General features: G+C 40.6%; 1 protein-coding gene across 1 annotated transcript; it reads left to right on the forward strand.

The window, feature by feature from the left end:
- The first annotated feature begins 11,895 nt into the window (after positions 1-11,895).
- Positions 11,896-60,171, forward strand: camkvb (CaM kinase-like vesicle-associated b). The gene is made up of 11 exons (XM_026935792.3): positions 11,896-12,207; positions 44,884-44,985; positions 46,119-46,250; positions 49,985-50,059; positions 51,468-51,606; positions 51,784-51,904; positions 52,494-52,569; positions 53,294-53,430; positions 53,533-53,611; positions 53,755-53,842; positions 55,009-60,171. The coding sequence occupies exons 2-11, from the start codon at positions 44,891-44,893 to the stop codon at positions 55,285-55,287; spliced, it is 1,221 nt and encodes a 406-aa protein (XP_026791593.1). The 5' UTR covers positions 11,896-12,207; positions 44,884-44,890; the 3' UTR covers positions 55,288-60,171.
- The last annotated feature ends 777 nt before the right edge of the window (positions 60,172-60,948 follow it).

A 60,948-nucleotide genomic window follows, 5' to 3' on the forward strand; every position in this document is an offset into this window, starting at 1 on the left:
CTTACAAATTCTAAAAATACTGCACAACGAAAAATCTTGTCTCCGAGACACAGGGTAATGATACGGACCATAAAAACTGTCTTCCTGCCAGTGTGCTTTGCTGCCTTGTTAGTGCGGAGTGTGTTGTCGTTGCCAGAGCGCCTGCCGTGAGTTTCCATTTGCACTTGTTTTGGAGGCTGAAGGTCTCATTAGGGACTCAGATGAGCTCCTGGACCAATTTTACTTACTCAAAATCCCAGGATTATATGTTAAATAAAAGGGGCAGGCTGTCCTCGGATCAGCGGGGAAAAGGGTCCTGTGAGGGACTCACACTCTGAGAAATGTGTGAAAAAGGTGACAGAAATTTCAGCTGAAAAATGTGTTCTACAGCCTGTGCTAAGCTGAAGTGCACTGGGAGACATTAGCACCACCAGCCTAATAGCAGAGTTTTGTGTGTCAGAACATCAGCAATTTCAGCCCATAAACTCTGTAGTCTGTTGTTAATAGTGACATTTCTGTCCCTTAAAATGATTCAAGGGTATTATTTTATTCGTTTCATAAAAATGGTGCTTTGTAATGAAGAATCAGAAGTTAATAAATGACTATTGTTAGGTGAAGATTTCTGCAAAGAGATGTTATGTAACATTTATGGAAGGAGTCTCCAGTGTCAGTGCTTTGTAACAGTCAGAGATCAAACTGTAACTTAAAGTTTTCCAACAGCTTCAGGACAGAGGAGCTGTGTGTTTTTTTTTTAACTTTGAACAAGAAAAAAAGAGAGAGGCTGGTGAGGAAACGACTGTTTATAGCTGCTATAACGTAAGTGAGAACTGTTTTGTGGATGTTCCACAACATTAAATGTAACTATAAAAGGATAAAAAGTATGATGTGTCATTCTTTAATAAATAAATAAATTGTAATTTTTGGTAAATTGCTTTAGTATAAGAGGAATAAAACATGTCCGTACATGCTGTTATAGGAAAATAATCAACTTCAGAGGGGTAACAGTAACTCTGCTTTATCACACCACCTTGTTGTTGTTTGATTATTTATTTAATGTTAAGGCTAACATTTGTTAATGTTAATTAATGCAGTAAATATTATTAGTTAAAGGAAACTTAATGTAAAGCATCACCATAAATTAATTATCTCATAATCCACACAATATAATCTGTATAAATGTCAGCTTTGTACTAATTGCATTTCTGTGATCAAGTGTTTTTATTCTGTATATCTTCATAAATAAATGATCAGAACAATAATGTATTGTTGGGGGTTTGGGTTCATTTCAAACTTCACCACTCATTTTCTTTTAACCAGGGATCTTTACTGAAATGTCCAAACTGTTCTCTGTTCTCTGAAAGCTGTTGTAGGGGCTCAGTGGGTAATCTGCTGGAACAGAGCCATGTCTGGTAAATTAATCATCGCCTTCAGGCTTCCTGTCAAAGAAGATCTGACCGCAGCTCCACCTTTACCTTCTTTAGACAGCTGAACGGTGTGTATTAGGCCACAGACGGAGTGACTGAAGGAAATAGGAATTTCCCAAGATAGCATAAAGGTCAAGGGTGGGAAAAAAAATCCCTCCAGGGACAATGTGTATGCTTAAGGTTCAGGTACAGTGTGTGCTGATAAACTGCGACACTGTTGAACAATATCGTAACACTCGGCCGAATGTCAAATAGATTTTCTGTTTGTATCCTTCATTACATAATTCCAATGCCAGTGAAGGAGATTTGTTATGATATTTTTGTTGCCGTGCAAAAAGTGTTGTCTAGTAGCTTGCATAAATATTCACCACCTTTGAACTTTTCCACATTTTGTAGTGTTACAGCCCGAAACTAAAATGGACTTCACTGGGATTATATGTCATGAATCTACACAAAATAGCAAAATTATTTACAAATAAAACATATAAAAGAGCACTATCCACACCATGAAGCGTGGTGGTGGTCGCATAATATTGTAAGGATGTATTTTCTCAGCAGGGCCTGAGAAAGTGGGATGTCAGGAGATGGATGGAGCCAAATGCAGGAGCAATCCAAGAAAAAAACCTGTGCCAATCTGCAAGACAATACCTTCCAACAGGACAACAGCCCCAAGCACACTGCCAAAGTTATGCCAAGTGCTAGAACGACCCAGTAAAACTCCCAGAACTTGGTCTGGTTTGAAGTGTATAGGTAAACAAGACAAGGCTTGAAAATTGTTCAGCAATAAAAATCTCCACTAAATCTGACAGAGCTTGAGCTTGAGAATGGTCAAAAATGTCAGGATCCAGATGTGCAAGACTGATAGAGACATATACCAGCTGTAATTAGACCCAAAGGTGGTTCAACACTAATTCAAGAAACAAACGTCAGCTTTTTTTTTGCTTAAGTAAATTTGTGTCACAATAACCTTCATATGTTCAACATATCTTCTAAAAATCAAAGGGGGAAAATCCAAGTTCAGTCCATTTCAATTCCAGATTGTAACGCTACAAAGGGTTGTAAAAAAAGTCTGGGGATTTGTGAATACTTTTGCAAGGCACTGTATATGGCAAATTTGGGCACATCATACACACGTCATACTTTCTTATTCAGAGACACTCGGCACAATAGTACGCACTTCGCAGTAAATCACGCCATCTTCATTGCTCCAAATAGATTAGGGAAACAAATGTGCGACATTAAATGAAAGCCTGTGCGTCATTAGCGCTTCTGTAAATGCTAATGGCTGTCCTGTGAAGGCCCGTGGCATTGATCATGAGTAAATGTGAGTCTCTCCACTCTGAATGCTTTGTTTACAAGAGCAGGAATTATATTAGCTCCTAGATAGCAGCGAGCGAGCAAGTGAGGGCCTAAATTATTGTCGCTTTGCACCGGTAGCAGCTGATTTAGAGTGGATTTTATTTTTAACCATCCATCTTGTGTAGCGAGCGGTAACAGAATGTTGGCTGAACGTCCTCTTAATTTACATCTGATTAATCTGCGGATGCGTCAGACCCTGCCAGAGAAAGAAAAAAAGCCACATTCATAAACACTCCAGAGCTGTTACAAAGGACGAGTTTGTGTGTGAGAGCTCGGTCAGTTAAAGAGCAGAGGGAAAATAGGAGTGAGAGTTGAATTCGTTCTCCAGCTGAAAGCTCACTGAAGTGATCTGGTGTAAAACAATCACTGCAAGATAATGAATCCTGCGGGAACTGCTAATTATGGAATTCTTCATTTAAACTAAATGTTTTTTGCTGAATTATTCAACACATCAGCTAATCACTAACAATAAATTCCACTAACAATAAATACCACTAACAATAAATACCACTAACCCCATCAGCACTAACCCCATCAGCACTAACAATAAATACCACTAACCCCATCAGCACTAACCCCATCAGCACTAACCCCATCAGCACTAACTCCATCAGCACTAACCCCATCAGCACTAACCCCATCAGCACTAACCCCATCAGCACTAACTGGAAACTGGACGTGTGGTTTCTGTTAGGTATCAGATCCCATCAGGATCTGATAGATTGAATGGTGTCCAAGTCATTTTTACAAATATTGTAAACTGAATTGTACTGAAGTGTAAAGTGGCATTGCCAGTTCTATGTAGATATTTTAAACAGTGAGGCTTGAACTCTGATATACACCATGGTTGTGCTTGTAATCAATCTTTAATTTAATTAATAATTCTTTGTCATTTTTGCAAATTGTTCATTTCTTTTTCTAGGCTGATGTTTTTTCTGTCTTGCTTTCTGTCACACTGAGAGCGTGTTGCAGGATCGTTCAAGCACAGGTACAGTTTAAGCAGTGTGAAGCAGCTGAAAGAGCGTTTGAGAAATTTAAATCTTTGTGTCATTATTTATTATTGCGCTGCTTCCAAACATGTCACTCAACTCCAAAGAAACAGGTCATTCCATTTAGTGGTGGAGACGGGAGGGGGCATTATACACTCCTAAAAAGACACGTGTTGAGCGAAATATTTGGATCAACACATCACTTTCTACTACAAGTTTCTATTTTATAACCAAAATGATTCACTCTAATAAACGGCTCAGCAGTGGAGCAGAAAGAAGTAAGGAAGACTACTGCTTCTGCTGCTAAAATAATAATAATAATAATAATAATAATAATAATAATAATAATAATAACAGTTCATTTATATAGCACCTTTCATACACGTAAAATGGAGCACAAAGTGTAAAAAAACAGAAAGAAGGAAAAACATGAGGAAAAAAGAGATAAAAAATAGTCAAACATATAACAGAAAAAAAGGAAAGAAAAATAGGCCAATAATAAAATGCAACAAATAACACCAATGATAGAAAAAAAGGAAATAATAACTATTAAATATTACAATGTTAATTTTTTGTATATGCAATATGTATTTATTTATTTATTTATTTATACTTATTACATTATTTTAAAGTATTTTTATAACAAAAAATACACTTAAAAAAATAAAAGTACAGTAATTAAATTCATATAAAAGTAATGCACCAGTAAAATTAAGACAAGGAATAAAAGCTGGTTAAATACTAGTATAGAAATATACAGTGGATATAAAAAGTCTACACACCCTTGTTACAGATGCAGGTTTTTGTGATGTAAAAAATGAAACCGTATTCTGAATATACATCATGTTTTCCACCTTTAATGTGAGATAGCAACCAAGTGAAACACAAATCGAAATGTTTTAGGGGGAAAAAAGAAAAGTTTTTATAAATAAAAGTTGCGGAAGTGTGCACATACCTAATACAACTAATACTTTGTTAAAGGACCTTTGGCTTGTAATACAGCATTCAGTGTTTTTGGCTAAGAGTCTACCAGCTTAGCACATCTTGATTTGGCAATTTTATTCCACTCTTCTTTGCAAAAATGCTCCAGATCTGTTGAACTGTGAGGGGATCTTGAAAATTTTCTTCATCTTCAGCTGTCTAACAGGAAATCATGGATATTTGGAGCTATGCATGATTCCCTCTACCTCGACTAGAGCCTCAATCCCAGCTGAAGAGGAGCCGCCCCATAGCACAATGCTGCCACCACCATGCTTCACTGTGAGTATGGTGTTCTTTGGGTGATGCACCAAACATTTCTTTTAGAATTTTGCCTGAAGAGTTCTAGCTTGGTCTCATCATACCACAACACACTTTGCCACATGGGTTGGGGTGATTTAGACAGACTTGGATGTTTTTTGTTTTTTTTCGAGAGAGAAAGGGCTTCCGTCTAGTCACCCTACTCCATAGACCAGACATGTGAAGAATATGAGAGATTGCTCTCACATGCAGGGAGAGACCAGTACTTGCCAGATACTCCTGCAGCTCCTTGTTGCTGTAGGTCTCTATACAGCTTCCCTGATAAAGTTTCTTCTTTTTCGTTCCATCAGTTTGGAGGATCGATACCTTCAACAATGAGAGAACCTGTACATGTTTTGTAAGCACTTTGCGGACCATGGCTTCAGCAGTCAGATGAAACCAATATGATGTAAAGAAAATCATACAGAAGCAGCAGATCTTTATTGGGGTTAATCAGAATCACTTCTTTGATGACAGGAGCATGTATGATAATTACTTCTGAACATGAGTTTGAATGTGATTGGTTAACTCTGAGCACCCTATTATAAAAGAGTGTGCACACTTGTGCATCCAGGATATTGTTTTTTCTTTTTCTTTTTTCTCCTAAAACATTTCTGTTTGTTTTTTTTTTCACTTGAATTTTGTTGGTTGCTATATCACATTAAAGGTAGAACAAGATCTGACATGATTTAGCACTGTTTCTTTTTTAAAATGACAAAACCTGATAATTTAAAATTGAAAAGAAATTCAATTTTTTTTAAAGTGATTTAGGGAACTGTCATCTTTACAGCACAAACTGAAGCTCTGTTATGGGTTCAAAGTGAAAAACCACATCATTACAGGAGATAAAATAACAAATACATCAATAAATATTTCCTTTCATTTGGAGAACAGCATGGCTCTGCAAATATCTCTAGAAGTCCGAAATGCACTGAAAATCATAATTAATTCACTGCGCGTAATTCACCAGCTTTTCTGTACTGCAGCTTATCGCATTCGAGGCCTTATCTTCATGAAAAGCACAAGAATGTTGGCGGTTTGAACAAGCTGCTGACCACAAGGAGCCATATGAACCCCACCATCGGGGAGGAAAGGTGAAGACGAGAGGAGAGAAGTAAAGATAACGATGGTTCAATCGTATTATTTTTACAGCAGACAGAAAAATGAGGCCACTGAGTGGAGAGGCTTTTGCAGAGAGGGACCACAGTGGGGAACTCTATCACATCAGGCCGGATTAGAGAGACACGCCGAGGGAGTGTGTTTTTACTGAAATAGGATTTCCAAACGTAAAGGATTACAGCAGTGAGAGATGACGGCGGTCTAACCGGAGTCTTGTAAAAACACAATGCAGTCGAGTTTTGCTCACTATTTTCATTTTGAATGGGTGTCTTTAAGTGCAGTTTCTAGCAAAAGCAGTCCTTGGACAGTTGTTGGAAAGACAAACCACAGACAGGCGAATTCCTGGCCTTCTAAACAGTTATTTCATCCTTACTTTTAGTAATATTTACAGCAAAGCACATCACTATACATCTGATCACTCAGAGAATAAACTCTACCTGGAAAAAATTACTTGAAGGAGAAAAGGGCACAGGAATGTGAAAAAGTTATTTACTTCCTAATACGATGATATATGGATAAAAAGAAGCATTGAAATAAATCTAAAAGCAGTCTAGTATTGTCCTACAATAGTCCTAGTTATAATTATTATGTTTATCACTGCAAATTTTGCTTTAACAATATTGCTTCCACATTTATTTTTCGGCAGCTTGTAGAATAGCACTTGATCCAGCACGTCTTATTTTTTTTTTTGCATTTTATTTGTTCTCATATCGCATCCTCCCTGACATCAGATATACTGTTAACACATGCTTATATGTTGCTTACAGGAAGGTCAGATGGTATCCTACGCCTGTCAGCTTGATGGTAAATAAGCTAGCTAGCATTCAGGGAAGTATGTTAGCTAAACATAAAAAGGCAGCTAAATAATAGCTCCATAAATAAGCTTTTAAATTTAGCTGTCTGGTCAGTTTTACACAGAGCGCTTGTCATTGGAGTAGCCAGAGGATTCTGGTCATTACAGTGGTGCTTGAAAGTTTGTGAACCCTTTAGAATTTATATATATGTATAAATATGACCTAAAACCTCATCAGATTTTCACATAAGTCCTAAAAGTAGACAAAAAGAACCCAGTTAAACAAGTGAGACAAAAATATTATGCTTGCTCATTTATTTATTGAAGAAAATGATCCAATAATGATCCCTTGTGCAGCAATAACTGCAACTAAATGTTTGGGGTAAGTGTTGATCAGTCCTGCACATCAGCTTGGAGGAATATTCTTCCCACTAGTCTTCTGGTGTGTCCACATGATCTTTAACAAACTTCAGACAGGCAGCAATGTTCTTTTTGGAGAGCAGTGGCTTTCTCTTTGCAACCCAGCCATGCACACCATTGTTGTTCAGTGTTCTCCTGATGGTGGGCTCATGAACGTTAACATTAGTCAATGTGAGAGAGGCCTTTAGTTGCTTAAAAGTTACCCTGGGTTCCTTTCTGACCTCACGGACTATTACATGTCTTGCTCTTGGAGTGATCTTTGTTGGTTGATCACTCCTGGGGAGGGGAACAATGGTCTTCCATTTGTACACAATCTGTCTGACTACGGATTGGTGGAGTTCAAACTCTTAAGAAATGGTTTTTTGAACACTGGACTGTTTTCATCACTATCTGCATAATACCAAAACTTTTAGATAGTTTACATAAGTTGTTACCTGACCCAGTAGTATGTCCTTTAACATTCTCACTTATTACTCTGTTATTTAATGTTAAACATTATTCAGTAACTACTTTACATTATTACTTTATAGACTCAAGCTGAGTCCACAAAAACATGGGTAAAAATGTAGGAAAAAATGGTAGAAAACAGCATTCTGGGCACGTCTGACTCTTGACCTTTAGTAATTCAGGCCACTTTCATTTGAGTTGATAACATGAACATAAAACATACTTTCTTGCATGGTCCAGTGTCACTTCTATCCTATAGCAAGCAGACAAGCATGAAATTAAAATACGTAATACAGAAAACAGCACTGCATTCAGTTCAGCTGTTTTCCTTTTTTTTTTTTACATGAACAGCTTTTTCACTTTTATCCTCTTTGGAGATTGGATTCAAAAATATGTTTTTTTCGGTGGTTGAAAATGTCGTTTTACCCAGAAATGCAGTATTTTTAAATTTACCTGTGTTAGTGAATCCCTTCAGCACATGCTTGCCTTTATTTCGAGATTTTGTGTTGGTTTCTGGTCCTGTCTCCGCCCCATCCTGTCATTGGTCTCTTCCCTAATGTGTGCACCTGTTTATGGTTCAGCACTTGATTAGTTTGTCTTTTTGTGAAGTATCATTTATTTTCTACGCCTGTCTTTCCTGTTTATCCTCTTCCATTTTCATTCCCCTTGCTTTTACCCCTGCTTGGAATTATGATGATGATTTTTGGAAATCCCCTCTAAACAACATGCTGAGGGTACAGATCCTAAATTGCACACTGCACAGCTGAAACTCCTTCTTAATGCAATGTTTCACCCTCACAATCAAATGAATGAAATAAATATAATTTATTTTCATACTGCTAAAGTTTTATTATACTCTGATTACACACATTTTGCAAGTACAGTGTGTAAAGATACAGAATTTATGTGTGTGTTTGTATTTCTCCACTTGTGTGTGCAGTAGAGTTGGGTATATAACACTATTTTCCTTTTATAAACTGTAAAATATGCAGCATCCTGGGTTTCTACACTAAAGCCTTTGTGTAGTGTGATTATTCTTTAACCTCATGCCAATAATGACCAAACATACACTGTAGTTAATAGCTGAGACAATTACGCCATCTTTAGCTGGTGTTCAATCCTGAATATTTTGATGCTCCTCTTATGCTCCTTCTGTTTCACTGACGGAGATCCAAGCTGTGCATATTTTTCAGTAATAATTTGTAACCATAGTAACGATGACTTGTGTAGTGCGTGATGTTCTGGTGCATCGGGAATCGCTGTGATGTCACCATACATCTCTGTTAAAGCTTCGGGAGCGTGGCGTGAGACTGCTTTGACGCAAATGTGCTCCTGGCTGTCAGGAGATACCCAGAATATAGAGTAAATCACCCCTGTTGCTGTATTCCATATTCATTTTGCCACGCTACTGACACTGGATATGTACATGTGCATTGGGAAAAAGCTACATAAATTCCTGACCTTTCTCCTTCATGTCACATGGCCACTTCTCACATATGTATCCGATCTAGGCCCATATACCAAAGTGGCTCAGGTCTTGATTTGGAAAGATCAGATTTTTGTGTACACATAGTCCTGAAAAAAATCAGATCTGTGTCACATTAAAGCAGATTTCTCTCACTACAACTTGGTAACGTCAGAGTTGCCCGAGACACCTATGGTTGAAGATACCAGAGGAGTAAAATCATAATGTCATAACAGTGAGATTTAATGCAGATACTGCATGAACATATGATTCACAAGAAGCTCCAGATCTCTCCCAACAGTCATATCATCCTTCTCACTGATCTCCCTTAGGTTCTCCTTGGCACTTATGCAATGTGTATCAGCCAGCAGCCTTGTGATGGGTCTGGTGATGGACTCACCAAGCTGCACCACCTAGTCACAATAAGTGAACCAAAAAAGCCATGACCAACCATCTATCATCTTCAACATGGTCAATTTAAGAACTGGATGTGTCTGCAGGAAGGCCATAGTGGATGTTCCCATGGAGGACCTGAGAAGAAGAGGGCTGAGGTGGTGTGGAGGAAATGGGTTTCTCCAAGCACTTCAATCCTGGAAATAGGAACAGGTATTTTTTTTTTTTACATTTTAATAAAACAAAATTCATTTGTTCATGTTTTCACTGCTGTGGCCAACATTGTGGTGTGTGTAAGCTCCACTGGGTTTCTCCAAGTACCTCCAGATCGACTCCAACATGGCATAGGTCACAATGGCTTATTCTACATTGTCCCTCAGGATTGATGCCCTGATCATCTGCTATAGCTGAAGAAGGGAATTCAAGCAGCCTGGTGTAGAAGGGGCGGTGTGGAGGCATTTTGTTCTCCAGTAGTGGCGATTCCCCAAAGACTCGGGTCACGGTGAAGACATCAGCTCATCGCTAGATTTCCTCCTGGATTACAGAATCCATTATCACCTGCTTAAGCATCTGAGTGGCTGAAAAAACAAGGGAGTGTGAGCATGGAGCCTCTATAGAGCTTGGGAGATGTTAGAGATGGAGGTCAGAGACCAAAGCAGATAGGTCTTTGTAAGGAATTCTTCCAGTTTAATAAAAATAACAATAAAACTAATAAATTCCTCATGCTCACTGAGAAGCAGCTGTTTGGGCCAGCATGGTGGAGGTGGTGCTCCTTCATGTTTCTCCAAGATGCCTCCTGATGGTGATCATGGTGAGGACACTGGATCATCACCAGCTCTTTGGCAGGATTGATTACTGAGTCAAGTGCAAGGTGCATCCACAGGACACAGGGAAAAAAACAGGACACTTACTGTAGACACATACACATGAATACTCACACACATTGCCTAACCTGGTTCTCCTCAACATTAAGGTCCTTGGGGAAAACAAATTCTACAAACAAGTATGAGTAATATATTTCTCAGATCAGAACGTCAACACCATCAGGAAAAGTGAGGCTGAAATGATATAAATACCTCTTATTTATGCTACAGCTTTTGCGTGCTGTCAGAAAAAACCAGGATCAAACTGTATCGCGCTTGTCACCGAGATGGCAAACCCAGAGGTACCTGTGTTTTGTAGCTATATTTAAAGGAACTACAGCAGGAGTGTCAGACTCACGTCACAGATCTAGAGAGATCTGGAATGCCTTGGTGATTAGCTGACGAGTTGAATTGGTTGTGCGCAATTTAGCCTTTAGCACGGCAGTAAAGAGTTCGGCCACTCCAGGATTCGTTCCTGTGCTCGGGTTTCTGTCTGTGCGGTGTTTTCATGTTCTCATCGTATCTGCATTGAGCTGCTCAAGCTGCTCCGGGTTTCTCAACCTCCCAAAAACATGCCTGGAGGTGGACTGGCTACTCTAAGTTGCCTGAAGATGTGAAAGAGTGTGTATGATGTATGGGCATCCTATCCAGGGTGTATTCCCACCTCGTGTCCTGGTTTCTCCAGTCACCACGGCCCTGACCAGGATGAAAAGCTTACTGAAAATGAACGAAGGTCATGACCTCTGGCCAGAAAGCCTGCTCTCGTTTAACATCTGAGGTTTTGAGACTAAACTTGATTGTGAATTTTTCAGTTTTGTACATCTCACCCTGACCTGCGCCACCCTGGTCACCATCAGGAGGTGTCTGGAGGAGCAAAGCACACCCACACACACAACCACAGCTGTTTGTCTACTTGTAAGACAGCAAATGGAGTTTTATTTTTATTACAGTGCAAGAATTCATTACAAAGTCCCGTATCCTTCGCTCTGTAACTTCCATCTCTGGTGTCTCCATGCTCACACTCCTTCATCTTTTCTGGTGTGGTTCCATCAGCATCTTCTGTGTCCTACAGAGGCTCTACACTCTCAGAGTGTTGCTGGAGTGGTAGCCTTATCTGCTGTACCTTTACTGTGTATCTTTCACCTTAAAAATGGAGTCAAGGTACAGAACTGGACGTAATTAGAAATTTTTGGAGTAAAGCTTTAAAGGGAACAAAAGGTTCACTTGAGGGTCCAGGAATGATGAGGAATGATACAGTTTAGTGGCTCTTTTTTCTGAGCGCGTAGGCTGCTCGCATTCTCTAGGCCACTGTCTGACCTCCCGCAACTTTTGTGGTTGGGTCATGCGGGAATGCAGTCGTGATCTTTAATGCGCAAGAATTACAGTGGCTAATTTCCGAATTTTCTGAAATTAACCGAGTGAGGCGTCTCTCTCTCTCTCTCTCTCTCTCTCTCTCTCTCCCTCTCTCTCTCTCTGAGTTCCCTCCTCTTTTTTCCCTGCACCGCGCGGCGCACAGCGGATGGGTGAAGAGCGACCGAGAGCGCAACTCGTGCGCGCATCTGTATCGAGATTTAACCATCAAAAGCATCAGCCCCATCACCGGAACGTGCCGGCCTTTCGGACGGAGAGCTCAGGGGGGGTCACCGGAAAGCTTTGAAAGCGCGCACCACCGCAAAAAGTAAGTTTATGATGCGGATAAATGGCTTTGCGTGCAGTTATTTGACTTCTTAAGGCGCGAACCGTGCTGTGATAGGTAGATAGGTAGATAGATAGATAGCTTGTAAGATAAAATAGCGCACTAACGCATGTTACCATAGTTACCACAGATTTTGTAGTAGTGTGACACAATATTGCGCAATTTTGGAGGATCAGGTTTGCGGGCTTTGGAGCGCTTTCACGCGCAGGATCTGTACAAGGCATTTTATGCGACTTTCTGTAAAAAAAAAAAAAAGTTTAAACCAAATTTCTGGAAAAGTCTCGTGGCTGAAAATGCGGCTTAAAGTTGGCGAGATGCAGTTGAACTCATTTAAATATGACGTCATAAGCAGAGAATACATGTTTTAGAGACTTGAAATGAAAATCAGTGAGATGAAAATGCGACGCACGAGCAGGTTGGACCAACTGTAGCACAGTCCGGAGGTAAAGTCATGATGCAGCAGCTGCAGTCGTGTCTACTGTATCATAATCATCACTGGCTCGTGCTTTATTTATTATTTGCTTTATTTTATAATATGTGATACGTGCTCGCCGCGCGCGCTCAGTGTGATCAGTTTAATGATGCGCGTGCGGTTATTGATCTGATGGAGTACTCGATCGATGAACCTGTTGGAAACAAACCTTTACGCACACACACACACACACACACACACACACACACACCATCATCATCCTCCTGAACAACCCGGCAGCGCGCGCGCTCATAATCCCGTTCGCACGCAACTGAATCATTTCATAACCAGGAGTTTTCTTTTCTTTATGCGTAAGGACGGACACGTGCATGAAGCGTGTAAAACGTTATAAAGCGCTCTGTTTCCACTCTTATCATGCACATGGGAGCTGTAGGAGACGAGATGCAGGCAGCTCCTGGGCCAAAGTGCTGTAAAACCATCTGCACCCTGACTCAGTGTCACTGAAACGGAACTGAACCGAGTCTGAAACTGATTCACACACACACACACACACACACACACACAGGATGCGACTGCGGTGTAGGGGAGAGCTGGTACAGTTGTAGCATTTTGGGGGTGGTGGGGGGGCGGTTTGGTTTGAGCTGAATGTGAGCTCAGGTTAAATAAATGCATGGCCACGACGTAGTAATAAATGGGAACAAGATCATTAAGTGGAATGATTGAGATAATTAAGTCGTGGCCACAACTTAGTAACGCAAAGGCACAAGATAATGAAGTGTGGCCATATTAAAAAGCCGTGATCTTTGTGTTGTGCCCCCAACTGCTCAGTGTGTAAATACGGGGTTTTATAGAAAGCACCACACACTCAGAGGAAAAAACCTGCAGCTCATCTGTTATTAAATATGAAGTAAGACTGAAATCTTACTGAAGCTGTTTATCAGCCTCAGAATTGAAGACATATCTATGTTGAAGACTTTTTTTCTTGCATAATATTCAGTGAAGTGACTTCATATTAAAAAACAAGAGCAGAAATTTTTACCATCACTACATTGTCTGTTTGTCTAGTTATAGTAGATAGATAGATAGATAGATAGAGTACTTTACTGATCCCTGAGGGAAATGGTTTTGTCACAGCAGCAGACAATTACAGACATTACACATGACCTTACAGATACCAGATACTAACAAGACACACTTATCTATAAGTCAGTACGTAAGCTAGATGCATACAGTGTCATGGGAAATACAGTGAGTTAATAAATATAATAAAAACAGAACAGTAAAGATAAGTGAGATCATGTGCAAAAGATAAAGGTGTGTTGGTGGTGTTGTGCTTGAATAAAGTGTATCTGAGATGTTCGTTATTTTGGATATTGTACATAGAATAGATCATTTTGATTGAACAAAGTTATACAAAATGAACGTTATATTCTAGGGAAAAGATTTTGAGTACAGTCATTGTTCATGTAAACTTCTGTAGTGTCTGTATGATGAGGAATGGCAGCTTCCACTAATCCCCCGAGGTGCTGTACTTCCCACGTTACATCATGCACATCGCTTATTCTATATGAAGTGCACAGTTATCCATCTCTTCAGCGAGTGCTGTACATTTTCACTGAAAACAAACTTAATTCTTGCAGTTATTAATGTCTATTCATGCATAACTCCGAGGCTGTTAATGTACACGCTTCATTATTTCCTGATGGGCTAAGGATTAGTGCATGTATTAATTCATCATTAGGAAAGCATTAGTTAAGTAGTAATATATTACTTAGTAGTGAACCTTCACTTCAGTAAGAAATGGCGCATTTACATACACATGATACACATACAGCTGAGGTCATAAGCTTACATACGCCTTGCAGAATCTGCAAAATGTTAATAATTTTTAAAAAATAAAAGGGATCATAAAAATTGTATTTTGTTTTTATTTAGTTCTGCCCTGAATAAGCTTTTTCACATAGCAGATGTTTACATATCATCCACAAGACACAATAATAACTGAATTTACACAAATGAACCAGTTCAAAAGTTTACACAAGCTTGATTCTTAGTGCTGTGTGTGTTACCTGGATGATCAGTAACTTTTTGTATGTTTTGAGATAGTTGTTCATGAGTCTATTGTTTGTCCTGAGCAGTTAAACCGCCCACTGTTCTTCAGAAAAATCCTCCAGGTCCTGCACATTCTTTACTTTTCCAGCATCTTCTGCATATTTGACCCCTTTCCACCAGCAGCTATATGATTTAGAGATCCATCTTTTCACACTGAGGACAGCTGAGGGACTTGAACACAACTATTACAAAAGGTGCAAACATTCACTGATGCTCAAGAAGGCAACACGATACATTAAGAGCCAGGGGGTGTAAACTTTTGAACAGGATGATTGGTGTAAATTGTTATTATTTTGTCTTCTGGGAAACATGTAACTGTATTATGTAGCTTCTGAAGGGCAGTACTAAATGAAAAAAATAAGATCTTTATCAAAATAATAACAATTTAAAGGTAAGTAACATTTTGTAATGTATTTCTTTCAGTAGTAGCATAACACAGGATTTTAGGGTTTAAAAAAAAAATCTACATCTAAAATGATTTCAACATAAAATCCTCACCATATTCAGTAGTAGGCCTAAGTAATATTCTATATTTCCCAATCTTCAGTACCTTATTCCCCTGATTATTTATGATGTTTCATAAAACACAATTTAATGCAAATAAAACCCAACAATGCATCATTTAACCACAGTTAAACATTATATCCACTTTTCATCTTTCTACTTATTGTATTTTAACAACTATGTTTGGTCATTTGGGACAACTTGGAAAATTATAATTATTAAATTGTAAACACACTGTGTAGATATGATTTGACCTAGCTTTATGCTTATATTGTTACAGTAGCACAATAATATCTTATGCATCATGTGTAATATAACTCCAATATCTCCAACTACAAAATGCTTGGGGTCATCTTCCAGTTTAATGATGGCCACACCCACTTTTATGATGTCATATGAAGGAAGTCATGTTGTTTCTATCAATTCAAGGGCTTGGTAACATAACTTTTTGACTCAACATTCTAGACAATAAATGCTGCTAATTTAAACTGTCCCAATTTTACCTGAGTTCACTAGACTGTATAATCAGTGTGTATTATGTTTATTATACTGTAGATGGTTGCAAATCATCTCATCATTTTCAGGTAAAAGGCCTGATTTCCTTCGAAGGCGAGTGACAGGAAGAGCAGGAACAGTAGGACATGAAACAGAGACGAATGATGTTAATGAAATAACAGCCAGGCACAGGAGAGATTGTTATAATTTCCACAGAATCCAAGAACCATCCATACATATATTTAAACGTCCATCACGCAGTCTACTCTACATCCCCTGCTTGAAAATATTTCACTCTGACATTACTGAACAACACTCACGGCCAGACTTCGTGCGAACGAGGCGCTCGTATCGTAGCTGCTTGCCAGCTCCACGCTCGCCTCTCTTTGTCTTTGAATGTTTACACCGAGCAGCTAAACACACAGTTCATCATCTTGAGAGAGAGAGAGAGAGAGAGAGAAAGTGGACGTGGGCGTCCTCCACCGCTCAGAGGCCACAGTAGAATCTGCCAGACGGATGGGCCACTTCATAACAATGCAATTTACTCTGTTAAGCTTATACCGTAAATCTTAGTTTAATGATGCCTTGTGTAATGTAACTCATTAGTTATGTTTATATTTACATTTACATTTACAATCATCACTACATAAAAGGCTCTTGCACTATTAGGAGGAAAAAAAGTCTAAATCTAGAATCTTTAAGGGTTCTTTAGCTTGCAGAACTCTACAACAGAGTGTTTACTTGTTTTTTCTACGAGTGTGGCTATGTTACCTAACAAGCTAGTCATCTGTTTTAAAAGACGTTTAAAGATTTGTTTAGGAAAAACTGTAAGTACTTATTTTTCTTGAAAATTTATCACAAGTCTGGCTTATAAACAATAATCATGACTTAATCAAGCCTTATTACATTTCCGAATCAGTCCAAAGTATCATAACGAATAAAATCTATTTCCCAGTAACTATCTCCACAAGCCATATAATCAGTTTGTCAGTAATTAGGTGGGATGGTTTTTTCCGAGAACACACTTAGACAAAAAAAAAAACCTTTTCAACATTGTTTGAAATTGAAATTGACTACTGAGAAAAAGTGCAGTTTGGTTCAGCACAGGTAAAGGAAAAGAAAATTTCTCACCAGTTTCATCTTAAGTTTAAAAAATATTTGTGTATTCTTTGTATAATTAAATTTATATACTAGCATATGTGCATGCTCTCATATTTGTGAGGTTTTTTTTGAGTACAATCATATTTACTTGCTTTCTAACAAAATTAATACAAAATACAAGTTTTTGTATTAGTACTCGCTAGCATACCTGCAAGCTAGTATGCTGAGTGCTACTGTACAATTACTCTGGCACAATACAAACAAGATATAATAGAAGCAAGCTACATATGTACTCTGATCTATACTGAAGATTTGATTTGTTAATTATTACTCAGTTGCACATGGTTTTGTTTGGAAATTCCCACAGCATTTATTACCACTGGATGATGTTACATGATTTAACAACGTGACGTTCTGTCTGGTTTGTAATAACATGACAAGTAGCCAAACTAATGTCGCAGACAGGGTGTCACACTCTTACATCACAGACAGAATGTAACGTTGTTACATCATTAACAAAATGTCACATTGTTACGTCACAGAAATAATGTCACGTTGTTATATTACAGACACAATGTTACGTTGTAAGATCATTAACAACATGTCATGCTGTTACATCACAGAAAAGCCATTACGTTGTTACATCACAGACAGAATGTTACATTGTTAGATCATTAACGTCACGCTGTTACATCACAGAAATAATGTTACATTGTTAGATCATTAACATGTCACGCTGTTACATCACAGACAGAATGTTACATTGTTAGATCATTAACATGTCACGCTGTTACATCACAGAAATAATGTTACATTGTTACATCACAGACAGAATGTTGTGACATCACAGACAGAATGTAACGTTGTTACATCATTAACAAATGTCACATTGTTACATCACAGAAATAATGTCACGTTGTTACATCACAGACAGAATGTTACACTGTTAGATCATTAACATGTCACGCTGTTACATCACAGACAGAATGTTACACTGTTAGATCATTAACATGTCACGCTGTTACATCACAGACAGAATGTTACACTGTTAGATCATTAACATGTCACGCTGTTACATCACAGACAGAATGTTACACTGTTAGATCATTAACATGTCACGCTGTTACATCACAGACAGAATGTTACACTGTTAGATCATTAACATGTCACGCTGTTACATCACAGACAGAATGTTACATTGTTACATCACAAAAAGAACCCCACTTTGTTAAATCATTAACAGAATGTCAAGTTGTTAAATCACAGAAATAATGTTACGTTGTTACATCATGGAAAGAACATCACATTGTTCCATCACAGAGAATATCACGTTAACAGAATGTCATGTTGATACATCACAGACAGAATAACATGTTGTTACTCTCGCACAACAAACCTGAATGAACAGTTTCATTCAAAATGTGTAAGCAGATAAGTTGCCGCTCTGAGCTACCAGACAGAGTGGAGCAGACTCTTTTTCCCTTATTCCCTTGTCGTTGTCCCCGTGTCTTTGTTGCGTCTGTTGCTGGCTGTGGTTTTGGTGACAGTGTTCTACTCATTCATTAAGTTGTTGGCTGCCAGTTTGTTGTGCCTTCATTTGTTGCATGCTGATTTCTCATCTGTCTGCTCTGGACTAAGTGGCGTCTGGCGCACGTACCATGCAGTGTAGCGCTTCCTTTTACTGCATACAGCCAAACTTTCACTCCCTGTTGTTTTTTTAACTTCCTGTTTTTACTAATAAAGGTTTATTATTGTCCCCATATCTCACATGCTGTGACTCTGTCTAAGAATAGGAACATGTAATCTCTGCACTTTCTCTTTTCTAAATAAATAAACAGGACATATCTCTTGGCCATTGGCTTTAAATAGCCAGCATCCTAATGGCCCAATGTGAGCCCATTTATCCCATTCCATTGTACAGCTCATTTATTTCCGGAGGTCTCATTCAATCCGTAACTGACTAGCAGTTCTCTCTGTTTATGCCCTTTGATGTTCCTCAAGAGATAACAACGGAGGTTAATCATTTTCTCCTGCTCTTTAACCTCCTCTCTGAGGGTCCATATTGATTTGGCAGCACGGCAAGAAAGGAAATGTGGAGGAAAAAAAAGAGAAACCACCAGCTGAGCTGAAATGTCACACCGTCAGCAAATGCGGTGGAAGCAACAACATTCCGTCTGGCGGAATGATCTTGTTTGCGTCATGGGGCTATCACTGCAAATGATTCAATAGTGGATGTTTTTCTAATCATTTTCTCTGAGATTTGTTTAGTTTCTTACGTCACAGACAGAACGTCACGTTGTTACATCACAGACCGAACATCACGTTGTTACATCACAGACTGAATGTCACGTTGTTACATCACAGACCGAATGTCACATTGTTACATCACAGACCGAACGTCACATTGTTACATCACGGACTGAACGTCACGTTGTTACATCACAGACCGAATGTCACATTGTTACATCACAGACCGAACGTCACATTGTTACGTCACAGACAGAACGTCACGTTGTTACGTCACAGACCGAACATCATGTTGTTACACCACAAACAGAACGTCACGTTGTTACATCACAAACAGAACGTCACGCTGTTACACCACAAACAGAACGTCACGTTGTTACATCACAGACTGAATGTCACGTTGTTACATCACAGACCGAATGTCACATTGTTACATCACAGACCGAACGTCACATTGTTACATCACGGACTGAACGTCACGTTGTTACATCACAGACCGAATGTCACATTGTTACATCACAGACCGAACGTCACGTTGTTACATCACAGACCGAACGTCACATTGTTACGTCACAGACAGAACGTCACGTTGTTACGTCACAGACCGAACATCATGTTGTTACACCACAAACAGAACGTCACGTTGTTACATCACAAACAGAACATCACGCTGTTACACCACAAACAGAACGTCACGTTGTTACATCACAAACAGAACGTCACGTTGTTACATCACAAACAGAACGTCACGTTGTTACATCACAGACCGAACGTCACGTTGTTACATCACAAACAGAACGTCACTTTGTTACATCACAGACCGAACGTTACATTGTTACATCACAGACCGAACGTCACGTTGTTACAACACAAACAGAACGTCACGTTGTTACATCACAGACCGAACATCATGCTGTTACATCACAGACCGAACGTTACGTTGTTACATTACAAACAGAACATCATGCTGTTACATCACAGACCGAACGTTACGTTGTTACATTACAAACAGAACATTACATTGTTACATCACAGACCGAACGTCACATTGTTACATCACAAACAGAACATCATGCTGTTACATCACAAACAGAACGTCACGTTGCTACATCACAAACAGAACGTCACGTTGTTACATCACAAACAGAACGTCACGTTGTTACATCACAGACCGAACGTCACGTTGTTACATCACAAACAGAACGTCACGTTGTTACATCACAGACCGAACGTCACGTTGTTACGTCACAGACAGAACGTCACGTTGTTACGTCACAAACAGAACATCACGTTGTTACATCACAAACAGAACGTCACGTTGCTACATCACAAACAGAACGTCACGTTGTTACATCACAAACAGAACGTCACGTTGTTACATCACAAACAGAACGTCACGTTGTTACATCACAGACCGAACGTCACGTTGTTACATCACAAACAGAACGTCACGTTGTTACATCACAGACCTAATGTCACGTTGTTACATCACAGACTGAATGTCACGTTGTTACGTCACAGACCGAACGTCACGTTGTTACGTCACAGACAGAACGTCACGTTGTTACGTCACAGACAGAACGTCACGTTGTTACGTCACAGACAGAACGTCACGTTGTTACGTCACAGACCGAACGTCACGTTGTTACACCACAAACAGAACGTCACGTTGCTGCATCACAAACAGAACGTCACGTTGCTGCATCACAAACAGAACGTCACGTTGTTACATCACAAACAGAACGTCACGTTGTTACATCACAAACATAACGTCACGTTGTTACATCACAAACAGAACGTCACGTTGTTACATCACAAACAGAACATCATGCTGTTACATCACAAACATAACGTCACGTTGTTACATCACAGACCGAACGTCACGTTGTTACATCACAGACAGAACGTCACATTGTTACATCACAGACCGAACGTCACATTGTTACATCACAGACCGAACGTTACGTTGTTACATTACAAACAGAACGTTACATTGTTACATCACAGACCGAACGTCATGTTGTTACATCACAAACAGAATGGATCATTGTATTAACCATTTTAACTTGGTTAACTCTCACAGTTAGCGCCTTTTTTCTTCATTTTTCCATTTCTACTCTAATATGTAAATGAAAATATATTTAAAAATAAATTAATAATAAATAAATAAATTAATACATTTTATATCATGTTAGTAAAAATCATGTCATATGGCTCATAAGCCGTCAAACTGCTACAGAGGAATTGACATTTTCTGTGACATTTTTTGTTAATTGATCATACATTGTGGTATTACATAGATGACTGAGAGAGAGAGAGAGAGAGAGAGAGAGAGAGAGAGAGAGAGAACTGCAGCACTCAGATGCAGAGCTTCAGGACGAGAGGTGACAATAAGCCTCAATTTATGTTGTGGATTAGTCGTGACATGCCACTCGCTCTGCCGAAGGCTGTTCTTGACAAAACGGAGCGCTGAAAGGCTCCGGCGCGCGCCAGAGTGACTGAAAGAGTTCAATCTGTTACTTACAGTGCCATTGATTCTCGTGTTCGAGTGAAAGAAAAGAGGAGCTTGACAGAAAATGAGACATAGATTGAAGGAGGTTGAGTGAAAGAGGGATAGAGAGATGGAACAGGAGATCGAGTAAGAGAGATGGAGAGATAGAGAGATAGTGAGAGATAAAGAGAGATAGAGAGAGATAGAAGGGCTGGAGAAAAAAAGCTGCAGCGCTCAGCTTCAGAGAGAGAGAGAGAGAGGTGGTGATAAGCCTCAATTTACACCTCATATCGGGCATGACTCGTCACTCAGGCACTCGTCATAGTGACTGAAAGAGTTCAATCTGTTACTTACAGTGACATTGATTCCTGTATTCAACTGACAGCAAAGATGACAGAGCCTGGAAAAAAACAGACTGAAAAAAAAGCAGAGAGAGAGAGAGAGAGAGAGAGAGAGAGAGAGCGCGAGTATCCACTCCGAGGGTCACTGGTGGCGTAGGGGACTTCAAAGCATCGCTCCATAGCGGGTTTGAAGGGGAATTTTAAATCAAAAATTGATTAATATTTCACTTAGGCATTGACTCATCCCACCACTGCAGGCGTTTTCGTGTCTTTCGCTGAATCAGTGATGGTGTGAATTCGGGGGGTTTTTATTCTCCAGGCTCATGCTGCTGAATCCTCTCTTTGCCACTGATGATGGGTTTTTTTTTCTGTCTGTCTATTCATAATTACTGCATTTTCTCTTCACATTTAACTTTTTTTTTCATCTTCTTATAACCTGAGGTATGAAAAAGGAAGAGGAAGATGAATGTGTCAGGGTAAAAGGTTTTTTAAAGGTATTATCTCAGCTGTGTGAGTACTGCAGTGAATGTGAGTTAGTGAGCGAGAGTAAGTCTTGCGTTTTAATCCTGAACATGTTACAACACTCATCTCAGGGGTTTTATTGGTTCTGTCCAGGAGCATCTCCTTCTTGCATTTATTTTCAGATATGAGGCGACCCAATCTGTCGTTAAGCCCTCACTGAAGGAGCAGGATTCCCAAGCTGTCGTTCCAACAAGCTCTTAATGGTGAAACTTTACAAGATTAACCAGTTCTGTACCGTTTTCTGGAGTCATGCATTGCCTCTCCGGTACCACGGAGCAATTCCTGATAAAAAACTAACAGCGAAGTTAATTATTAACCCAGAATGACTTATTGACCAGCAGCATATAGCTTCTTAATTAATAACGCCACAGCAGCTTGTAGGAGTCAATAGTGGATTTCCGAAAGAGAAAAAAGTCCCAAATCAGACAAAAACACATGGACTCATTGTTGCACCGCTTAAATGTAAGATTTGCGTGGGTTAGCTGGCAGGAAGCAGGAGAGCAGAAAGAAAGAGAGAGAGAGTGAGAGATGTCTATAGCAAATATACAGTAACCTGATGCACATTTCTTGTTCATAGCTCTCTGTGGTTGAAGTATAAAAATATAAAAAAATTTTTTTACTAGTCACGGAGGACCATGACTCAAGCTTCATAATGCAATCTGTTGCAGTGCTGCAGTTTCGTCTGTTATTTCCCTCGTTACTTCTCGACCATATGATGTTTCTCCATTTCACGGTCTGTTAGGAGAGCGCATTTGTTTCGCACAAGTTACCTCATGTGTGTCTTTCTCTTCCCATTCAAAAGCCTCCCAGAAAAACACAGACAGACGAGCAGTACAAACGTAATGTCTGTCAATAACCAAACTATTACTGCTGAGCAATGCAGTATAGCTCATTATCACTAGGTGACACACACACACACACACACAGGCAGAAAGGCAGACAGCTGTGTTCATGATTTCAAATTTTTTTAAAGCCCGTAATGGCCGACTGGGTTCATGCCGCATTTTCTCTGCACACCAAACATGAGAAGAACAATTTTTTTTTTTTTTTTTTTTCCAAACCATGGTTCTGTTGTGTGTCCTTTTGTGTAATTTGTACTTTGATTCAATGTGTGCTTAGTGTATAGACTTTTAGTTTCTCCTCCAAACAGATTTTGGTCAAAGAGTAAATAATCCACCTTGTTTGTGATTGTAGTTCACATGCACCATCTCTGTCACTGCTGATGATGTGTTTTATGTAAGTGTGTAAAAAACAAAAGCCGAAATGGATGTGTAATCACCTGACATAACTCAGGCTACGTGAATCTACAGCCTGGGCTAGAAAGAAATCAGCCTTGTTCTCGCTTGCTCACACTGTTCTGTGTATTTTCTCAGGACTGTTGGTGGTATTGTTGCAAATCCATTTGTTAAGACCCGATCTTAACAAATCCAAGGGATCCCTGTAGACGTAAGATTCTCTAGGTTCTGGATCAAGTCTTATTTGTAAAGATTTGGAAATCTACACAAGCTATTGTTCCTCCTTATCCTAAAACGGTTCGAATTCCTGTGGTCAGATTTAATTTAATTTGACTCACAGCAGTATCCCATCATTTAGAACCTGAAGAGTCTCTGTCTTTATCTTTCTCAGTTTTAGCTAACGGCCAGGTAGAAATCTATTTTCATTAAACTTGCATCGCCAGCCTTGAAAGCTCCAGCACTCCAATCGATGCAGCCCGGAGCTGTCCTCTTCCATCACGTCTTAGTCACTCAATTTTTACACACTGCTGATGCTGTTGCTGACCTCACGGTGTGTAAAAGGGTTAAATCTCTCAGGACTGTGGTCACACTGCTGTAGGTGAAATCACACAACTGTACACTCTAATGAGGATGTAGCACTCATTATTTCTAACAATTGTAGAAACCACAAATGCTCATGAGGAAATTCTGTGTTGGGGTGTTTTGTCATATTAGGAAGTTACTATATCACGATACTGAACACTATGCTATTGTTGTGAACACTAGCGCATTGCTAGTCCCCTGATCACCATTCGTGTGGATCTGTCGGATGACGTTGTGCATGAATTCTGTCCAAAATAGTTTTTTTTCTGCCTATAACATACTTTAACATTTGATGATCTTACTTTAGCTATCTTCCTTCAAAGTTCTTGTGTAAGGAGCCTGTTTAAAAACGCAGTCTACCTAAAGACGTCTAACACCTCACTAGCTAAATGTGATTTCCTCAAACAGTGACCATCGCGATTTGATCAAGTTGTTGGATATCTATGTGTTGTAGCGAAAAAAAAGTACATACGCCTAATGAATTCAGTTTGTAATAAGGAATTTGGAATGTTTTCCCTCGTTTACTTTTCTTTTACTTTTGGGGATCACCAGATTCTAAAAGAACTTGAGATATGTGGAAAATTGAATTTCAGTTCGGTTCATAGTTTTCAGCACTATATGTAGTAGAAAAATAAATCTGACCGCTCATTTGGAAGGTGGCTTAAAAATGTCTGTCCTAAGCTTCTTTAGTTTTGACAAATTTGAAGAAAGGTCGGTTGAGGTAAGCAAGACAGCGAAGAAAGCAGCGAGAGGTTCTCTCACTTCAGGCCTGGTCGATACCGTGCACCTCTCTCTCATCGATAACTGAAACTGTAATATGATTATAATATTCGATATGTCTGAGGGAATCAGCGGTTGATGTAATAAATCTTTCAGCAGCATCTGAAGTTGCTGAATATATAAAACACTGCAAATCTATTACAACATATCGCAGATGGCTGAAGCATACCATTAATTGTGTGTGTGTGTGTGTGTGTGTGTGTGTAACAGTTCATGCAACAGTGCCTGCTCTAATTCCTTCATTCTGCCCACACTGTGTGAGATCAATGTGCTTCTCTATGCACTATTTCCAATGTTCCAGATTTTTTTTTTTTTTTAAAAGATGCCTTTTTTCACATTCTTAGAGACCATCACAAGAGCAGGCACCTAAATTTAGCCACGCATAACACATCCTCCCCCCTCCGAAAAAAGCATGTGATTTATTCTCATGCTCTGTGTTACTGGAACTGTACAGCGAATGCACCAGTGAAGGGCCGTATCCACGGCAACGCAAAAAAACCAGACACACAACAGGCCTTAAAGCAGGATGCTCTGATTAGCATGTGAAAAATGTAGAGCTCAAGATTCACACCGCTGCTAAAATGGTGAGGTGGGAGACAAACTGTGCCGCTGTAACTGCCCCCGAGATCACATGCGGCACTTTGTCCACCCTGTTACCCGAGCGCTGTTTAATCCCAGACCACTGGGACGAGCAGAACGGATCCTGACTTTAGGATGTGTTGAGTTTCTCTACGGTACTTTGGAATAAGGAGATTATAGTTGGAATTAAGTCCTGCTGAGTCTAGTTCCAACCTCCATTTATAATTTTGAGATCATGGCGGAACCCTTTGGAACATGATGCTATAGGAAAATAATCAGTGATGGTGTGATGTGATGAAGTACGAACCTAAGCTTTTCTCCACTACCCATGATCGCATGAGATTAGCAGGCAAGTGCTCTCTGTCTCTGTTTGCCATTCTTGGAGGAACTCTGGTTGGATCAGTGCATTGTAGGTTTCAGAAGCTATAAGATGATACATGTCCATGAACAGGTTTGATGCTAAATAGCTGTGCTTTGGTGTGATTTGCAGGAAGCAGGATAAAACTAGCTCAGGTTTCACCACCCATCTTATGAGTAATCTGAGGTGAGGTGAAGCATGCTGTATCTTTAGCATCTGTGCATCTGTATCACAGCTGTAAATAGTTGTTCTGTTTCTGTCCTGCTTGCATTTACACACACACACACACACACACACACACACACTAAGAGGTGCTTGGTACAGTGATTTAGCATAGAGGATGGAGCGTGGGCGTTCCCCTTTATTACTGGAGCAGCTTCACACCTTTCTCACTTAGTGCTCTTCACATCCCACCTCACTGCCCTTCGACCCCATCCACTTGGTGACTCATGCCTCTCTATCTATTTCTGTCTCTCTCTTTCTTTCTCTCTCTTTCACTCTCTTTCTCCTCACATTCACCCACTTTAATGCTGCTCCTCTCTGTGTCTCTCGTCTTATTTACCCTATGTTTCTCTCTGTCTCATTTCCGTCCTAGGAAATGACATAATAACACTGATTAATCACAACTCGTCTCCAGAACAGAAAACCCAGAGTGTGTCATGTTTGCTCTAAAGAGCCTTTGCACTCTCTCTCTCTCTCTCTCTCTCTCTCTCTCTCTCTCTCTCTCAGACACAAACACACACACGTACACACACACACCAGGAATGACAGTCTTTCACCCTAGTGGAAGTGCAGATGCTTAATGTGTTGGGGGTTTCTTAGAGCAGAGGAACTGCTATGACTCTTATTAACCTTGTGCACCAGAGGGCATGAGTGCTACTGAACAGAGCTGGTGCTGCTAGGCCTACGCAAGCAGGAATTCATGCTTATTCACTCTGACCTCACCACCATGTCGTCTCTGCAGACCCGCTTCCCTTGCGTTTAGTTTTCCATCTGCAGCACACCTGATTCAAGTTCTCAGCGTCACCACAAAGATGATTTTCCCAAAAAAAAAAAAAATTGGAGATTTTGGTAAATACAGTGATAAGCTTCATAATCTTACAATCAAAAATCTTATATCTGATTAACCCTTATTGTTAAATGTCACTATTTATATACATACATGCAAATTTCATGCTATATTTCACAGGGTGCATTGCCATCTCACAGCTCCAGGGTCCCGGGTTCAATCCTGAGCGAATACGCACGCGTTCTTCCCATGTCCGTGTGGGTTTCCTCTGGCTTCTCCGGTTTCCTCCCACCCTCCAGTTTCCTCCTCCCTGGTGGAATGGTGTTTCATCCAGGGTGTATTCCCACCTCGTGCCGAGCGTTCCCGGGATAGGCTCCAGATCCACAAGATTAGATCAAATGTCATTAAGGAAGGGGAGAAATATGGATAGCAAACACTTACACAATCACAATCACATTTAAACTGCTTTCAAGAGGAAAACATCTGTCACTTCTCCTCACTCTTACACATACGTACCGTAGAGACTATTATATGAAATTCCTATTACAAAGAATTCATGAGTATTTTAATGTCTCATTGTGCTGTAGTCCAATGGGTCCTGTTTTTTTTTTTTTTAATTAATTACTATGATCCATTCTTCTCTGAGTAACATTGACTCTTTCTGAGGATGAGACAAAGTATAAAAATGCTAATGTGAAAACAACCAGGAACTGAAAGAGAGAATGAAAGTGTTTAATATCATCAGACTAGAAGCCAGTATGAAGTGAACTCCAAAGAATCGAACGTAGCAGCACAATAAAATCAATAAAACTTATATAATACATTTTACCAAGTCTGAGCTGTAATTTTTATGTAAAATTTTCTGATTGGTTACTGTTTGATATTGGAAGCTAAGGCCTATGGTACTCGCTCATTTTCTCCAAAATTCACATCCCTGCTCTAAATAATTATAAATCTGTCACGTGGGTCTGTGAGCTCTGGGCCTTTGACTTCATCCCCGTCTGAGGTTATGATATTTAAAAAAAAAAAAAAAAAACTTTATCCGGAAATTTCTGAAAGCTTGTCAAAAGTCTAATTAATTAGCACTACTTAAGCTTTGATATCTGAAGGTTAAAAGGATGGTGGCTTTTGAAGGGGACTGCTGAGATGAACGAGCGCTTTGGCTTGCTTATTTTCTATTGGCACCGCAGTGGCACCATGGGCCAAGGATATATTTCAAGTCTTGTGAAATTTATGACATTGGCCGCCTCGGCTCAGGCTAATGTGTTTGGAAGCTACGTCCAATCTAATTACAGCAGCTCCTGGCTCTTGTATGCTATCCATAAACCGAGCACTTACAGATCCGGACTGGTTTACTTCGGGAAGTAAATGAGAGCTTTAGAAACATCAGATTTTTTTTTTTTTTTTTATGAACGAATGAAATTCTAACTCTGTAATAAAAAAAACTGCTATATCAGAGGATAGTTAGTGAAATAATGGCTGTGATAAACATGACGAGTTGTTTTTTTTTCTTTTTTCAGTCTAATTAACTACAAGAGAGAGAAAAAAGAGGGCTGATGAGGGAGCATCATCAAGACAAATTGTTATTTAACCCAGAAAAATGTACAGTTGTTGATATGGTGAAGTTTTCTGTGAGGAGACGTTTATAAAACATTTCTGGAAGGAGTCTCCAGTGTCAGAGCTTTGTAACAGTCAGAGGTAAAGCTGTAACTTTAGGTTTTCTGACATGTTCAGGACAGAGGAGTTTTCCACTCTGCCATGTTTTTTTCTCTATGTTATAAAAATCAGTGTATTATTAAAATGTGCATGGATTTAAAAGGACTTGTTCATTTTGCAAATGCAGAATAAATTGTAGGATATAAAGCAGATGCTGCATGTCAGATCCGTCACCAGCTGATAAGGTCATAAGTTCAGTAAACTATATCCAGTGCTGGAACGCTACAAGACTGCGGTTTCAACTCAGCTTTCCTGCGATATACAGCTCGTTTTCAGGTAAGCCCTTCATTAGTTGAACAAGCCTCCAGGTTCGGATCTGAGGAACACTCACTTCCACCAGCAGGTCCAACAGAAATAACATATCACTACCCATAGGGCATGGCAATGCAGCCCAATAATTACCAATGGGAAGACTGGGTCCTCTTTAACACCAAAAGAAGTCAGTGTTTATCACACAGCTGGAGCCATTGATTTGAAGTTAAGCAACTTCTGCTGTGCTTTTTGTCTAATCATGTCTGCAGGCTAGCTAAATCTATTCAGAAGATATTAGTGACTTGAAATGCAAAGTATTTCCGGCTCTGACAGTTTGTCCAATTTTCCATGAAGATCCTGGATTAAATTACACTGTCTGCAATCCATTTCCTTCCAAGTAAAAGCTGCTTCAGTAACTAAAAACTTCATGGCTGTGGGTAAAATGTTATTATAAAGCAGACAGCGTCGGTTCTGAAATCTGATTGGCTGAGCGTCGAATTCTGTATTAAACCAATTTTAAAACCTTATCACACTTTGTTCTGTTGTCCATGGAACACCCCAATCTTTGACTGTTATGTTGTCATGACATTTCCTTAATAAAAGATAATCGATAAAATCACCCAGACAGCATGCAGCAGCTTTTAAAAAGCACTGCAGCCAGCCCTTTTTCAGCGTGATTACAGTGGGCGTGTCATGTTGTTATGGTTACAGTGTATATGTATATATATATATATATATGTATAAACCCAAAATGTGCTCCAGGAAGCGGTTTTCCACACAAAAATACTACTGTCTCTATTAAAAACCAAAGCTTACTATTAACAGAAAACATTTTGTGGAGGAAGAATTATTTATTATAAATAAATAAATAAATACTTTTTAATTCTTTATTTAGTGCTTATTAATGTTATTGTCTCCATTTTATAAAAGTGGGCAAAGGCTTTTTGGCACTCTGCTTTCTGGGATTCTAAGAACACCTTTAGCCATAATAAAATCACTGTAATGCACGCCGTCTCAGGCCGTCTCACGGCTTAACGGTTTCATATTTCATATAAATCATATAAATCTCATACAGACTGCCAGACATGGGGAAAAATCTGAAAAGTTTGTCCTGGACTTGTGTAAGCAAAGTGAACGTGATGTCTGTGCAGGTGTTCTGAGCTGCAGGTCATCGTACACCTTCATTCTCGCAGTAAATAAAGCAGCTCAAAGCCCTCTGGAAAAAGCAAAAGAGCAGGTAAACGCCTCCACAGCAGGCCTGCCAACCTCTGACTCACACTCGCTCTCCAGCATCTAGATTTCAGAGCCTCTGAACATCCATCACCACACATCCTATTACTCAATAGGATTCTTTTGTGAACGTATCTTAATGAATGTCACGTTGTTCTAATGACCGTTATTCAAGCTAATCAGCCCTTTAGGCTTCGTGAGCTTTGAGATATTGCTGGAGCATATTACCGTCTGCAATCGGGGAGCAGTTAGCTAGAAACGATCTGCAGAATTACCATTAATTGGTTACACTATTGATTTTCTCCTCAAATTACTTCCAGTGCCTTGGAAAATGGCTTGGAAGCTATGTTTCATTTCCTAAATACGAAACAATGGTTTGATTTGAGACTCAGCTATGAACCCTGTTCTACAGAAATCTCTACAAAGAGGTAAGTGGAGCCATCCATCTATCTGTGCAGGAGTTTAATGAAACCTCACCCGGGTTTAGATCACATATTATACGTTTTCTTGAATTGCTTCAGCATTTGTATGGCGCTTGTATCCACATTCAGTCTGAACCGTTAAAAGTTTGAAGTTTGAAGTGGCATTTCTGTTGGGATTTTCTGAAAGAATATGGAAAGTTTCAGTATTTTATTACGTTATGGATAGAAGTGAGATATACTCATGTTGTAAAAGTGGGTTGGCTAAACTTATGAGTGGTGTCCAATCAGAGGTGCAATCATTTACATATTCCCAGGGGTTTATGGGAAATGAAGCAAAGGCCTTATCATCTGGGAGACTCTCACTGCAATTGGTTATGAAGCTGTATTTTTTTTTTTTAAATTTGAGATGTTTTCTTCATAAGTGAGATGGTCTCAATTGTGATCCTGGTGGTAGCTCAGTGGTTAAACTGTTAAACTCTTGATCAGAAGGTTATGAGTTCAACTCTCAGTACTTATCTCTAGATAAAGGTTTCAAGATATGTTCTTTCTGTGCTAACAAACTTCTTTTGCCATCTATCAGTCACCATTGTCCTGTGATACCTTTAGGAAACATCATCCTGTTTGGTTTGTGTTGTACTCATGTATGGATCATTCGCAAACTTCTAAAATTTCATCCAAATTTGTCAAAATCCAGCAGCTAGTGAGGTTTGGAGACACCCAAAAACAGAGGTTTTGCTTGTTTATATGCGTCCAGGCATCAGAATATTCCTGTATACATGGTTGTTGTAAGTATGCCTGCGTTGCCATTCCTAAATACCTAGCCTACAGCTGAGCATCTGTTAGCACCTCCAGTACCTTGTGGACTGAGCATGCGCATATATCTCCTTTTGGTTCATTTTCCGAATAAGGTGTTTACATGCAATAAACTTCCGATTAAAACAGGCATACTCCAGGGGTGGGAATCGGAATTTGGGGAATCAAAATTTTGTCTTAATCTGAATCAGGCAATCGGATTGCGGCGTTTACATGCACATCAGTGTTCCGATATTAATCGGAATTTGGCAATATTCTAATTAGTATTGAGTCACGTAAACGCCGCATATAAGTCCGCAAGGAATTGTGGGTGCTAACAGATGCTTAGCTGTAGACTAGGTATTTAGGAATGGCAACTCAGGCATACTTACAACAGCTATGTATACAGGAATATATCGATGTCTGTATGCATATTAACATCGTATTCGGAATAGGGCTGCAACCCGGATATAGACCGGACAGAACAGAACAGAACAGAATTTGATGTGCATGTAAACGTAGTCAGTGACTAATACAACAGGTTGACATGAGCTTACACTTTCTCAAATGATTTAAATGAGAAATGCAAATCATTAAGACAAAATTCCAATTAGCCAGGCTTACTGCTGGTCTGCTATAGTATAGTGGTTAGAGTGCTGCTTTTTGGTGGTGAATGTTGCAGGTTCAAGTCTGCTGTTAGTCAGTTTCTTACTAATAGCCTGAATGTAAGAGAAATGGTTAAAAAGAAGATTCTCTGGTAGAAGAGCTGTTGCTCAGTTGCTTGTGCTTTGTCTCTGGTGGTGGACATTGTTGCCCCTTTGGGTCTGTAGGCTACAATGACTTAAGAGAGTTGGGTAATGAGATGGGTGGGTGTGATGGAAGTTGGTGGAGACTTGATCATAAGGGAGGCAGCAACTGTCAGTGTCCCTCACTGGGCTGCAGTCCAGCCCAGAAATATGCTGTTATTCATGTTTTCTTAGGTGTCTTGAATGTTACTTTCTCTCCTTTGTTTCCCTCTCTTCCCACCCTTTGTTTTCATCCCCCCACCCCTTCAACTTCCTTCTCATGAGGGGAAAAATGTGAGACAGCAACTTAGATTTCCCAAGAAGCAGTTTGGCACACTCAAGCATGGCAGCAACAACGACACATATGACACTGCCGTGTTGAGCCACACACACTATACAGAGTCAACTATAAACTATAGTTGCTTGATTGATGGTAAAGTAAATAATTTCAGTGGTGTTACATGAAACTCCAAGTATAACACAACAAATATAACGTCATATTCCTGAAATATCAAGCATTTTATTGTGCCTCCTTAAACGTACCATTATCGATATCAACATTATAAAAAGAGAATTGTGGCAAACTGCAATGCATTGTGGGTAAATGGGTAAATGCTTGAAGCTTACTCCATTACACCATTCACACCTTCACTAGAGTGGAACTGTGTGTATCATGATGGTTAGTGGAAAGTCATTGAGGGTGTGTTAATAATTATCAGTAATTATTACCTTTAATCAGACTAAGATCTCAAAACATGTGCATTCTGTTGTTTCAGAAGAAAAGAAGAAGCAAACAAAATAAAACAGTAGGAGAACATTCCAGAAATTTCCCTACAGGCTTACATTAGTACAACAGAGTAAATCTTTCACTTTGGTTTGGACTGGTGTTGGTGTGGCAGCATCACCTGCAGCTTCCTGTTACTGAAACTGCACTGAACCTACAGGGAAGGGGCTGAAGTTAAGAACCAACTCAAAGACTAACCCTAATTTAATCTTTCTGAAAGGCTTTGGTCTAGTTTTTTGGTTGATCCAGGACAAAAATCCAACAAGTAAAGGCATGTGCCACTCTCCCATAGCACAGTGGTTAGAGTAATGCTCTCTGGTGGTGAATAGTACAGGTTCAACTCTCTGTTTAGTTAGTTTCCTACTAATAACCTCAATCTGAAAAACTTTTTATTTTTTTATTTATTTATTTTTTTAAGGTGTTCTTGTATGAAGATTGTTCTACTTCTGTTGTTGTTGTTGTTGTTGTTGTTATTGTTGCTGCTGATGCAGAACAAAAGTCCAACATGTCAACAAGAGCATGAGCCTTCCATAGTATAGTGGTTAGTGTAACGATCCTCGGCGGTGGAGCTTGTAGGTTCAACGCTACTTTTATTAAGTTTCCTACTAATAACCACAATCTAAAAGAGAATTTAAAAAAAAGGGTTCTGGTACGAGGGTTGTTCTAGTTTTTGGGTGACAAGATAAAAGTCCAACATGCCCATTACAATACAACGCTTTCATAGCATAGTGCGTAGAGTAATGCTCCCTCATGGTGCATGTTGTAGGTTCAAATATGATTTTAGTCAGTTTCCTACTAATAATCTGAATCTAAAAGAGAAATGTGTTTAAAAAGAGGTTTCAACAAGAGACATGTGGCTCATTTGGTTGAGACTTACCTCTGGATTTAGAGAGTGTTGGATCAAAGCTCTACTCTAAAATACAGTAACTCAAAGTGTAGTCCACTGAGCGGGGCGGTCAGTGGGCCATCGGCACGGGGAGAGCACTGAGCGGGGTGGTCAGCGGGCCATCGACACGGGGAGAGCACTGAGCGGGGCGGTCAGTGGGCCATCGGGATCAAGAGAGCACTGAGCGGGGCGGTCAGCGGGCCATCGGCACGGGGAGAGCACTGAGCGGGGCGGTCAGCGGGCCATCGGCACGGGGAGAGCACTGAGCGGGGCGGTCAGTGGGCCATTGGCATGGGGAGAGCACTGCGTTGGGTGGGTAGTGGCCATGGGTATCGGGAGAGCAGTGGGCCATTGAGAAAGCAGTGAGTGAAGTGATCAGTTGGAGACCCCTAACTAGGGTAGTCAGTGTGCCAGCTGGGGTGTGGGGAACACTGAGTGGGGGTGATCAACCATCTTGATGATTGATTCAAGAGCAAGCAGGGAAAGGAAACAATGATCTGCATGTCAGAAGAAATAGCTTTTTAGTGGGTTGTAAGACCTAGAAAAATATTACCACCCACACTTTCACCTACCTCCTTCCCACCCATCCTTTTCTCTACTCTTTCAACCTCTTCCATCCTCTATCCTGCTTTCAGGGCTTCCACCATCAACTTACACAGCCACTGTGAGATTTGAACCCACAACCTTACAGCTGAGAGACAAGGCTTTTTACCACAGCACCACCACAGCCTACACAACTAGGAGCTATTTTTTGGGGGTTTTGTCTTTTAAAAGCAGACCAACTTGGGGGGAAAAAAAATGCTCAGTAAAAATCTATATGATTGATTCAGGAAACCTGAAACCTCACTGTCTGTTGGATTTTGGCAGCTCTGTACAAAATCTGAGCATCCAAATGAGCCTGAGAGGAGAGGATGAAGTTTTAGCCGCCTCCAAACAAACACACATTGGTTAAACACTCCAACCAAACAGGGTGATGTTTCCCAAAGTTATCCCAGAACAATGATCAATGGTAGATGTTAGAGTGCGCAACACATCGAACACCACTTACGATCGTAACTTGACAATGCTTTTAGGAACTGGTCACCAGGTTTGTTGGTGTAGATGGACTTTTTATTTCCATGTTGTTGCTGAAACATGTGAGCATACACCTGCAACATGAGGGGAGAAATGTGGGACAAGAACTTAGATTTCCTGAGAAGCAGTGTAACCCCTACATATAATAAAATTCGGTTTAGTTTATTAAATCCCTAAATAAATAAGCAGGGCCCTGGGTAATTATCAGTGACACTGGACTGTAAACTAGCTAAAGGACAGTGGACTTTAACTATGGATTCCAGCCAGATGTTAAATGATTGCTGGTGCCTCTGTGTATGAATCTGCAGTCTGTATGTGAATACCAACTGCAGAAATATAGCACCTCAGTATACCTCTGGCCAACTGAGAAAACGCCCAACAAGAGTAAAAGGATAAAAAAAAAAAATTAAGGTATTTTACTTGTGAGCTTCAAATTCTGAAAGAAAAGCAAAAAAAATTAACAAGTATTGTAGTCAGATGTTAACTGGCCAGAAGACTGCAAGCTGTCCAAACTTAAGCCTTAAGCCCAAAATATACAGTGGGCTTATGCTCGCATGCACACACACACACACACACACACACACACACACACACACTCAATGACTACAGCTGATTATTACTGAAACCTTTGCGGGCCTGGAGCATCACTTGTAAGTGGTGGAGCTCAAAACTAAAATAGTCGCTTCACTTGTCTGATGCAAGCAACCAGTGTGAAAAAAAATTGAATAACCAAAAAACAAAACAAAACAAAACATAACAAAAACAGAAAAACAGTGTGAACACTACTCACATCCCTTGGCAGCAGGTGATGTGCAAGTGCAAGTAAATGTTGTTCACGCTGCTCTATGAGGAGGAACTAACAGTGATTTAGGCAGTGCGCAGGGAAAAGTCTTTTGCCCGGCAATGCTATGGTTTCTCTCTTTCAGTCCTGCAGACGAACGTTTCTCAACCAGAAAGAAAGAAAAGAACACTGTCCGTGTCCTCTAGCCAAATACATATAAATAACAACTAATATGTTAGCTAACAGCAAATTGTCTAAAAGTATAAAGTACAAAACGACTCACTACACCACATTGGATATATTTCCACTCGTCGCATACATAGCCAACAGCGCTCCATCAAGCTAGCTAGTGCTTTAACACTCACAAAACAAGAAAAATACAGAACTGCATGCACAATATTAATTCAGTAATTAGCTTCCAAACACACACAAACACACACTAGAAGTGGTTAACTCTTTGTTGTCAACACAAAGAGTTAATAACTCACATTTAGAGTTGATTATCTCAAACTCTACTTCTTCATTCAACTCCGTAGGACGTAGCGTGCTATATCCTACCTTCACCCGTGGCTCGGCTCCAAGCCCCGCCCTCCTGTTCTGTTGGTTCCAAAAATATTAAATAAACGACTCCTTAGAGAAAACTTATCACCATATCAACAATCAAACGTTTTTTTAATCCATTTATGCTGTTAGACACAAATAATTCTCATCCTCTGACCAGTCAGAATCCAGAATTCCACTGCACTGTGGTATAACATTTAACCGTTACAGAGGTCTCTGTTGCGAAGTTTTTACGAGACCTGTTTTCCTGACCTGAGAGTGTCTGTAGGATTGGCGTTCGATAAATCATAGATTTATGTACATGAAGAACAGCATCACTGCAGCGTGGGCTGAGGAGAAGATGATGCAGTTTCTCAAAACCATCACACTTTTAACAGCTTGGCTGACGGCAAATCCATTTCTCATGCTACGACCTGGCCGGAGTCCATGATGACCAAGCTACAATCTATTTTTATACTCTATATAAAGTGGTTATATAAAAGACTATAAAAAAATATGAGATTCACACAGAAAAAATATATATTGCTCCCTGTGGACCGCTGTAAAATATTGCACTTGCGGGTCCTGCGTTTCAATCCGAGTGACATAATGCATTTCCTAGCTGATATGACAGTATATTGAATACTGTATTCGGTGTATTGAATTGAGTATATGAAGTTCTTCTTTGCGTGTATGTGTGTGTTTGTGTGTGTGTGTGTTTGAGGAAGTAGATTTCAGAACTCTACATCTTTACAGAAAAAACCCATCTTTCTGATCTCAATGCCTACATTACAGCCCTTTCCCTGTGACACCTGATGGAATTTACAGTCAGTAATCGGTCCTCTAGGCTCCATCTCCGAGTCAGCAGTCTAACAGGGCCTTCAATTAGCGCTCGAGCCATGCTAACGCCCAGTGCCGCCGTTATTTATCCTCTCCCACAGCTTCGGAAAATTCATGCGATGCCGATTTTATTGGGCGCAATTGCTGAGGCAGCAAAATGAAGAAGCGGAGATGATGAGATGAGAGCTGCAAAAGCACCGACATCTTGAGCGGCGTGTAGTCTAACACGGTGATGATGTACACTGTTGTTAGCATGGGTTAGGGTTATGGGTGCACAATTAGAAGAGAGATTAGGATACATTTTGGGCAACAACAGTGACCAGAATTAATGCTGCCTTCAACTATAGCTCGTAACTCGGAATTTCACATCACTGGGTAGAACCAGAGAAAATGCCTGCTCAACCTGGAATTCTTCCTCTGGGTGGTTTTGAAGGAGTCTTCAACCCATGACGTCATGTCAACATGGCCACCCCCACCGTCAACAGTAAATAAAATATCATTTCTGTACTTTAAATGAGTTTAGTAGTCACTACACTTTAGTTGGTTAAATCTATAACACTACCCATACAGTGAGCATAAACTCATGATTGTTCGTGTCATTTTCCCACACTTCCCAACTCGAAGTTTCACACCAAGCTCGAAAATGGTGTAATTCCGAGTTAAGACTTCCCATTTCCGAGTTAAGTCGAGTGCTGCGTAAATCTATGTTCATGCGGTAGCCGTGGTAACCAAACGTCACTAAGCAACAACTCTAACAAGAGTGACGGTGTTTCTGTGATAAACTGTATGCTTATAAAATGCCAGAAATTCCTTCATATCAAAGTTGACTTACTTGGGACGTTTTTTTTTTGGATCACTGGTGTGATGATGAGCAGAGTGACACTTCTTCAGAACAACTGACTCAGTTATAAGTTGCTCTGAATTCAGTGATGAAAAAGTGGGGGAAGTGGTGTGTGAGAGGGTAAGAGTGTACCTCTGCCATGAGGTTACAGCAGAAGAGGAACGTTCTGCTGCAGTCTCATACAAAAAGATGTCGTGTGTGTGCCTGTGTTTAAAAAGGGAGTGGATTCAGTGTGTGTGTGCGTGTGTGTGCTTAAAATGGGGGGTTATTCATTGTGTGCGTGTGTGTGTGTATGTGTGTGTGTGCTTAAAAAGGGGGTTGATTCAGTGTGTGTGTGTGTGTGTGTGTGCTTAAAAAGGGGGTTGATTCAGTGTGTGTGTGTGTGTGTGTGTGTTTGTGTGTATGTGTGTGTGTGTGCTTAAAAAGGGGGTTGATTCAGTGTGTGTGTGTGTGTGTGTGTGTGTGTATGTGTGTGTGTGTGTGTGTGTGCTTAAAAAGGGGGTGGATTCAGTGTGTTTGTGTGTGAGTGTGTGTGTTTTGTGAAGCTAAGCTAATGAAACAAGAGGATCAATGCCTCTTGCACTTTTACAAATGAAGTGCTACAAAATCTCGACACACTTCATTTCCGTGCCAAACTTTTTCATTGCCTTTTTAAAATAGCCTCCGTAATGCTCACTGTGTGTGTGTGTGTGTTTGTGTGTGTGTATACATACCCCACACTTCAAACCAAAGGGAATGCCGATTATGGTTGCACCCATTATGTTCTGTTCCAGCAGATCTGCTTTAGAGTGGTTCTGGAGGAGTCATGCTAATACGGTTTCATGGCTAATGAAAGTAGAAAGAGGGGATAGAAAAGAAAAAAAAAGATAGCAGCATGTCTCTGCAGCATGGAGAAAACACACATCCTCACATTCTCACTCTCACACACACACACACACAAACACACACACACACACACACACACACACACAGCCTCATATCTGCAGTTCTTATGTATTATTAAATACCCCTGGACCAGCATTCCATTCAGTGTTGGAGATGTCCTGCTTTGCTTGCTAACACATATCAGTTACTCACTTACTCAACCCATGAAAAGGATTGAGTCACTAATCAGGTGGGATACAAATGTAAATGTATTATATTTATTTAAATATTTATTTGTTTAGCATAAAAAAACTTAAATAGAAAAAAAAAACTTAACTAATATATCAATGCTCAACACAAATATCAATGCTCTGGAAATAGGAGGTGTGGCTTCTGTGTCAGTATCTGTCAGTGACAGTAAAGGAGGTGTGGCCTCAGTATCTGTAAGTGACAGTGAAGGAGGCGTGGCCTCAGTATCTGTAAGTAACAGTAAAGGAGGCGTGGCCTTTGTATCTGTCAGCAACAGTAAAGGAGGCGTGTCCTTGGTGTCTGTCAGTCTAAGGCACTTTTACACTTTGATTTGATTGAAATCTGTTTGAACATTCCTGAATCTACACTGAATTTTTGTTTGCCAGGAGGAGACACACAGACACACACTCCTAACACACTCCTAACACACTCCTAACACACTCCTAACACACTCCTAACAGTGTTCAGCCCAGCATCATGTGAGTGTGAGGATCCTTTGTGTGAACGGTTTGAGAGGAACTGTTGCACAATAATATTGCTTTCATGCCGGAATCTAACTGGGCCCTGGTGCAGTGTGCACAGCGTGATTAGTGCAGGCTGGCAGGCCGTGAGTTTACACAGAGGTAGCACAGCATCTTTACAAAATGTCTGAGAGAAAATAAGGGAGAAGATGAAAGAGACTATGAGATGGAGTTGAGGGAAATCTACTGGACTCTACACTGAAGTGTTGCACCTCCATGATGTAACTTGTATGTGATGTAGAGTAAGAGCGCTCACCTTCTAAACCCACCAGGCTGAAGGAGATCTGCACTCCAACCAGGGCAGGCTGAGAGGAAAATAACAAGGTGCAAGAGAAAAAGAAATGTCAGAACACAGAAGAACACAGAATAGACCAGAGACGCGAGACACGGCTATGTCATGCTACACACGTGGAAGACATTAACAATAACGAAGATACAACAAGTCACAGGTCTAACAACCTGCATGAAGTACCTGAAGATACAAAGATTCACTGTGTGTGTGTGTGTGTGTGTGGTATCAGATTTCTTTACAAAGTTCTAAAATGACTGTGTGCCTCAGAGGCTCGAGCTGTCTGAGTCTCAGATGACTGAGAAAACGACCCCAAGAGCAAGACACGACACAGAGACGGCACGGGCCGTGGGTGGCAGCGTGTGTGTGTTTGTGTGTGTATGTGTGTGTTTGTGTATAGAAGGGGTGGAGTCACAATAAAGAGTCGGGACTGCGCACTTTGATTAGGTTAGGGAATGAAGTGCTGCAGGAGAGAATCTCAGACAGCAGTGGTGAGAACAGAGAACCCCAGAGAGAGAGAGAGAGAGACATGCACACACACACACACACACACACAGACACACACACACACACACACACAGAGCATGCATAATAAATAATGCTGTAAAACTTTCTCGTCTTGGTTTCTCCAGCTCACATCACTCTCATGACTGTTATATCATCACCTCCTTCCTTTCTCTCAGCCTCAAGTGAAGAAAAATGAGCCATTCATAATCTGACTGATGGAACAATCAGAACGAAAACCTTCATGTGGACAGCTAAATCCGGAAAAATAAAATCGACTGATCCAAATGAATCTGAATTCAAATTAAAATGATTCTAACAAGGTGGATTGTTTGTTTAATAATGAGCTAAACAGAAGATTAATCACAGTGTAAATCATTAAATCTGATTAATTCTGTCAGATTTTGGGCACAATGACGAGCATAGCAGCTGAAAAAAAAAGAATAAAATGTCCCTTAAAGAAAGCAAAGTAAAAGAATTCGAGATGTTAAGATGAAATGATCAGATAACAACTATTTTTTTCACAACCTGCGATTGAAGACTTGCGTACGATAAGGACGTGTTTTAAGACAAGAGACGTGATCACAAGCCGATGTTAGCTACTTGTTTCACGTTGATATGACTCACACACTGCTCACTATGCTAACATTTTGACACTGAAAGCCACTCCATACATGTGCATGCAGTAAGCTCCAAAATTACTGGCACCCTTTAAACGAATTGGGTGAAATTAATGCACATGAAATAATTCAAGAAATTACTTATTTAACCCGAAATCATTCTCATTTGAATTTTCCTTGAAGAATATTTAAAGTAAATGCTAAAGAAAAACTTTTTTTTTCTCAGAAAGTCTCTTCTGGCTTTTGGCTCAGTTTGAGGTGGCGCACATGCAAAATGCCATCCATCACCATGAGGAAAACTAAACAGCTTTCTACACAGAACATACAGATGGCTGTTGATCCGATTTAATTCATTCAGACTGATGGGAATCGCTCTTTCTTTCTCAGCCAAGTTCTGTCTCTTTTTTTCTCTTTCACTCTGTGTTCAGATTTTGTCGTTCTGCTCTCCTGAGACTGAGACTCTGAAGCACTGATGCACTAAAGCCCTGGTCACTTCGCTTAATCGTTCTTCACAGAGCCCTGAGGAACATTTTTCTCTTCTCTGACTGTTTAGTTCAGCAGGCGATAAGGAGACGTCGCCGGATCTTTTTGTACCGTCATACACACAACCTCTCTCTCTCTCTCTCTCTCTCTCTCTGTCACACACACAAACACACACACTCTCTCTCTCTCTCTCTCTCTCACACACAAACACATACACACAACCTCTCTCTCTCTCTCTCTCACACACACAAACACACACACACTCCCTCTCTCTCTCTCTCTCTCTCTCTCACACACACAAACACACACACACTCCCTCTCTCTCTCTCTCTCTCTCTCTCACACACACAAACACATACACACTCCCTCACTCTCTCTCTCTCTCTTTCTTTTTTAAGAATGTAAACAATACAAATACATTAATCAGAATGAACAAATAATTTGTTCCTCTTCTTCTTTTTTAAACATTCACAGGGTAACAATGAAGGCACATGAGCGGGAGTTTTTTTAAGCGAGTAGTCAGTCACAAAGCTTGCGGAAAAAACAAAGACCATGTTAAATGATATGAACGTGAACTATCCATTTACAGCATTCTTTCAATCATCCTTAGTAACTGCCTGGTCAGGGTCTCAGTTTCAGGAAATAGAACCAACTAAATGTCACGGGCCTGCACACACTTATACAGATTACAGATAAAGGTAGGGATATTTGTATATTTGTATAGGTATATAAACGGATATAGATACAGATATAGATAATGGCATTGTGTTACACCTCTACTGTCTGTCTCATCTGCTTGCTCTCTCCCCATCCCTCCCTCCCTCCCTCCCTCCCTTCCTTCCTGTGACAGTCAAGGTTTCCAGCCAAAAAGGACAAGCTGCATTGTAAGATTGCTCCAAGGATTTAGAGTTGTCTCTTCATCACTTCATAAGTAATCTGCATAAATAATTTGTGCCTTTTTCTCTTTGTTGCGGAGTCATGGCTTTGTGTCACATGTAAATAAAGTCTTCTTTCAGGGTCACTTGCTATGTGAATGCAGGGTTAATGCTAAATAAAATAAAATAAAAAGAGCAATAGTTTATATCATGTTACATTCCAAATTAAGGTATTAATATTCAGGCTTTGTTTCCAATTAAGAGGCTGAACACATCTTTAAACAGTGGCACCAAACCTGAAAATTACTACATGACTGTAAATATAGAAACAAAACCCTGAGGAACAGCATCAAGAAAAAAAAAGTTCTCCCGTGCTTGTGTGAAGGCCAGGTGTGGCTCGGTGATTACTGTGATTATCATGACAATAAGGAAATGGAGAATAATGCTGTATGAAGGAGATAAAAAGAGGGTCTTCAGAGCCATGACAGTCATTTAAAAACCCATTTATAACTGAATTGTGTAAGTATTTATTAATTTATTTATCTGAGGGGAGAGAAAAGTTGTCCATTTTAACTATGCAGATCAATCGTTTTTTGTTACAGATTCAGTCTGGCCAATCACATGCTTTTATCTCAGCCTGTGCTTTTTACATGATGCACAAGCTCATTGATCTGGAGGGAAATTTCAATTTGTCAGTGGTGAGGGCTCGAGCCGGAGACAGAAACGAGCTCTTAGTGCCTTTAAGTTTCTCTCTCTCTCTCTCTCTCTCTCTCTCTGTTCATCTCTCTTTTCTGAAGCTTATCTGCAAATCCTGCAAAATCGATCGCCGTTTCTGTTGTCCTCCCGGGGATTCAGAGGCCTCGGAGTCTGAGGGAGATGATAATAACGCAGTTATGCAGCTGAGAGCATGCCAGACAGTCCATTTATACACCCAATACCCCTATCACACACACGCACACACACACACACACACACACACACACACACACACACGCACACACACATCTCTATATGGTGCCATCACTATCAAAGCCAACCATCTTGAAGTGTATGTGTATGTGTATGTGTGCATCACTTTACAAGAATTGTCTTTGTTACTGCAGAAGATTATGAGATAAATGTAAGGGATCTGTATCGTTATAAAAAATAATCAGTCACTGACTTCACCCCGAAGTTGATTATTTTCCTATAACAGCACATCCCAAAGTGTCTTATACCACAATTTACCAGCAACTACAATTTTTTATTTATCAAACAACGACACGCCATACTTTTCTATCCATTTATAGTTACGATTAATGTCATGGAACGTCTGTGAAACAAGTTAGTTCCTGTTCTCACTTGCTATAGCAGCTATAAATAGTCCACAAAGCGTACACTCCTCTGTCCTGAAGATGTCTGGCACTGGAGACTCCTTCCGTAAATGTTAAATAAAGGTCTCCTTACAGAAAACATCAACGAGTACACACTTTTTAAAAAATTTCTTATGTTGCGCCTCTGCTGTACAAGTCTCTGTGAATGAGCTGTTGCTATAGTAACGATAACGTATTAGAATGATCGCATTAATATATAAACGTGATTTTCAGCCGCACTACTGTTATAGAAAAGTAATCAACACCTTCCGACTCTTTTGCATCTGGTTCCTCTCAAGCGTTCTTCCTCATGTGTTCTCAGGGAGCTTTTCCTAAAATTTACATGAATTGAATTATTAGAGCAGATGTTTTTAGAACAGTGGAGAAATGATATTTTGGAAAATATTACAGCCAAACCTTCTTAGAAACTGCTGAACACTTAATGAATGTTCTAATAACGTTCTCTTCCAGCTGCTCTGTTGCTCGGTAAAGTCAGGATATCTCTTTTTATTTGTTTATTTCCCTGTTTGAAATCCCCACATACTGCATTTTCATTGTTCTTTTTTTATCTCTTTTGGCTATTTCGTAATTCTTTGGGATTTTGAAAAATGCAGTTCCTTTCAGAATTTATTTCAGGAATTCATGATTGTCTCTCCGCTTCTTTGTCTTCATCTTCCTCCTCTCCCCTGAGTCCTGACTCATTCTTTCTCCACGAGACAAACACACGGCGTCGGTGTGTCCATCTCCGGGCATTTGGAGGTAAATTAATTTTGCTGGCGGGTTTGAGTCCCACGGTACCGCGAGCTATTTCTCAGGCTCCTGAATTTGGAAGCTTTGACGTTAGCACTATTCAGGCATCGCAATAATTTCCCCCGGTGGGATCGGACGGTCCTGGAGATGAGCTCTGAGTGAAACTGAGTATATGATATCACAATATCATGATGGATATTATGGTATAAATCATTTGTATTTGATTGATTTATTTATTCAGAGTCTGTGTGTGATATTAGAGTTGGGCTTTGTTTTGAGTGCCACTGGTGCTGAATTTACATTTGAATAGAACAGGAATGTCTTTTCCTTTTCTCCATCTTTCTTTTATGTCCCTCTATATTTCTTTATGAACCTCTCAATTATTCTCTTTATGTCTCTCTCTCTCTTTTTCTCCCCAGGAGTGCCATGCCGTTTGGCTGTTTAACACTCGGAGAGAAGAAGGACTACAACAGTCCCACAGATATCACAGACAGATATGATCTCGGCCAGATTGTTAAATCGTAAGCACCACTGAATCCATTATGTAAAGGATAAGGATAAAGATGTAAATGTCATGTTGGCCATAGAGGATTACTATTTGATGTATCCCTAATGACTCAGGATCTTAGATTCACTTCAATTTTTCACTTTAAACTGTGATTTTATCCGTCCTCTTTTGAATTTTTACCCCATGTTTCTCCCAATTTGCTCCTTTTCCAATTCCCAACCCCTAGCTATCTCTCTCAACAGCTACCAAACATGGAGCGTGAAGGTTAGCACGTGCTTTCTGTAAAACAAAGTGAGCTGCTTGGAGGAAAGCGCTAACTGCCTTTTTATGAATACATTAAATCACAGATGCCCATGATTGGTTAGTGTGACTCTGATTGACAGGAGAGACTAACACCATCCCTCCCACCCAGAGAGCATGGGAGATTGATTTATTTATTTTATTTATCTGCTTTCTTTGACTCCTGGCCATGGATGGCGTGGCATTATGGGGAGTTTGCAAGTTCGAATCTGCTTCTCTGTTGCGCCCATTTGCTTTTACTTAAGTGAACTATTCCATTTTAGTTCCCATTTAGGTTCCTAAAGGTAGGACTACTGACAATGTAAAGACACCATCTAAAATACACATTTTTAAAAAAACTGAGTTCCTCTAGAGAACGGTTTTATCTTTTTATTTAGAGAGGATTCTCCTTGGGAAACGAAAGAGAGGCCTACAGAAAACATTTAAGGTTTATCCCATTGGAACAAACTGAAGAACCCCAAATGGAAACTTGTTTTTTTTTTGGCAAAAGTGCCAACTCAGGATCAATGGAACTGAGCTCAAAAATCTCAAAATGCCCAGTTCCATTGTAAAGCAAGTTCCTTATGCCTTACACTCTCAGAAAAAAAAGAAAGTTATAAGCACATTTTGTACCTTCAGAGTGTAACTTCTACCTGGAAAATGAGTGAAGTGTGCTGCAGGTGATGCATACTAAAGATACAGAAGCAAACCTTAAGGGATCCTCCCCAGTGTTGAACCCTGCATTGGAAAAGCATACTTTAGAACCATTTTTTCTGATTCTGTAAGATACAAGACTGTTGCTAACTCAACAAGGTCCATTTAATTACCATTTTCCCTTCAGTGTTCATGTGTTTGTTCTTTTCAAAGGGAAGAGTTCTGCGAGATCTTTCGAGCCAAGGACAAGACAACTTCGAAAATGTACACCTGCAAAAAGTTCCTGAAGAAGGACGGGAGGAAAGTGCGCAAGGCTGCGAAGAATGAGATTTTCATTCTGAAGATGTGAGTTCAGAGAGCACCACATGAGAGTTTGTGTTTAAACCTCAGCATGCTTTTTTTTTTTCAAAGAGCAATAATATTCCTTCAAATTCAGTGCAGCTGAACTTGATGAAGAAAAAGAAATTTAAAATGCCATTTGTTGGAAAGCTTTATAGAAACGCAGTGACAGTCTCGGGTGCTTTCTCGAGTTGCTTTCTTGCAGATGCAGCAGTTTCGACTAGACAGGGTGGTGAGAAGCGCAGAGACAGAGCAGATGTTCTGAAAGTATTTCTGTGATTGCACTACAAACAGCCAGAATTGCAGGCTGAGATTCTTAATTGCCGGTCCCCCTCCTCTGTAATGTGCCCTTTGTGTAGCATCATTTGCAATCTCCTAAAAGCTTTACTCTTTGGTATTAATAATAGCACATCGATAAGCATCTGCAGCAAAGCATTCTGAAATAAACAGCAGGGTTGGCAGAAGACTTAACACTGCTTTTACTGACCATGACCATTATATTTATACACTAATGCCATAATGATGAAAAGCTTTAGAAAGCATCATCTCAGTGTGTTAGTAACTAGGTCAGTGTGTCTCTGTTTCTCAGACAATGTGATGTATGAAAAACTAATTTAACGCCAACATTATAACTTGACTCAGAGCTGTTACAATACGATATGATGGAATATTCGATTCAGTTCAACTATAAACTATAAAGAGAAAGAACCTTTGAGGCATTGAAGGCCACGCCTCCTTCACTGGGACAGACAGACACAGGGGCCACGCCTCCTTCACTGGGACAGACAGACACAGGGGCCACGCCTCCTTCACTGGGATTGAGACAGAGAGGCCACGCCTCCTTCACTGGGACAGACAGACAGACACAGGGGCCACGCCTCCTTCACTGGGATTGAGACAGAGAGGCCACGCCTCCTTCACTGGGATTGAGACAGAGAGGCCACACCTCCTTCACTGGGATTGACAGGCACAGAGGCCACGCCTCCTTCACTGGGACAGACAGACACAGAGGCCACGCCTCCTTCACTGGGATTGAGACAGAGAGGCCACGCCTCCTTCACTGGGACTGACAGACACAGAGGCCACGCCTCCTTCACTGGGACTGACAGACACAGAGGCCACGCCTCCTTCACTGGGATTGAGACAGACACAGGGGCCACGCCTCCTTCACTGGGACAGACAGACACAGGGGCCACGCCTCCTTCACTGGGATTGAGACAGAGAGGCCACGCCTCCTTCACTGGGACAGACAGACAGACACAGGGGCCACGCCTCCTTCACTGGGATTGAGACAGAGAGGCCACGCCTCCTTCACTGGGATTGAGACAGAGAGGCCACACCTCCTTCACTGGGATTGACAGGCACAGAGGCCACGCCTCCTTCACTGGGACAGACAGACACAGAGGCCACGCCTCCTTCACTGGGATTGAGACAGAGAGGCCACGCCTCCTTCACTGGGACTGACAGACACAGAGGCCACGCCTCCTTCACTGGGACTGACAGACACAGAGGCCACGCCTCCTTCACTGGGATTGAGACAGACACAGGGGCCACGCCTCCTTCACTGGGACAGACAGACACAGGGGCCACGCCTCCTTCACTGGGATTGAGACAGAGAGGCCACACCTCCTTCACTGGGATTGACAGGCACAGAGGCCACACCTCCTTCACTGGGACAGACAGACACAGAGGCCACGCCTCCTTCACTGGGATTGAGACAGAGAGGCCACGCCTCCTTCACTGGGACAGACAGACACAGGGGCCACGCCTCCTTCACTGGGACAGACAGACACAGGGGCCACGCCTCCTTCACTGGGATTGAGACAGAGAGGCCACGCCTCCTTCACTGGGACAGACAGACAGACACAGGGGCCACGCCTCCTTCACTGGGATTGAGACAGAGAGGCCACGCCTCCTTCACTGGGATTGAGACAGAGAGGCCACACCTCCTTCACTGGGATTGACAGGCACAGAGGCCACGCCTCCTTCACTGGGACAGACAGACACAGAGGCCACGCCTCCTTCACTGGGATTGAGACAGAGAGGCCACGCCTCCTTCACTGGGACTGACAGACACAGAGGCCACGCCTCCTTCACTGGGACTGACAGACACAGAGGCCACGCCTCCTTCACTGGGATTGAGACAGACACAGGGGCCACGCCTCCTTCACTGGGACAGACAGACACAGGGGCCACGCCTCCTTCACTGGGATTGAGACAGAGAGGCCACACCTCCTTCACTGGGATTGACAGGCACAGAGGCCACACCTCCTTCACTGGGACAGACAGACACAGAGGCCACGCCTCCTTCACTGGGATTGAGACAGAGAGGCCACGCCTCCTTCACTGGGACTGACAGACACAGAGGCCACGCCTCCTTCACTGGGACTGACAGACACAGAGGCCACGCCTCCTTCACTGGGATTGAGACAGACACAGGGGCCACGCCTCCTTCACTGGGACAGACAGACACAGGAGCCACGCCTCCTTCACTGGGACAGACAGACACAGGGGCCACGCCTCCTTCACTGGGACAGACAGACACAGGGGCCACGCCTCCTTCACTGGGACAGACAGACACAGGGGCCACGCCTCCTTCACTGGGATTGAGACAGAGAGGCCACGCCTCCTTCACTGGGACAGACAGACAGACACAGGGGCCACGCCTCCTTCACTGGGATTGAGACAGAGAGGCCACGCCTCCTTCACTGGGATTGAGACAGAGAGGCCACACCTCCTTCACTGGCATTGACAGGCACAGAGGCCACGCCTCCTTCACTGGGACAGACAGACACAGAGGCCACGCCTCCTTCACTGGGATTGAGACAGAGAGGCCACGCCTCCTTCACTGGGACTGACAGACACAGAGGCCACGCCTCCTTCACTGGGACTGACAGACACAGAGGCCACGCCTCCTTCACTGGGATTGAGACAGACACAGGGGCCACGCCTCCTTCACTGGGACAGACAGACACAGGGGCCACGCCTCCTTCACTGGGATTGAGACAGAGAGGCCACACCTCCTTCACTGGGATTGACAGGCACAGAGGCCACACCTCCTTCACTGGGACTGACAGACACAGAGGCCACGCCTCCTTCACTGGGACTGACAGACACAGAGGCCACGCCTCCTTCACTGGGATTGAGACAGACACAGGGGCCACGCCTCCTTCACTGGGACAGACAGACACAGGAGCCACGCCTCCTTCACTGGGACAGACAGACACAGGGGCCACGCCTCCTTCACTGGGACAGACAGACACAGGGGCCACGCCTCCTTCACTGGGATTGAGATAGACACAGGGGCCACGCCTCCTTCACTGGGACAGACAGACACAGAGGCCACACCTTCTGTTTTCAAATCAGTATCCATTAGAGTCCCAACAGCAGTAACTCATCTTAATCTGCAATACATCGACCATCTATTTGCTTTGAACCCCTAAAACACACAGCAGCTACTGCAGACTCCTCACATGTGGCACCAGGTTCATCCAGCTACCTACAGAATAAAACACAACGTTCACCTGTAAATGATCATGTGAGAGATCAACTAATTTGACTAATTGGACTGATCTTGACAATGCAGGTGGAATTTATGACACAAATACTTAAAGTGCTGGAGGGTGATTCAAGACCACAAGGTTTATCATTGCTCACAAGCTAGACATACATGTATTCACTTAAAAAAATAAAAAATACTTTCCCTTTCTGCTGTAATGCCTCTCCTCTTTTCATTTCAGGGTGAAGCATCCTAATATTCTCCAGCTGGTGGATGTCTATGAGACGAGAAAAGAATATTACCTCTTCTTGGAACTGTAAGTCATGTGTGCAAATTACTACATTAACACAACCGAGTTCCTTCATGTCAGTCTTATAGAGGTCAACTTTGGCATCAACATACACCTGCAAAAAGTGTTACGTTTCAGACGGATGGGGTGTTTCTCTTGTGGCTAAACCCTGTGTAAATGGTTTATACCTTTAATGGGATTTGCGGAATGGCTGCACATTTTCGCTGTCCTGAATTCAGTGATCGGCACAGCACCAACAAACTCACAGGGACCTCTCACAGGGACGAATAAATTTGAAAGGTTTTCAACTTTTACCTGGCACTCTGCAAGCAAATCTCGGTCAAAAGGAGAGCCGACGCCAGTGTGCATATCTGGAAGTTTCTTCTTGTGTCAGCAAAATTTTACTTACCTAAAAGTGATGGAAAAGAAGCAAGGTTCCTTTTTGCCAGATAAGAATTTGGCTTTGACTGTGTATTACTTAGCAGTTATGTTTTTATAGCATAAAAATGGTGAAAAATAAAGCCAAGGAAACCATCAAAACCCAATGGACTTGCACCTGACAGTAAAACACAAACATACAGTAGAGCAATGAGTGGCATGAACAGCCCATAAACTTATAACAGCAAACACTTATGCTTATAAAACACAGTCATTAATTAGTAGAACAGCATACAGTCACAGGGACTCACGGGTATGCAAATGAGTGCCTGCTATGTGAAAGTGCAGCAGTGCTACAATAAATATACTGTTAAGACTTAACAAGTATCCTGAGAAAAAGTTTCAGTCATGAGGATTTTTTTCCCACTTTAATCCCTGTTCCTGCCAACTGTGAGATGGTGCTCTCCTTTCCTCCAGCTGGGCCTGCAGCGCTGAGGCACATTTTGAGGAACCTGAGCTCATGTAGCCTGAGGATATGTCAGATAGAAACACTGTACTGAAATCTCTCTCTCTCAACACAGCTCTCTCTCTCATCCAACGAGACACTTCCGTCATGTTCTTTTCAGGCTGTTTGGGTTGAGATTTGCATTCATTACATTTCTGCAGCAGAATTGCTTCAATGTTGTATTTGTTTTCTTCCCTCAGCACTATATTTCCTGAAAGTCATACCTCAGTGATCAAACAGTCACAAGTCCTCGAAGGTGATCCTTACTAGCATGATATAGAAATGCAAGGACACCCTAATAACCATGGCCCGAAATCCGGGCATTCGTTTTGCTGTGTTGTGTTCAACAATGTGTCCTCACTAATACTAAAAGCAAGGAATACACATTACAGACTAAAAATTAGAATGGATTTATAACTGTAGGACTTCGAAGCTCAGGCGTGCAATAAAAAAGGGCAATATGCTACAAGCAAGCTACACAGATGAGCTTCGTGCTCAGGATTCCATCACAGATGACAATGTGGACGTTTGTTGTTTCCGATTGCGTTTCAGTGCTACTGGTAGAGAGGTGTTTGATTGGATCCTGGACCAGGGTTACTACTCCGAGAAAGACACCAGCAATGTGATTCGGCAGGTGCTGGAGGCTGTGGCATACCTGCACTCCCTCAACATCGTCCACCGCAATCTGAAGGTACATGGCACTGTTCCCCCTGGTGGTCACATGTGCAAAATATATGCAATGAATAGTTTTAATTAAAAAAAATTACAAATCATATTACTTGTTATTACATACTTTATGATTAAAAAAACATTTTAGTTTAATGAAAATGCTTTATGTTAACTTTAATAACCCTGGTTCTTGTCGCAGTTGGAGAATCTGGTGTATTACAACCGCCTGAAGCACTCCAAAATAGTTATCAGTGATTTCCACCTGGCCAAGCTTGAGAATGGGCTTATTAAAGAACCTTGTGGGACTCCAGAGTACCTGGGTACGAGGTTTTACTGGTTGTTTTGAACATGTCATGAAAGCACACTCCTAGAAAATGTAAGGGCTCTTTGGTTGTCCCCCTGGGGGAAGCCTTAAAGGTTCTATGTACGTCAGTATTTCCTTATCAGAAAGAGCCCTTAAACATCCAAACAATCCTTTAAAAATGCTTGAAGATTCCTTTTTTCTAAGAGTGTTTAGATTTGAATAGGTTTTGACCAGTCAGTAATAGTGGTACACTGCATATGGCTTAGAATTATAGTTTTATGTCAATATCTGAGTAATAATTTTGTATCTGTCTTGGATATAGAACTCATAGGTGTTCATTATAATGACAACATATACATTCTGAGAACTTGAACTTCTGCAGAACATATAATACATAACACCAACTGGTAGCTAATAAGAGTTTCGATGGTGATCTTGTGTTCGATGGTGTCCTGGGGACTCGGATTTGCTTGGACTTCATGTTTAAGTGTCCATCAGATAATCATCCGGCTCTCTGTGGTGTTGGGAGTAAAGAGTGTAGAATTCCTGCTCTGAGAAACTGAGAAAGTGGGAGTTATTTGGTGCCCTTTTTGTGCCTGATTTAGCTCCAGAGGTTGTTGGGAGACAGAGATATGGCCGACCCGTGGACTGCTGGGCGCTTGGAGTGATCATGTACATACTGTGAGTATCTAATCACAAATCTTACCTGAGAAACATTAGTTCACTGGATCAGGTGCATTGGATTAGGGTAAGCAAGAAATGTTCCAGAAGTAGCATGTGAGATGTCATATGTAGCCAATATCTACAAAATATTAGCCCTAAAAATACTCATTTACTGCTTAAAACCACAGACCAACTGTGAACGATAAAACCTACTACAAAACACTGGTAAATCTGGCTCTTAATAGCATTTAAGATATGAGCCTTAATATAAAATGCAGGTGCTGGAATGAGGTCCAATACACTAGTGCATACTCAAAAAGTGCTTATTTGGTTAATTCCAGTAACTATCAGATACAAGGCCAACAAAAGTTGGCAAAAACAGTCATTTGAGGAAATGCACAAAAAAAAAATCCCAAGCAAACAGGAGAATATAAGAAAGTGAGAAACAAAAATAAGGAGAATGAACCAGAAAAGCACTGCAAAAGACTAGACTAGAATGACAGCGATGTAGAGTTGCAGCTCTGTATGCATACTGAGTGGAAACCGAAGGGCTTAAATAATCACTAATCACTAAGGATAATCAACAAGAACAGGAAGCTTTAACCATATAAGGAATGTTGGGGGGGGGAGGGGCGGATGGAGAATCAAAATGGATGTGAAAATACCATAAACAATACATAATCTAGAAACATTTTCTCTATTTAATAGTGAACTTTAATTCTCTCACTGTTTTTCCCTGCAGACTTTCTGGAAACCCTCCGTTCTACGATGAAGCAGACGATGACGATTACGAAAACCATGACAAGAATCTGTTTCGCAAAATTCTGGCAGGAGATTACGAGTTTGATTCGCCGTACTGGGACGAAATCTCCGACTCAGGTGATTTACCGAGACCAAGAAAAGCTACTTTAAGTTTAACATTATTCCGTCCTTATTTTTACTGCCATTAGTTAAAGTAACATGCATCTCATTTGTTTGCAGCTAAAAGTTTAGTAGCACGTCTCATGGAGGTCGACCAAGATCAGAGACTCACAGCGCAGGAAGCCATCAACCATGAATGGTACTGATGTTTTTATCTTTTTTTTTTTGCCTGCCTAGCCATGTTCTCTACAGCATGTTTTGCTGAGGCGTACATTTTTACTGCAGGTAATTAATGATTTAAAGTTTTCTTGGCCATATCTGAATTTGCTTTATATTCTCTAGGATATCTGGAAATGCTGCCTCAGATAAAAACATCAAGGAAAATGTGTGTGCACAGATGGAGAAGAATTTTGCAAGAGCCAAGTGGAAGGTAATTATTTATTTTCAAGTCGTATTCTGTTAGACTTTCTTCATGTCATGGACGTGTTTTGTTTGTTCATCATCTTTTATTATTGCACGTTTGGGGAGTGGATGGATTTTCTTTTCGCTGAGAAGTACAGCAAGATGAATGTTTATCTAATATCTGATTGGATGATGTTTTTGCAGTTCGGGATGCAATACTGTAATAGCTAACATTAGTTCCTTTTAGCTAATGTCTTGCTAATGCTTTAGCTGGAAATAATGATCATTTGTCTAAAACGAATGAAACTGAGAGTCAACATCGTGTGTGCTTGGCATGGATAAAAATAATGGGTCATTATATATCACATATTAACCCATCAGTGGGTTAGATCGGAGTAAATGGACAAAGTAAGGTCAACATGCAAGGAATAAAACACACCATGTTATGCTTTTAAAGATAAATAATCAATGACAGGGAGGTGTCATGAAGCTGAGTTACCACCCCAGAGTTTACCCCTGAGAGCTTCACTCCTTCACAGCAATTTGTCAAGAATTGCAATTTTTTTTTATTCATTAAACAACACATTGTACTTTCTATCCTTTTATATTTACACTTAATGTTGTGGAACATCTACGAAACAAGTTAGTTCATTTTACCTCTTATGTTAATTTTATTATTAAACATAACTTTATAATCAGATTTCAAAATCTACCTTCGTGTCTCCTTGATTACAGTCATAATTCACGTCTTTACGAAAGTCATCTTGCAGTTATCAGTTTACCTACGACATTCGTAGGTAACCACTGGCAATCACAGGCACAACTTTAAGGGTCCTACGTTTAATATCGTAATAATCCAAGGGGAGTAAACCTTTTTGATGGCTCCAGAGTGGATGGGGCTTAAACGATAAAGTTTGATGATTTGCGGCCGTGAACTATCAAAACTCTTCACGTAAAAATCTGACAGTTTATGTCAATCTGTGCAGTTTATGATTCACAAACATCTTGTGAAATCTGTGTTACAATCAATTATAAAATATCTGTCATTGAATATGGACAATAAAATTACAATTCCAGTCCTGCGTCCCCATATGATTATATCTAAGAGGAAAAATGACATATATCATCTAACATATAAAGATTGATCCTCTGACCTGAAACTTTATGTTTCTTCCTTGGATTGCGCTTCTTCAGAAAGCCGTGCGTGTCACGACCATCATGAAGAGGCTGAGAGCTCCGGAGCACCACCAAACTGCCGCTGCAGCTCAATCCAGTGAGGGAGCCACAAACCCTGCAGGAGGAGCACAGGAAAATCCCCAGGCTCCAGCTGAGGCCTCCACGTCCCCCGCAGGCACAGAGCCCCCTGCTGGTCTGGAGGCATCTAACGCAGAAGCTTCTTCATCACGGTGCAACGGTGAATCTCCTGCTCCCCCGTCTTTCGCCACACAGACCGGAGACGAGCAGAACGGTTAAAGTCTGTCCCTCTATCCAACCTTTCCCGCATCCCTCGCAGCAAACCCTGAGCTCTGTAAATTAGCATCTAGCATGGTCACCCTGAGCCTGCTTCGCTCTCACGGTAACATTAGCAGCGCCAGCGTCGTCTTGCAGAGCCTCGTCGACGTCTTTTCCTGAGCTTTGTCTTTTCTTGTTACGACAGCTGTATTTGCTAATCCTACAAGCCATACTGTCACATACGCTATAAAAACAGTTACATACTCTACAAAAACATGAGGATTTGCTTTGCGTTAATTGTGTTATACACATATAGAATTTAAAAAAGATATAAATAGAAAAGGGTATTACTTTGCCAAATTTGGGAACTTTCATGGGATTTTTTAGTAAAGTAACAAACTCTTTGATGTACGCCTTACAATATTTGTCGCTACTCAGAGGTGCCAACATTAGTATTAGTTATTAGTATAGCTGTAGTATTTATTTCTGACTCCGGCGATATAGAAAACACCTTAAAGACTATGCTTTTCTACTTTCTCAAGTTAGACCAAATGCAAAAATAATTCACTTGGCGGAAAATTCACTGAAGGGGAAAGGACAGATTTGCTTCTGTTAGAGGTTAATATACTTCGATCTGTGAATTCACAAGCCTCAGTGTTGTGAGCCAATAGAAAACAAGTGGGCAGGACTGTGCTCTCTTTGGTTGGTTCAAAAATTGAGGAGCTGCTTATTATTAATTAGCGATCCCATTGAACTTTTGCCCAACAGTTTCAGCTATGTTGGCACCTTTGGGTACAGCTTCGCTCCTGTGCTCAGGAAAGCACGCCGTGGCTCGTTAGCAATTGTAAAATTTCTGTAAATACTAAACTCCAGAGAGACGTAGCCAAAAACAGCATGCGTTTTACGATTACTGTTTATTTCATACAAGTCCTGCCAACCTGTGTGTCGACAAAGATGTCTGACTATCGGCCTTACACGGAGAATTTTGTCCCTCCTGGTTCAGCCATTTCTATGTCATATTTACATATTTAAATATTGAACATTAAATAACATAAGATTTATATGAAAAATGCGCTACATGCTATACTTTATCTAGGCTGAAGTTTGTTTGATGGTTAAGGGATTTGAAGTATGCAGTCGGAACAAGGTGCACAGCTAGCTTTAGATCTGCATGGTAGCTCGGCAAATGAAAACACGGTATTCACAAATTGGTTGTTATTGGACTGTATAAGGAAATGATTAGATTTTTTTTTTTTTGTAAATTACATTTACTACATTTTAAACGGCATACGCAAGCTACACATTAGTCGTTCATTTGGTTTGGCTAGGTTGCATTAAGCCATGCTCTGCTAAGAACACTATACTCTTACTGTTTGTTAGTTAAATGTAACGTGTTCGGTGTTTTAGCTACTATGCATTCGAGGTCAGCAGTTTATATCCATTAAAACGAATGCGATGTCAGACACACAACTGCATTAATTATTTATAATAAGAAAACTTTCATGTTTCACCAAAAGATTCAGCCAAGATATGTTTGGTGGCTTATGCTTGCTTTTTGAGCTACAAACCTAATTTAGTGGAAATCTTTTAACTTCAAACATCATTAAGCTTCGTAATCTCACTTTTGAAGAAATTATTATAGCAGCTCCACCTTCTGCTTTGGGAGGCGGAGCCTAAGGGGGCTTTGGTGTTGATACCAAACATCAACGCTGCCAGCATTTAAAAATGATTCTGGTTGTCCAAGATGGCCACCCAAATATCGGTGCAGTGATCAGCTACACTGTGAGGTTTTGTCCATGTTTATAGATTAAATTAAGTCTTAAACCTACTGAAGAAATTTTGGATTTGGAGTGATCCATTACTCGTTAGCAACATCAGCGTCATAGCCAGTAGCTCCAAGAATGTCTTGGCTGATCAACTACATTTACACAATATTGGAGAAATATTTATTTATTTATTTATTTATTTATTTATTTAATACTCTTCCTTTAATCCCTTAACCCCTGCTTAGGATGTGCTCGGTTTATAATTCCTTTTCTGTCTACGCTCTGAAATACGAACACATACAATACAAATATATAATATGGAAGAATAAATAAGAGTATCATATTTTATCATTAGTTACATAAAATAACATTCTTTATATGTGTGCAATTCTGTATTAAAACATTATAAACTACAGATATGTATTAATCCATTGTACAGTATTCTGTTCTACTTATTTTAATACGTGTTTAATATATTTTCCGTATATATTTAGACATTTCCATGCATTTTAGCATGAAGTACACAGGAAACTCACGAGCTCAGTCTCCTGCTCCAGTTCAGCCAGCGTGACTGAGGAGACGGACGTGTGTGTGTGTGGTAAAGTGACAGGAGTGAGAGTGTGTTCGGCATAAACCAGAGCAATAGTCGACCTACTGCGATACTGTGACGCGTGTTCCTGCTGTTCGCTCTTGCGCTGTTCAAATGGCCTAAATGTGCTCGTGTTAGCGTCGGAATGCTGGGAGGTTCATCATGGCTGCGTTCCAGTACTGTTTTAACGAGCCCTCATCAACCATTACTGTGTCCTCATGGACACAGTGTTACGTTAATATATTACCGTATTATGTTTAGGACCCCTTGGAGTCCAAACCTACGTTAAGACTAGCAAGTGACAAGTCACTCATGTCTCTTGTGGGTGTGTAGCAACCGCTACTAGCGTTGCTTGTGGGCGTGGCCTATCCAGCTCTTTTATTACATTCCGACAAGAAACTGTAGTAGCTATATATAGCTACTAAACTAGTTAAACACAAATTAAATAACTCACTATTCATTGTGACGGTGGTTTGATTTACGTTATGTGCTCGGCTTCGTTGGTCGATAAGCACTAGCTACGTACACTCAGCGGAGGCAATGACAATCTGCTACTTCCTTCCATGCTTTTTTCTCCGTATACACGTGTCTATACACATTTAATAAGGGGTTGTATAAGACAGGATAAGATGAAACAATGTTTATGTTTTTCCTCCATTTTTGCATGTCAAACAGTTGTCAATGGAAAGCTGAAGAAACATCGGGCCACATCATAGCGCTATAGGACTGGTCCGAGGAATCATTCAAGCCAATCGTTTGGATTTGTCACATCTTTACAGCGTGATACCTAATTTACAACCAATTTATAAAAAAATCTCAACTTGTTACAGGTTGCACATTGAAAATGAATGATCTCCTGCTGTTTGTCGCTTGCTCGTGTGAATGCAGCATAGCCTCAACACTGTAGAGTTTATGTAGAATTCCTCGCAAACCAATTCTAACAGGAAACGTAGAAAGAAGCAATAAAGTACTTAATGTGTCAAGAAATACAAGCTAACATTCGATGTGCTGTGTTTAAACTGATTATTATGTAGCCAGCCTACCAATGGATGGAACTTTATTACGTTATCCTGTTAGTTTGTTAGCAGGCCAGGTAGTTAGCTAGCTAATATAGCTATGTACAACGGAAATGGGTCATACCTATGGCCAAAGAACTCTTCAGCTACTGCTGTGGAAATCAAATGTGTCCATGCTAACTCCGCTACATGCTTGCGCTCGTTTTGATATAGCCGATGTCTCAACTCGATGAGGGCAAGTTGAAAACAGTTCTGGAGCGTAGGGCGTGGCTTCAAATTGCGTATCCGTCAACTGAACTTCCTGTGTTGTCACTTTAGGGAACGTTAAGGGCCTTGGTGCTTGTGCCAGCTAGCTAACTTTGAAACGGGAAGTAACTGATAACAGTCACTTGTGAGCAGCCATTTCCTACAGCAAATTATGCACATCTGGTTCAGTTTTAAACTTATATAATGGGAGTTTGGTTTTCTTTGTGTTTGAGTCTTTTAAAGCAAATTTAGTCCCTAACTTAACTTTTAACTATTATCCAAAATGAGCAGATTGACTAAAACCATCTGCTAATGAATTCAAAAATTACTCAAATGATGAAAAGCTCCATCAAAAATATTTTACTTCTCAAGAAACTTCAGACGTTTCCCAGCCTCTAACCTCTGTACTTCCATGCTAAAGTCAGTGAATCCTTTAATTCTAGCATGTTAGCAAGCAGAGTGTTTCTCTGGCAGGTTTTAAATTCATTGGCATTTCTTGTTTAAAAACATCGCCATGTTCACACAAACATTGTTTATCAGAATTAACTAGCTAAATGTGTTCGCAATCTACAAGCACTCGGGTCCTTTTCGGGCTAGCATAGCGGCTAGGTGAACAGAAACGTAGCAAAATCGATGGAAGAGGCTTCAGAGGTTGTGTTTGTAAAGGCTGTATTCATGGATTTCATCGAGAAAGTGTATGTTTGTGCTGAAATCTGGTTTTCATGTATTTTACATCCATTTTTACACAAAAAGGGAACTATGTGAATATATCAGTGCTGTGTTTGTTCATTGTTTCCTTTTTTTTTTCTTTTATTTGTCTTCATGAATCTTTCTGGTTGTTGTATATTATTTGAAACTGTATCAAACTAATAAATTCTTATTGTTTTTTTTTTTTTTAAATTATTTTATTTGACAGCGATAACCAGGAGGGTTAGAGTAAAACTTTTTACGTTACGTGTTGGGTAAAATTTTTACAGACTACATGTACACACTTAGACCGCGATAAAATACTGTGTTAATACGACTCAAAGCAATGCTTTTTTAGCGCAGAACATTTGCATCATAGTGTGTTGGGTGTTGAGTTGTTGATTTTTTTCTTGTTGTAGTCGATACTGTGGTTGTTCATGGGCGTGCAAGCTCTGCTCACCTGGAGCTCTCACTCTCTCTCTCTCTCTCTCTCTCTCTCTCATCTTTATCCTCTGCATTCTTCTCAGTTTCGTCCATTTGATGGTAATAAATTAAAAATAACTACAATAATGCTCAAAAAATAAAGTAAAAAATGAGTCAATGTTGTGTGGATATGTATTATTGTTATTTCCTAATCAGGATTAGCCAATCAGGATCACACTTTTTTCTCATTTGAAATCTACTAGCCAGCTGGCGACACTCTGAGCTCAGGGGTATGGGGTGACAGCATTTGTCGCACTGGAGATCTACTGCAGGAGAAAAAAAAAGATTAGTTTAATCACCGGAACAGTGATAAAGCTCAAGATTATTAATATTTTGTATATTTTATTTTGTATATTTCCTCATCTCTCTGTGAAATGACTTCTTGACCACACCACTGCCTTCACGCTGTAACTTTTATCTAGCTAGCTAACGTTAGCCAGGTAGTTACTCCGTCTGCTTCTTTCTGTTACTGCAGTAGCACAGGGAGATTTATGGGATTAGGACGTGGTGAAAGAACAGATCATTCTGAGATCAGAACAGACAACACAGATAAAAGATAAAAAGATAAGTTCGGGCTGTAGGAGAGTGACATATACAATTTGTAAAAAGAAAAAAAAAGTGATATTGTAGTACTGAGGAAAAGAAGATAAAGAAATACACAATTCCTTAAAATTTGGCAGTAATGTCATTTTTTTCCCATTAGTTGAGGAGGTAGGTGCTGTGACTTTATTTTTTTATTTATTTATAGGCATGAAATCTTTAAATGCAATTTTCTCCCTTTTGCTAGAACTTTGTGCCGCTTACGATTCCAAAAGGACTCTTTGCTAACTCTCCCAGTCTCTCCACACTCCCTTTCAATTTCTTCTCCTTCCTCGTTCTTCAAGTTTTACTGTGC

The sequence above is a fragment of the Pangasianodon hypophthalmus genome, chromosome 20, assembly GCF_027358585.1.
Source record: "Pangasianodon hypophthalmus isolate fPanHyp1 chromosome 20, fPanHyp1.pri, whole genome shotgun sequence".
Classification (NCBI taxonomy): Eukaryota; Metazoa; Chordata; class Actinopteri; order Siluriformes; family Pangasiidae; genus Pangasianodon; species Pangasianodon hypophthalmus.

Excerpts from the sequence above, each read along its gene's own strand:
- camkvb (XM_026935792.3), top strand. The coding sequence starts at position 44,891 with ATGCCGTTTGGCTGTTTAACACTCGGAGAGAAGAAGGACTACAACAGT. Across the intron at positions 52,570-53,293 it reads GGAGTGATCATGTACATACT|ACTTTCTGGAAACCCTCCGT; the intron begins GTGAGTATCTAA and ends TTTTCCCTGCAG. Across the intron at positions 53,843-55,008 it reads TTGCAAGAGCCAAGTGGAAG|AAAGCCGTGCGTGTCACGAC; the intron begins GTAATTATTTAT and ends GCGCTTCTTCAG.